At 46.1% G+C, this 54239-nt stretch overlaps 1 protein-coding gene across 1 annotated transcript; it reads right to left on the bottom strand.

Annotated features, from left to right (window-relative positions):
- Positions 1–2475: 2475 nt before the first annotated feature.
- Positions 2476–35506, bottom strand: ACSS1 (acyl-CoA synthetase short chain family member 1; the record flags this gene model as incomplete). Its single annotated transcript, XM_080342100.1, has 14 exons — positions 2476–2646; positions 4300–4418; positions 4987–5050; positions 6575–6702; positions 8823–8949; positions 9598–9710; positions 14130–14222; positions 14793–14930; positions 15222–15369; positions 20096–20248; positions 23402–23577; positions 25855–26054; positions 31349–31445; positions 35236–35506. 14 exons carry the CDS (start codon positions 35504–35506, stop codon positions 2476–2478), a joined length of 1998 nt encoding a protein of 665 aa, XP_080198226.1.
- Between the last annotated feature and the right edge of the window lie 18733 nt (positions 35507–54239).

The raw sequence follows: 54239 nt of genomic DNA, 5'->3' as shown, positions 1-54239 counted from the left end.
CCAAGGTCCGATATATAGAAAAAGAAATTTAATTGAATCTTTCACATCCTAGGTGCAGGATGAGCACTAAAAAGTATGAGGTTTACACTCTCCCAACCTCAACAGACTGAAAAGCCGAAGTAAGCTTTGTCACTTCAGACATGGGGAGTCCAGGCAGATACACACCAGGAACAGAAGCAAGAGTGAAAAAGCTGCTGTGGCAGAACATTTGTTACCAGTGTTTCTAGGCTGGTAATTTTGCATAGCCATGAACATTTCCACATAAAAATGTGGTTACATCCCCAAATCCCTCTATCCAGGACAAAGCAGGACTAGGCTCACTGCTATGAAAAACGTGCTGTGCCTCTGGACTGAGCCAGAAGACTGTCCAGAACTGTTTTCAAACTGAAAAAGAATTGTCCCTGCTTAGTTTAAAAACAGAATCTTGTTGCTGAAATTAGTTTCTGTGGTTTTAAGTGGCCACAGGAACCACCTCTGAACATAATTATGTTAGGCTAGAAAACAGTCTCCATTTTACCAATAAATCCTCAGTAAATAGGGCAGCTGCAGTAGCAAAACACAAAGTGAGGAGATTGGGTGCCTGCCTTTCTATGTAGCCCTTTCTATGACTTGTCAGAGACACTTGCCAGAGGGTTGCAAGCGCTAAGAGTTGTGTTGGGAGCTCTCCAGAAGCAGCTGCTGGAGGTAACAGGAGAAGTAGTTAATGAGGATGTTGAGTGCCCATGCCTACATTACAAGTGTAGTGTTATCCACGTGGTGTGCAGAGGGTGAAACACAATCTTCCTCTCTTCCTGATGGGTGAGGTGCCCTGCAGAGGATGTGTTCTTGGCATTTACAAACGATCCCTGGCACCTGGAAACAAATTTCTTCTCTCATCCACTTGGCTTTGGGACACTCTACACACTTTCTACACATAATGCTGTCTCTTATGTTCACCGCATGCATCTCGTTTTCACTCTTTCTACTTATGCACACTGCACAAGACAAGATGGGTAGCTGAAACATCTATATCAACTAATGGTAATAAATTGCTCTTACCAATTGTTCTCTGCATCACACAGGAAAATTAGTGTTGAGCACTGGGACCTCAGGATTTACACACACCATGCAGCTTAGTGACATGCAAATGCCAGTTCTTCAACTTTTGGAGTTGTTTTGCAGTGGGTTTTCTGGCAGTAACTCATTTCCTGTGATCTACTATTTAGAGAAAAGCAGTAAAGCAAACCAGCAATTTGGGCCACAAAATGACTCATCCTGATCTTGAACTCCTTGCATTTCTTTGGACTGGCAAACTATAATAATTAGGACAGGCAGATGCAAGTCCAAAGAACTGAAAAAGTCCCAGACCCTTTAGGGGATAGAGGGCCAGACACCCATGATCCAAAGACAATCCATCACACAGAGAAAGATACTTCCTTTAATGAAAATATGAATACAGAGATCACTGAAAAAACTGGTTTTGGTCAGGGACAAGAAATGCTTTTAAAGCACGATGACAGTAAAACAAAATGAAATTAAAAGCTTGACATTAGACTGTACAACACACACCTCATCTCTAGAAAGAGAGACTTTCCCTTTCTAAAATTAAGAAATTCAGATAATTAAGATAATTAAGAATTATCATGGTCTGTGTCTCCAGTGGCGGGGAAGGCGCCATGACTGGGGCTTACTGGCAAAAACAAATGGAAAAGAAGCAAGCACAACTGCAACAGGTAAAATTGATTCTGGGTGTCTTCCGATGAAGCTACAAAGGCAATGTGGCAAATAACCCACACATTACTCATGGACAGACAAAAGGATTAGAAGAATTCAACGGGGGTTGCAGCCGAGTTTTGCAGCTGGCAGTGCTAGTGCTGGGTTGCCTCTTTGGGACTTAAAGGGACACATCTCCAGCAAGTCCCAGGACACATAGTGGCAGGAACGAATCCTTAGGAGGAAAGCCAAAGGAGGTATTAGAACTGGGTAAACACAAGAAAGAATTATCAGACTAGCCATGTCTGTCTCAGTTCTCAACAGATGTGAAACATCTACTAGAATACCCAGCACTGCTGAAAAGGCACCAGAGTTGCAGTGAAATACAGCTACTTGAACTTGGATATCTAAGCTGACAGAAAAAATGAAGAAATGTGTTCCAGGGCTCCTTTTAAAACAGCAAAATATTACATAAAAACATTTCCCTCTACAGTAAAATTAAAATTAGAAACATTAATGTTTGCATCTTGCTTTGGCTAATATTAAATTTCATCATAGCTAATAGAAACCAACAGTGGCTGGTCTACAACACCCTAAAAGCAATGAAAGGGAGCTCACTCACTGTGCAAAACTACAGATTGCTCCTAGCTCTGTGCACCTCAAAATACATTGTGGAGCAGAAAATCCTGACCCCCCCACGAGGGAACAGAGAAAACTATGTAATTTGCCTTTTTATTTGAGACCTTCCACCTTTCCAGAGGAGAGAGATTCCAGAGCTGCCTGTTAGGAGGAACTCTTCTTGTATTTCTGGTAAGCATCCAATATCTCCTTGACAACACTTGGATCATCAAGTGTGGTGACATCTCCCATGTCGCTTGATTGTTCAGTGACCACTTTTCTCAGCAGCCTTCTCATGATCTTCCCTGATCGGGTTTTAGGAAGACGTTTCACCACCTGCAGAGAAGGTAAAGACTTGCCTATATTAGAACCTGGATCCTGCTGGAATCCGCAAGGAAATTTGGCTGAACTCTCCCAAGCCTGGCACACTATCTCTCTAGAATTCTTATTTAAGTGAACATTATTCTTCATTTACTGATTGTTGTGTATCTCCAGGCTGGGTGCTGTAGGATGCACAGTTCTTTGGAGAACAAGGTCCTGAAGAAGCTGTCAACTATTGAACTAGAAAACTAGTTACACTTGAAAACTCAGACACTGATGATGACACAGATCTCAATGTATCACCAGAACAGACATTCATATTCCCCTTTACAGGGCAGGAATAAAACACACAATACTGCACACCAGCTACAGGGTCTCCTTCTCAAGGGATAACTCCATGCCTTTCTTCCTAACCTGAAGAATGTTACATGTCTTGGCTATGCTTCCTGCAGAGGACTTAGCAGTAGATTCAGAGGCTTTAGCATAAACTTGAGCCTGCTAAAGAGTTCTCAGGCACTGAACAGGGGTACTAGCAGGTCTCACATTTTGCTACATGATCAGGCCAGTAGGCTGCAAAATTCCAAAGCATTAACTAACATGCAAGGAAGGAGTTGTAGAACTTTTCTGCAGGTCTGCCTCCAAACACAGGGAAACAGAGGTGTCTCCTTGCAAACCTGCAATTTCTGGAAGCTGCTTCAATCTACTGAGGACATCCTGAGCTGTTCCAAATTGAATGAGCTACTCTTGCCTGCTCCTGTTTTATTTTGTAACTGTCTCTTGGTGTCCACCTTCCCCGCATGTGGCTAAAGCAGAAACCCTCAAAGCCGTCTGGTCACTGCCTCCAAGCAGAGGGTGGAATGGATGCAGGGCCTTGGGAGGTGGCTAAGGGGCAACCTCATTCATGCTCCCCAAATGCACAAGGGGAGCTGCTGAAAGGTGAGGAGGCCTGAAACAGAGCCTGGAGTTCATCAGTGGTCCCAGCGTCTAGTTGAACAGCTGTCAGAGTTACGCAACAGAAACAGCAAGTCCTTTGAGATCTGGGGTTGATGCTAATTATTAACACAAAATCACAGGGCAGTGGAAAGTGTCACTCTACCTCTCAGTGACACTGAAGGTTGTGGTGTTTCTTTACAGTTTGGCAGGATTTTGTCTGATCTATTGTACAGGGCCACAGAGAGCAGTGCTAGACTGCTTCAGCAAGGGGTTAGCTGAGGGCAAGAGCTGGATGGAGCAGCAATGCTGCATGATGAACAGGGACATCCAGTACATCTTAAGGCATAGGGTGAGCCTGCGGTTCCTCTCTGCCAGAGCTCTTCCTGAGCGCGGTGATTTCAGCATTCTCTGTATCTCATTTAAAGGGCTGTTCTGCACTTGGCCCAAATGGAGCAGCCTCAGGGTAGCTCTGAAACAGCCCCACCAAGAAGATGCTCTGCAGGCTGGAGCAGCTGTAATATCCCAGCCACCCTCTGGGTCACTGCTCATCCTCTGGCATGGAGGAGCACAGGCAGACCACTTCACCTGCCTTCCCCTGCCGAGGGATCACTCCAGCTAGTTCTGTTTTCCTGCTGCTTCATCCTGCCAGAGAGGGACAACAGCAGCATTGTGGGCAGGAAGGTGAGGCTTGTTCAATGTGACCATTCCTGGTCCCAGTTACAGTCTCCCACTTACCAGAATGTGGTCAGGCACAGCATATTTTGCTATCTTGGAAGCCACTATGGTTTTGAGCTCTTCTTTGACATGGTCTATATGAGCTGTCTGCTCCTTTAACACTATGAAAGCAAAGGCACCTTGAAGACAAAAAAGCAAAAGCAACATAACTCATATTACATCCTGGCTGGCAAGACCAGGGATGTTCATTTGAATGCCAAGGCAGGTTTCAAGTCCTTCCTATGTGCAATCAAGGGAATGCTAAGAAAATCATAGATCCTGTCTACAAAAGGGAGTCAGACTCCAGCCCTCAAATCATGGCCCAGTCTTGTCTTGGCATCTGTGGACCAGACTGATCTCAGTGACGACGACAACTCAACATTAATTACCAAAGTGTCACTGGGATCAAAAGCTGGCCAACACAAATCAGCTATTCCCATTCTGTTCAAAGGACATCTCTGAGCACAATCCTTTTAAATGAAGCTCTACCACATATGTAAACACTATGTGCAAAAACAGTTTAGGGAGTAAAACCTGCACCCAACTAAGGAACATGGCTGTCTTTGCCTCTTGCGGCTGCAATGCCAGTCAACCTCAAGATAACTGCTCTCCTGTTCCCTAGGCATCCCCTAACACACACCTCAAGTTATTATAGAAGTTAAGGAAAGTGTATGTAGGTTTCACATCAGGACACTGGTTTTCACATACCTTCTCCTTTGATCTTGTGAGGATATCCAATCACAGCTGTCTCAGGGACCTCAGGGTGATCAGCCTTCACAAAAAGTGAAACAAAAGTACACAGAGCATAACAACTGCTTTGAGCCCTGCAGATTTTGCTCCAGTTGCTCTAGGAACAAAACGTCTTGCCATATCTCATCATCCTCTTGGCAGATCCTGCTGAAAGCACAACAGGAAAGCTGGATGCCACCTTCCTACTGGATGGTCAGCTGGTGGCCACAGCCATGTCTCTGGGAGTAGCATTTACTCACTCAATTTGCCCTGCTTTTAAACTCTTACACACTCCACTAAGCCTGCTGCACACCAATCTGAACTTGCACTAGCTGGAAATCTGCGTTCTCTTTGTGCTCCTGTGTGTGCACGGCTATGGTCCCAGGTGGTGACTGGCCTGGCCAAATCACAAGTAAAACCAGTCCTGCATTGCTTTGTGCCACAGGGAACTGTTGCCAGCAGAGCAAAGGGAAGCTGCCAACATCACAGTCCACATTTGACTGTTTACTAAGTGCCCAAAGCACACCAGAAGGCAGAAAGAATCAGGCTTCTTCATCTTCCTAGAAGGGGAGATGGGTTGTTGTGCCAAATGCATATTTTTATTATTATGCTACAGAACAGTGATTTATTCTGTCACACTTCAGAGTTTAATTTAACATTCTTCTGCAGTAAGAAGAAAATTTGGGTGTACAGACAAGAAGAAATTGCATAACTGAATCCCACACCAAAGACTGGGTTATGCTATCTTAGATTAAAACATGAAAGAAAACAGCATGGAGCAATCTAAGCATATAAATAAGTTTGCATGTATGCATGCATACATGTACGTTGAATGAGAGAGGAACTGTATCCTATATCTATGATCAGAAACCCACACAGACAAAAAAATTAGTCACAGAGGAGACAGTGGGATCCTCTGTGCCATGCAAACACAGCTCAGGTTTATCAAGTGTTACACTTAAGTGCTATTTGCAGGCAAGGCACGTAATGTAAAAATGAATATTCAGCTCAAGATTTGAAGAGAAATGCTCTGAGGATTTTATGTTTTCAATTCCCTAATCTAATACTATTTTGTCTCAAAATGACAGGCTAAATTTGCAGCTGACATGAATCAAGGTTGCTTCATATTTAACACTGCTGAATTCTCAGGCATACTCAGCTAGTTTGAATGAGCAAGAACCACAGATTTGGGAAGGAGATGTTAGGTGTTAGCAGAGGTGAAGGAACAAACAGGACAGATAATCCCCTATGGAGACTCCACCAGCATCCAAATTACAACTGCAACAGTACAGTGTCACTGAAAGGAAACACAGCTCTGACAATTCGACTGCAAGGACTGCCCATGGTGTGACTCCTCCCTCACTTGTCCATTTGATGTCTCCTCAATAAGAGAGATGTTTCCTTTTGCACATTCCCTATTCATTCTGCATCACACTGTGTGTATGCAGGGGCAGGATTTTGAAGGCAAGAGACCCTGCGTGTGTTTAAATTCATAAAAATTCTTTGAGTGGCCATCTTGCCCCACAGATATGCCCTGTCAAAGGACCTCAGCCTGCTTAGAACTTACCATTGCATCTTCTATCTCTGCTGTTCCAAGCCTGTGTCCACTGATGTTAATGACATCATCCATGCGCCCTGTTATCTGGTAATAGCCTTCCTTGGTTCTGTAAGCGCCATCCCCCGTGAAGTAGTAACCTGCAGCAAAGACAGGTGGGCCATCAGCAGTGGGAAACATGCCAGCCTATTGCTTTGGGCTCCGATGCAGAACAGATGATGCTCTAGGATGGCAAGTAGGGTAGGGTGGCTCAGGCAGGTCACAGGGCCTCCTCAGCTTACAGCTGCATGACCTGCCATACACCATAGCCTGGAGAAAAGGAGGCTGAGAGGAGACCTTATTGCTCTCTACAACTACTACTACCATGCTGTAGCATGGAGGGTGTTGGTCTCTTCTCCCAGGCAGCAAGCAATAGGATGAGAAGAAATGGCCTCAAGTTGCACCAGTGGAGGTTTAGATTGAATATTAGGAAACATTTATTCACAGAAAGGGTTGTCAGGCATTGGAACAAGTTGCCAAGGGAAGTGGTTGAGTCACCGTCCCTGGAGGTGTCTAAAAGATGTGTAGATGAGGTTCTTAGGGACATGGTTTAGTGCCACTGTTAGGTTAATTGTTGGATTCCATGATCTTGAGGGTGTCTTCCAACCAAAATGATTCTATTTCCCACTTCCCTCTGCCATCGCCAAACTTTGTCTGCTCCTCCTGAGCTGTGCTGGCTCCTAGTAAGCACCTGAGAAGTGCCAAGACAGCGGAACTCAGATCTCTGCCAAGATGGGGAAAATCACATTAGGCAATCAGCAGTAGCCAGTGGCTGATGTCCCTGTAGTAAAATCAAGTTCAGCAAATACAATGATGCTTTGTTTGATTTACAAAAGCAAGGGGGTCTGTCTGATCTCCCTAGGCTTTATATACCTACAACTGCATGGCAACTGTATACTCAGGCCTGGTACAGACAGCTCTGACATAAAACCACTTCAAATGCCATCTGCCATAATCTATTGGTCAATCACAGGTACGCTGCTAGCTACACCTCAAGCTCATGGAAAACTACAACTGAAAGGGAGCAGTTCTATTACACTTGGTATGTGGGAACACTGCCGATTTTTTAACCGCTTATACTGGAATGGATAAAATGACATTTTCCCTCCTGGCTAACAAAGGATCTGACCTCAGATAACAGTCCTCCTCTAGCACATGAGCATGGCATAAAAATTGCTATCAGATTAGCTATGAAAAACAAAAAAACAAAACAAACCAAAACAAACTCAAAAAACCTAAACAAACAAACACCACAAAACCAAAATAAACAACCCAAACAAACAAAACCACAAAAAACCCAACAATAACAGCACCACCACATGGTAATATGATGTTTGGAGAGTCTAAAACTTTTGACGGAAACTGAAAAAGATTCTGCAGTTCCAGGAAATTTGAGTCACTAAGAACACACCTGGTGGCACAGATCGTGTGGGCTTTTCATCTAAGCTATGCCCACATCTGAATGGTTCCTGCAGCACTTCTGAGCAACAATAGGCAGGTAATGCTGTGAAATCTGAAGGCAGTTCTTGCCAGGATCTGTTATTGGCCAATTCATGGACTTTCAGTCATGCCTCCTGCCCTTCCAAATCAAACAACTATCAACTAAATATCAACAAGATTTCAGATGTGAACATGTAGTGAGTAGTAAGGGAGTATGGGCTCATTCAGTTTCGACTACCAATTTTACCATTCTTATTTTCCAACCCATTTTGTACATTTTGCAGGATTATGTCTAATTCTTGTCTACCTTGTAGCTTTCAATTCCCTTTCAGTTGCTCTTCTGAGTGAAGACAGTGGTTTTGTCCAATCTCCTACAAAAAAATTTATTCCCTGCCACTTCTAATTACTTGGCAGATAAAACCTGACCATGTTTAAAAAGGAAGGATGTAACATGGCCTACGACAGCAGGGCTGAGATTCAGTGATGCAGGAGGTACTTTCCCATCCAATATGCTTACTTCCAAGAGAGACACAAATGGCCCCAAAGAAAAGGCATTTGGACATTAAAATCTGGGCATTAAATTTTTCTAAAAAATACATTCCCTTTTGACAGCTAGAAAGGTCACCACTATCTAAGACTACGAGTGAATGTTTGCAACATGTGAGACACAACCCCAAGCAATGAAGATCTGGCTGGGACAGAAATACCACAAAGTGCTGCTGAAAATATTCAGTGTGCTTCTACTGCAGTGCAAACTGCCTTCCCTTGGCACCTTCCTTACCTGGGTAGGCTTTGAAATAGGCATCAACAAATCGCTGGTGATCTCCATAGATTGTTCTTGCCATGCCAGGCCATGGCTGGGCAATGCAGAGTGCACCAGACACATCATTGCCTTCTATAACCTTTCCCTGCAGGTTTAAGCACAGGAAGGATGATCAGGTGAACACAATAGGAACAGTCATTGATCTGGCAAGAGTCACTCTGTTGCTCACTGCGGACTGCCAGGGGAGGGCCACAGGTGGAGAAAATTACCCACTTGTGGAGCTACTACATGCTGTCTCTATCGTGACTCCTCACCCCTTAAGGCCAGCAGCACAGCAGATAAGTGAGTCCTGTGATTCTCCAGAGCGCAATGCCAGCAAAGGTGACAGCAAAGATATGCTGAGCAGCCAGAGGATGCCTGGGATGAGGCTAGCAGGGAAATGCCCGGACCCCTGCCTTCCACTTTCATTAACTGCCAGATTCCCTTACCAAACTGTCTATGGAGGAGACTACATGCTTTCCTGTTTAACAGAGCCCTAGAGCACAGATGTGGATCGCTCCACACACTCACAGACCAGCACCAGTTCTCTCACAGACATGCACAGTTGTAGGGCCTCATGCCTTGCACTTCCCTTGGAAAACTCCACTAGTCCCGTTGGCTGCTCCAGTCTTGCCACGTCACTGGATATTTCATGCAGTGCTCCTCCCTGGTTCCCAGGAGCTGTGTGACTTTGGACTGTTCTCATAAATGGAGGCAGCAGCTCTTAATCAGGAGCAGTGTAACACCAACTCACATTCTCATTCATCAGCACGGGCACAATCCCAAAGAAAGGTCTCATAGCCATAGCCGGAACGATCTCAGCTTTCTCCTCTGAAGGCCGGGGGGCAATGCAGATGCCACCAGTTTCTGTAAGAATAATGAAAACCAAAATAACTGGGGTCCAACAGATGATGGATGAAACCAAATGCCAGCTCTTCTTAGTTAAAGAAGAGAATAGAAAAGCCACCTTTCAATAAAAAGCCCCCAAGGAGGAACTATGCAACACCAAGCAGCACAGCTATCTGAAAGCAGTGCAGACCTGATAAATAAAGAGCTCTTTGTGAATCCAAGAAAGTCTTAAACATTAAAAAAATATTCTGGCAAACCAGAATGACACCACCAAGGCCTCTTCCATCTACAGGGAACATTGTAGCAGGCAGAGAGCAGAGAGCAGAGAGCTGTAGGCAGGTCCCCTTTGGTGAGGTCAGATCAAGAACTACTCCTCCTCCCTGTTTGCATGGTACAAACCACAAACTACAGAGTGTGGCCAAGCAGCTGCTTCAGGGCAAGAGCAGCTCCCAGTGCCCCAGAGCATCAGGATCACTGACGTCTAGCTTGGCTCTTCAAAGGCTCAGAGGAAAGAAAGTACACAGGTACAGCAGCTAGCTTTGCACGAGATGGGCTGCAGACCCTGCAGCAGCAGCGACAATGTGTGTGCATTCAAGAATCTTCCCACAGTTCAGTCTATGGCAAGTCTCAGGCATGGTGAGGGACCCAATGATTCACACTCTGTTCCCTCCAGCCAACCCTAAGCAGGCTCACAGATAAACCCATTACTCCAGCCACCAACCAGCAACAAAACCAGACAGCTCTAACACACACTTACATCCTTGCAGGTCCATCTCACACGAACAGGGCTGCCTGGTGGCAGGGGCAGCACTCGCCAGCTCCATTTCCTACCCTAGAAGTGATCTTACCAGGGAAAGGTCAGATTTACCTCCTGGCGCTGTTTTCACAGCTGTCTTAGCATGAAAAGCAATTCAGGAGTCTGAATTACTGTTATTAATCCACTCCTTCTGGGCAGTTTGAGCTTATAGTCTGTTCAAAATTGAACCTTTTAATCATCCTTTTTTATTCCTGCTGGGATGAACATTAAATCAGGTTGCAACCTTAATCAGATCTTTCCTAGTCTAAAACCAATTCAGAAACACAAGAGAGAAATAAAACCTAAAAATCTAAAAATACAGCTCTATAAATAAAGGTATGTTCTGCCACTTTGAGAGTGCATTCTTCTACTGGCATTGCTGAGGTTGTGAAAACTGAAGCCAGGTTGTGGAAAGGCTGAATTTGAAGATAAATTTGCATCCAGCTACCCTGACAGGGCTACGACAAAGGATCTCTTGGAGGAACCCTAAGCTTCAGACCTGCATAAAATAGTTTCATATGTGGCTTACACATAAAATTATTTCATGTCTCATTGACAGGCATGTATCCACTTCACATGTTTCTGTTTATTTTGGAAGGGTCATCTTGAATTTTTTCAGAAAAAGAAAAAAGTACCCCAGACAGCCCCTGTTCTCTGCACAGATAAAAATCTGCATCAGAGCAGGGACCCTGATTGAACTGATGGTTGCTCTTCCTAAGCTAGTACTCATTCTGAATAGAGCACCGCAAGCTATGTTTCAACATGGGTTTAGCCATATCCTTCACACTCAGCAGCCAGCTGCACAAAAGGCAATAGAGTCATATTCCAGAGGCAGCTGCATGGTGGCAGGGGTGCTTTAAAAATTATTTGCATGGCAAAGACCTATATTAAACTGGTTTGAAAGTACCAATTTTAGCCACTGACAGATGAGAGCTAGCAAGGGTTCTAGGCTCCACCCTGCCCTATGAAGTCTGCCTCTTTAGAGGCAGAACTGGCAGAAGAAAAGCCATGCTTCCATGTTACCTGTGCCCATAAAGTTACCGTAGTGCAAATCCACCCAGACTCTAGGCAATAGCAGCAGAGTCTGAGCATGGACAGTGATGCATCAAAACAGGCTCCCCTCTGCCATGGATAAATCACCTCTGGCAGCAGGGTGGAGCATGTACTCTCTGCCACCATCATCTTCACCACCACAGACAGGTTAGACTGATGACTTCAGGGGAAATCCATCTCAGAAGCACCAGCCCAGTCTAAAAGTCTGTAAGATGGTGCCAACAACAAAACCTTCCAGGGCCTATTCAGAGATGTCTTTCAAAACCAGCTTTTGTTCACAGCTGCATACAACAGCTGTACTTTTTTCATTAAACCAACGACAAAAGTAAAAATACCTTGTCTCTTCTGCACTGTGAAGAAATATACCTGAAACTCAAACACAGCTTTGATACTGTTACTGTCAGAGGACAGCACTAGCTAATATTTTAACAGTAAGAGCCATAAGAATTATCCATCTCATCTGCACATACCACACCACTTACATCACTTCTTGTAATTGCTATCTCACTCATTTGCTCATCCAAAGACTTTCAAGTGGATTCTTAAATCACCATTTGCTGATCTTTACACCTACTAGGCTTTGTTAGCTGGCAGCAGGTTATTGCTTCAGAGAACAATATGTCATAGAGGACACTGCATACAGCAGTACAATTAAGCTATATCAACATTGTCTACAAGACATGACACTGCAGGTCCACAACCAGCATTCATCAAACCTTTTCTATGATCTCTTTCCACACTCCCTTTACTTTCAAATGGCATATAAGATGTTTCCAAGATTAATTTGGCTTCTTCTTTACTGGAAGCATCAACTGTGGAGAAAGATTGATGCTACTTTCTAACAAAATCAATTTCATGAATATTCATCATTATCTTATGCTTCCAGGAGCTGGTAACTGTTTACCTGCTAAACTATGCCCAGTTCAAGCATTCTGCACTTACAGACTGTCCAGCAGATGTTCTTTAGTCTCTCACCCGACAGTTGTTGCTCAAAAAACCCAGGAGAAATACAGTTTAATATAAGATCTAGCCCTGTACTTCAGAGGAAATAGGAGACACTTCCACGCACCAGTTAACCAAAGACAAACAAACAAAAATATTAGGGCAAAAAAAAGATTCTTCTCAACTCCATCACTGGACAATAATCAACTGTTTATTCATGGTGTTTTATTTCAGAGCAGAGAGGAGGAAAGCATATACCACCTCACCAGTCAGCTTTCCTTCTGCTCAGCATGTGAGAACCCAGATGGTTTAAGAAATCAGTAACTGAAGTAGATAGTAGTTAAATTGCTGCTCTGAATTGTGAGGTTGTTTTATTTCAAATCTGAAAATAGAAAGAGTCTGCAAGCCTGGTCTGGATTAAATGAAACTTGGTTGTGTGCCAGAAGCTAATTCATCACATTGAAATGGGCCACAGGGATCCTGGAGAGAGAGCCTGCTGGCAGATATAAAGATGAAATCAGGAGCCGCTTGATTGGAAAGGGAATGAATATTCTGCCTAATGGCAGCTAGAAATTTAAGAGTAGGGATGGCGCTTTTTTTAGCAGAGGCAGAATGCCAGCAGCTGTGCTGCATCCTTGGAGTCCATGGCTCCATGGCAAACTGTGGTCCACGACTTGAGAAGGACATATTGCGAGACAACTTTAGCTACTCCGGAATGTTGGTGTCCAGAAGAGAGGGCTGGGTGCTGAGGATGGAGCCAGGAAGGAGCTGCAAGACCCCTTCAAGTGCAGGGCCCCACCACCCAGCAGCTGTGGCCTCGCTCCACTGCAGGCCAGGGAGGCCAGGAGGCAGAGACCAGCTCTGCTCCAACTGGGCAGGGATCTACCAGAGCCAGTTGCTCTGGCCAGCATGTTGCAAATGGAAAACAAGCCTTAACTGATGCACACTCCTGTTGCCAAAACAGAAGCGCACTCCATTTTGAGGCATCAAACATACAGGGTCAAAGTGACTACGGCATACTACTTCACTTCTGGGAGAAGCTGCTCCCAGGCAGCCCTGCTGGGTGACAGCCACTATCCCCTACTCACCTGATAAGCCAGCAAGCCTCAACTTACTCCCTTCCAGTCTGTCAGAGAAGTTCCACTAGGTGCCTTTGACTACACAGCTTAGTTTTCCATCCTTCACTGACTGTTTCCAGGAAGGGAAATAAAGCACACCTAAGTCCAGATTGTGACTACATAGTGCTATAAATGCCTTTTCATAAGACCATATCAAGGTCAATACAGTTGTATAAATAATCAAAAGTGAGATTTCCACTTCAATCTGCCTACTCCCAGCTTTACCCAGAATTTCCATCTATGCCTCCTGTTTCTAGAACCAATTGATATTTTCCAGCATTCAAAACATCAAAGAACATTTAGAGGGGAAAATTTCAAAAAAAGACAACATTGCTGTTGCTTTGATACATTGTTACATTGCTTTTGTGTGCTGAAACTGCCCAGTGACTTTCAAAAGCTTATCAAAATGTCAGGAGGGTTTTTTTCGACAGACTTGTTGGATCAAGTTGAAATGGATTACTACTTCTCTACCCACCAGCAACCTGTCAAGGGTCAGGGCCCCCCATGCTGCCCGAGGATGCTTTTTACCTGTCTGCCACCATGTGTCCACAAGGGTGCAGCGCCCTTCTCCCACCACGTGGTAGAACCACTGCCAAGCATCATGGTTGATGGGTTCTCCCACTAGACCAAAATAAGAAAGGAAGCAGCCTGAGACTCTGGGGGTTGCAGGCAGTTCATTCTCCCTTCTGGTGCACAACACACTGCACATAGGATCTTTAAGCAGAACACTTACTGCATTTTTGCTAGGATGTGCAAAGGACTGCAATGCACTCTTGTAACTGACAAACATTTTCCAGAAAGACCAAAAGGCAAATAATAAATATCACTGAAAGCACTTTGTCAATGCAGGTCATATACAAGAACTTCTAGAATCCTAAATTATGCAGGAAAATGCTGCTTAGATGACCTATGTCAGTTAAATTCAAAGTGATATCATTTATCACCAGATAAATCGTTTTAGCAAAGAATGTGATCCTACAAAATAAGCTAGTAAACAGGCAATGACACTAAGGTTCAATAGCCCCAACTTCAATTTGTTTCTCCTTCTGCTAGAAAAATATTTGAAAAGCCAGACAGGAAGCCTGCTTAACATCTATTTTTAATGACTTTGCATTTGGTCAGACAAGCTCCTTTGGTACCTTCACTTCATCAGACCCTGTCTTTTTCAGAAGAAGATTTCATGCCCTTTACCCGATCCCAAGGTCTTCAAGGAGGATCTGTCATATTTCTTCACCCACTCTTCTCCATAATTCAGCAGCAAGCGTATAGACGTAGGTGCTCCATAAAACTGATTAATTTTCAACCTTTGTACCATTTCCCAATAACGACCTGCAAGATCACAAAGAGGCTTTTTATCTGTTTAGCACTGACATACCATCACAAATGCTGAGCAGGCAGGTTAAGAGCCAAAGCTAAAGCTGTGACTAGAGAGCAAAACAAATGGCAACTTCTTTTCTTTCTCCACTCTGGATGCACAGATGTACCTTAATGTCATAGACACATGTTCCGAAGAAATGGCGCTTACCTCCCCCTGAGCAGGCAGGTCACACCAGACGGGTTTCTAAATCTCCTTTGTCACACTGCCACATCTAGCCAAACCTTAGCCCATCATTTCCTCACCTGGGTCAGGGTACACTGGAGTGCTTTCAAACAGAACAGAGGTGCCTCCATTGCAGAGTGGCCCATATACAACATAGCTATGTCCTGTGATCCAGCCAATGTCAGCCACACAGCCAAAAACTTCGCCTTCTTGGTAATCAAATACATACTGCAAAGATAAATGAAAGGCCAGATGACTTTCTGTTGGTGGACACAAATAGCTTAAAGGTGAGGTGCTGGACGGAATACATGCAAGTGGGAGCAAGGGAGAGTGCAGGGTGAGAGAAGCCAGGCATGCAAGACACAGCAACACAAAGACCAATCCAAGGTGAGGAAGCAAGTCAGAGGGACCAGTACCAGGGCATCCAGCCTCCTGACTGTTTTTGCAAACATACAGGGAGCATGGCTGTACCAGGAGCTACTCAGACTGGAGCAACAAAGCTACAACAAAAACCCAGAGGATCTGGATACATCAGGTTGCCTACTCCAGTAAGCTCACATGGGAGAACTGACCCTGAACCGCAGGGAAGCTCCATGCCTCAGAGGCTCAGACCCCTCACCAATATCAACAGGTTTCCATGAAAAAGCCGGAGAAACTCATGTGCCCATGAAACATTTTCTGAAAAAATGTTCTTAGCTACTCAGCTTCTCTAGCAGTGTATCATTTTCCAGATGCTACCCTCTCCCTGCTCATTAAATTCAAGATACAGATCTCAGAGAACTCATTATCACAGTATCACAGTGTCACAGTATGTTTGGGATTGGAAGGGACCTCAAAAGATCATCTAGTCCAATCTCCCTGCCAGAGCAGGAACGCCTAAGTGAGGTCGCACAGGAACATGTCCAGCCGGGTCTTGAATGTCTCCAGAGAAGGAGACTCCACAACCTCCCTGGGCAGCCTGTTCCAGTGCTCTGTCACCCTCACTGAGAAGAAGTTTCTTCTCAAATTTAAGTGGAACCTCTTGTGTTCCAGCTTGATCCCATTACCCCTTGTCCTATCATTGTTTGCCACCGAGAAGAGCCTGGCTCCATCCTCATGGCACTCACCCTTTATATATTTATAAACATTAATAAGGTCCCCCCTTAGTCTCCTCTTCTCCAAACTAAAGAGACCCAGCTCCCTCAGCCTTTCTTCATAAGGGAGGTGCTCCACTCCCTCAATCATCTTTGTTGCCCTACGCTGGACCCTCTCCAGCAGTTCCCTGTCCTTCTTGAACTGAGGGGCCCAGAACTGGACACAATATTTCAGATGTGGTCTCACCAGGGCGGAGTAGAGAGGAAGGAGGACCTCTCTCGATCTACTAACCATCCCCCTTCTAATACATCCCAGGATGCCGTTGGCCTTCCTGGCCACAAGGGCACAGTGCTGGCTCATGGTCATCCTGTTGTCCACCAGGACCCCCAGGTCTCTTTCCCCTACACTGCTCTCTAATATGTAATTTCCCAACCTATACTGGAACCTGGGGCTGTTCCTGCCCAGATGCAGGACTCTACACTTTCCCTTGTTAAATTTCATTAGGTTATTCCCCACCCAACTCTCCAGCCTGTCCAGGTCCCGCTGCATGGCAGCACAGCCTTCTGGCGTGTCAGCCACTCCTCCCAGCTTAGTGTCATCAGCAAACTTGCTGATAGTACACTCAATTCCCTTGTCTAAATCATTAATGAATATATTGAATAATATTGGCCCCAGTACTGACCCTTGAGGCACTCCACTAGATACTGGCCTCCAACTAGACTCCTCACCATTGACTACCACTCTCTGGCTTCTCTCCTTAAGCCAGTTTGCAGTCCACCTCACTACTCTATTGTCCAGACCACACCTCCTCAACTTAGCAACTAGAATGCTGTGGGAGACTGTGTCAAACGCTTTGCTGAAGTCAAGGTAGACCACATCCTCTGCTCTGCCATCATCCATCCACCTTGTTACATTCTCATAAAAGGCTATGAGGTTGGTCAAGCATGACTTCCCCTTGGTGAAGCCATGCTGACTGCCCCTAGTAATCCTCTTATCCTTCATATGCCTTGAGATGGCACCAAGGACAAGCCATTCCATTACTTTCCCAGGGACGGAGGTGAGGCTGACCAGTCTATAATCACCTGGGTCCTCCCTCTTGCCCTTTTTGAAGACTGGAGTGACATTTGCTTTCCTTCAATCCTCGGGCACCTCTCCCATTTCCCAAGATTTGGCAAAGATGATGGAGAGTGGTCCAGCAATGACTTCAGTCAGCTCCCTCAGCACCTGCGGATGCATCCCATCTGGACCCATGGATTTATGGATGTCCAGACTATTTAATTGCTCCCTAACCCAGTCCTCATCGACTAAAGCAAACTCCTCCATTGACCTGGCTTCATCTGGGGTCTCAGGGGTACAGGGCTCCCCAGGACAGCCTCCAGCAGAGCAGACAGAGACAAAGAAGGCATTCAGTAATTCTGCCTTCTCTGTATCTTCTGCCACCAGGGCATCCACCCCATTCATCAGTGGGCCTACATTGCCTCTGGTATTAGTTTTATCTGCTATGTATTTGAAAAAGTTCTTTTTGCTGTCCTTGACTCCTCTCGCCAGCTGAGAGGCCTTGGCTATCCTAGCTGCCTTCCTACATCCTCTAACAGCAGCCTTATATTCTTCCCAAGTGGCCAGCCCCTGCTTCCATGACCGGTAAACTCTCCTCTTCTGCTTGAGCATACCTAACAGATCCCTATTCAACCACGCAGGCCTCCTGGCTCCCTTCCTTCACTTCCTACGTGTGGGGATGCTCTGATCCTGAGCGTGGAAGAAGCAATCTCTGAATGCAATCCACCTATCTTGGGCCCCTTTACCTTCAAGCAGTCTTGCCCATGGGATTTCCCCCAGAAATTGCTTGAAAAGGCCAAAGTTAGCCCTGCTAAAGTCCAGGGTTGCAATTCTACTTGCTAGTCTGTTCCTGCCACACAAGATGCTGAACTCCACCATCTCGTGGTCACTGCAACCCAGGCAGCCCTCAACCTTTACTGCTTCGACCAGACCCTCCTTGTTAGTGAGGATGAGATCCAGCAGTGCACCTCTCCTAGTCGGCTCCTCCACCATCTGCATGAGGAAGTTATAATCAATGCACTGGAGGAACCTCCTGGATTGTGGCTGGCTGGCTGAATGGTCCTTCCAGCAAACATCAGGGAAGTTAAAATCACCCACAACAACCAGGGCCTGTGACTGTGAGGCCACTCTCAGCTGCCCATAGAAGGCCTCATCAACTTCCTCAGCCTGATATGGTGGCCTGTAACAGATGCCCACAACAGTGTCACCCCTGCCAGCCTGCCCCTTGATCCTGACCCATACACTCTCAACTCGCTCGTCATCCACTCCTGGGCAGAATTTAGTACATTGTAGTTGCTCTCTCACATAGAGAGCAACTCCACCACCACGCCTGGCTGGCCTGTCTTTCCTGAAAAGGGCATAGCCATCCATGACCACATTCCAGTCATATGAACTGTCCCACCATGTTTCTGTAATTGCCACCAGATTATAATCTCCCGACCGAACATAGGATTCTAACTCCTCCTGCTTATTCCCCATGCTGCGTGCATTAGTGTAGAGGCATTTCAGGGAGCGAGCAGAACACACCCATTTCTCCCTAGGGTCATAGGAGGCCACCTGGTCCTCATCAGTTTTAGAATGATGCCCCACTGGGACAAGCCCAGCTACAACCTCATTCCCCTTCGAGCCTAGTTTAAAGCTCTTATCTTGTCTTGGTTGTGGAAAATGCTTGTCACTGTAAACCTAACTTCTCAGCTGTATAGTGAAGAAGTCCTGACTCATAAGACACATTAGTTCTATCTTTTTAAATGAGAGAAAGTGGATCATAATTAAAAGAAAACAAAACAACCCTTGAGTATGTCCCAAAAGTGCCACATGTGACTGCAAAGACCACAGAGGCCACACAGGTCAGCTGATCTCTCTACCTAGGAGTGCTAAATCTCACCTTACCTTTGCAAGTGCCTTTCCCTGTCACATTCTGAAGTACCTCTAAAGGGATTGCAGCTGCATACAGTGACTCCCTGCATGTCTGCACGAGGGTGCAGGATCTATTATACCTTCCAGACTAAGAAAGAAAAGAACGCCTTGGCTATTATACTGTCACTTAGAAAAGCTGATGTAACAAATACCCTTGATGCAGAGCTGGAACTTGCACATTCAAATCTAAAAATTCAACTGTGTGAGCCTAAAGAAAGAAAACCTCGGCCTGAGTTGTGTGTGATTACAAACAGCAGGATACCACTAAAGCCAGATAAAGCCAGATCTTTCACTGCAGTCCCCTCCACATTTCACTGTTACCTTTTTATATGCATAGCTCAGACCAGAAGCTTCAATGAGCAGTGCCTTGACTTTTTTTTTTCTTCATGAGAAAGGGGTTTAAAACAGTTAGCCTAGATCACATAGAAAAGCAGCGCAAAGGTACAACCATAGAGAATGAATGTAATTTTTGATCTTCAGACGATAAGTGCTATGCAAAGAGGTTGTTTCAAGAGTCCAGATCCTCTCTAAAATAAAAAGGCCAGCATCCCACTACAAAATACTACAGTAATATCCACATTACCAACGCCAATAAGATACTTCGCAGAATCTTCTCAGCTGCATCACTTTAATGCCTGCAATACTACCACATTTTAAATGCTAAAGTAGCAGCACCGCAGTTTCCTTCCTTTTGAAACTCTAGGCTTTGCTTTGCATGGTATTATATTCCCCAGGAACAAATAATGAAGATTATTTATATGTTCTCAGACATTTTTCAGTTTGTTTACACCTACTAAGACAATTGGGCAGCGAACACAGAATACAGTAACCCCCACCAGGTCAAGTACCTCTTGGTAGTACTGTCGGAAGGTAAGCAAACCTTTTCCAGAGGATGCAGTGGAGTTACCTTGTGCGTGAGAGCAGTGTACAGCAGGTATCCAGCCTGGGTGTGAATGATGCCCTTGGGTTTTCCAGTGCTGCCTGAGGTATACAGCATGAAAAGTGTGTCTTCGCTGTCCATGCTCTCTGGAATGCATATAGGAGCTGCCTTGGCCATCTCCTAAGGAAAAAAAAAAGGTGGTAATTACATAAAGACTTTGGCTATACGGAGCCAACCAACATGCCATCTGTAAGCATGTCAGCAGTGTCCAGAGACAAGAACCACTGTTGCTGTTGCCCCCTCACAAACATCCATGGATGTATCATAGGTTTTATGTGCTCACCTAATGGAAAGGTTCCTGTGGATGCATAGCACCTAGCCTCTCCACCAATAGCTTTGCTAGGTGCAGAAGTCAAGGAGAACCAGCCAGATAAAATAGCATTTCAGGGAAAAAACAGTAGGCTACATTTCAAGCTACTAGTAAAAAACCAAAGTGTGATTGCAAACATGAACCACACTTGAGAGCAGCAGTAAGGATGACTGGATACTGTTTAGGACCTTCCTTCTCCTTTTAAAACTGCTGTGCTACAGTTTAACTGTGGGTTCATGTCCCTTCCCTGGCCCCAGCAGAGGATGGTTGTTCTGTCGATTTGATCCTCAAATTCTAATTGCTTCTACCCATGAGAAGGAAAGTGCTTTATTTTCCTGCTTCTGTCACTCTCCTGATACTCCACTGTTTGGGCTAGTAGGTGAGATCCTCTCCCCACCCCTGTGGTCAGAACCATGGGAGGGAAGGATGCAATGTCGTCTTGGCCCAGCTTGTGTGCCCAGTCTGGAAGAGGAAAGATAAATACTGTGCTTCGAAGGAGATGTTTGTGGTCACTGCACCTTGCAGCTGCAGAGGGCTATCTGCCTAGACTGTAGATTTTTTAGGAAGAGGTTGAACATTTTTCTTACGCATGTACAAACTTGTGGTAATCACTGTGTGTTCCAGATGCTCAACACGTGGCTGTAAAAAAAGCACAGCTGGCTTGCTTCTCTCAGGCTCTGTGCTGTCCTGGATGAATAATGATTCCTGCAAGGGTTATTAGGTGGCTCTTCGAAGGGATTTCTAGGTACTGCCTTTTAACAAGTATACACTGTGAACAAGCTACATTTACAAGTGAACACTACCAATGGCAGGTCCAATAATTTAAAAGTGTCTGACAAAGAAAGCTTAGTAAAATATGAAGAGTTGATAGTGAAGAGAAACTGCTAAATTAATGTATACTGTGATTAAGTTACAAAAGACGTACCCATCATTAACCAATTGACATGATAAACGCTTTTGGACCATCTGGAAAATGAGGGGATGTTTTTCAAGTTTTAGATCCTTCTGCATAACAAGAAGGAGACAGAAGATTAAATAATACATTGTTTAGAAGTAGAGTGCTTAGTTCATATTTAACTAATAATTATCAGATGTCTTGTAAGTAAGAAGCTAAACAATTATAACTAACATCATAAATTATTTCTTACTACAGATGTATGTCAAAATTTTCAAAAATTGTAATGCATATGTAATAATTACGTGACTATAAGCAATGCAAGAGCATCCAGTCTTGGGAGCACTTATGAAGGATGTTCCCCAGTGCCGATAAAATAAAGAATGCTGCTTAACAGTATAACTGACTCTGCTGTTAAGTTTATTGCTTCATTTCAATAGCTTCAGATGTGATTCTAGACCTCTAAGTGACAGCATTCCTGCTCACCTCGGCTATTTATTGTGACATTGCATCACTGCCAATGCAGGCTGACTTGCCAGTTTTTGAAACTAAGATGGAGTTCTCATATGCACCATTACAACATGAGCTTAAATTTTGCAATAAGCCATTTGTGCAAGAGCTGGAAAGCACAACTACTGTAAAGAGCAGTAACAACAGAGTTAACAGCACAGACGGTTTAATTCTTGTTATGTTTCAGACTCTACAACTGACAATGGGCTGAGCTCAGCTCTTGGTTCACCAAAGTGCCTCAGGCTGTTTGCAGACTACGGAAAATCATCAGAATGTGCTCTGTGGAATAAGAAAGAGTAAGACAAATCTCTGAATAAAACCTGCCTTCTCTGTTTAACTTACCCTAGTAGCTACTCCTATCTCACCTGTCTGACCAGCACAGGGACTCCTGCAGATGGGTGATTTCCAGGCATTAATGCCATGAGTACTTTCTGTTTACCCCTGCCAAAAGCCTGATAAAACAACTTCTGCCTTAGGCTGCAGTCCTGTGTGTACCATCTAAACACATTAAAACAACTGCTGTTTTATTCCCAAGAAGCACAGGTTCTAAATATTCCCAAGCCATCACTGTCGTCCCATCATGGGCTAATCACAACACTGTCCATAGGCTATATTAAACCTTCTCTGGAACCTGATTATTTCTGCACTGCCTTTCAACAGTGTCCAGTCTGAGAGAGCATATGACAAACCAGAACAGTGTCTGAACACAGTATAACAACAGCAGCAATGGTATCAGTGCACTCTGGCTCTCAGAAAACACTCATTCTTTAAATCTCAGCACTGTTGGCAAGAGTACCAAAAATGGAGCAGCATACCCCCTGCCCATGCTGAGAAGAATCAGACATAGACTGAGCTGCTTCAACTCACAATCCCAGCAGACTGTAAACAGAGGCAATCCATTTGAGAATGGAGATCCAGAAGCCATAAGGGGCATCTCCTTTTTACGTGCAGAAGTCAGGTCCAAAAGGCACAGACAGAGAGAAATATGATCTGGCCAACACTCAAACCTAAAGGGAGTTATCCAGAGTGCACGTGGTTGTTGGCAGAACTAGGTGACTGCAGGGATGTACAGATGCTGTCACTGCAACACAGCTGTACCCATTAGCCCACCAGGTACTGTGGCAGCACAGGAAGAGCAGCACACACTGAAAACCTGCTCCAGAAGCAGTGTGACAGCCAGTCATTGTTGGCAGGTCTTGTGCAGCTACGCTAGAGTGCCCAGCTGCAGCACAGTGGCTGCTTCGTAGGCTTTTAGCTCAGCTCACATATGCAAGGAAAGCATTGAGATGGCCTGGTCTTCCTTGGCTGCTGATTTCCAGTGTAGCCCACAGTAAATTGAAGACCAACCTCAAATTTCAGAGTGCCTGCGACCTACATTTTCAGCAAGACTCTCACACATACATTCTGCACAGCCCTACACTGTGTCTCTCAGAGATATCTGTGTTAGCTGGTCCCTACATTTATTGGTGCAGCATATTTCTCTCCCCCAGCACAGTAAATATCATATGCTTCAAGAAACATCAGAGAAAACAGGCAAGGTTTACCAACACCAATATACCTCCTCAAGGGGAATATCGTGGTCACCCATCTGGACTTTGTTATCTGTCCTCTGAGCCACAAAGACATGTTTGATGCTTGCAGAGTTCTTCACAGCCTCATCCACAGTTGTCTTCAGCTCTATGATTCGGCCTCCCCTGACTCCCTGGTTGTAGGTGATAACTGCTTTGCATCCAGCTAAAAAGAGAAAAAATTAGCATGGAAAACAGGCTGGTATGTCTGCTAGTATGTGCACCCTGCTTTCATTACTTTGGGGGATGATGTATGGCAAAATGTGTGTGACAAATACTCAGAACTTGTGGGAAACAAAAACAGTATTACTGAGGAAAACACCTTAAAAACTGAGACCCACAGAGATTAGGGGTAGCAAGAAACTCTATAGGTTATCTAGTTCATCTCCTCCACCCCAAGGCAGGGTCTGCTCCAGCAGAGGAGAGGAGGGGTGGGTACTGATGTCTTCTCTCTGCTGATCAATTATATGACCCGAGGGAATGGCAGGAAGATGTGCCAGGGGAAGTTTAGGTTCAGTTTTAGGAAAAGGCTCTTCACTCAGAGGGTGGTGGTGCACTGGAACAGGCTCCCCAGAGAGATAGCAATAACCTCAAGAAGCGTTTGGACAACACCCTCAGATACTTGGTGTGAACTGTGGAGCTGTCCTATGCAGGGACAGGAGTTGGACTCAATGATCCATGTGGGTCCCTTCCAACTGAGGACATTCTATGATTCTAAAATTCTAAACCATTTCTGACAGCTGTCAGTCAAATCTTCCTAAAACACTCCGATGGTAGCTATTCTACCCCTTCCCACCCGTTCCCCTCCAATGCCTATCCTGAACACAAGGAAGTCTTTCCCAATGTCTAGCCTAAGTATCACTCACTGCAACTTAAATGCCTAAATTTCTGTCTAGCAAAGCCAACATGCAAAACAGTTGCATCCCAGTTAACTGTGTTATAGTGAATATGACTGCTCCAGACTAATAGCTTATGCACCAAAACCAGTGCAAGGCTTCCCACAACTTTAGTACACAAACACCTTCTTTACCCTTTCTCATCCTCTCTCTGGGGCTGCATAGAATTGTCCATTGCAAACTGAAGTGAACAGCACCAAACTCAGCAGCCTCTCAGAGGTGCTACCCTGCTTTGAGATACCTGCAGCCTTCTGAAACTCACCTGTACTTTGAGAGGAAACCTCCTGGAAGCCACAGCACAGAGCAGCACTGTGGAAGAGCACTTCAAACTGGACCACACTATGTTTATTATACAGGGTGTTTCAAAAAGATGGACACAATTTGAAATCACTATATCTCTGCAATGACAAAGTGCCCATGAATGACACACTGACTCAACGTTGGATAGGTCACATGGAACACCAAGACTTGGCACTACACTCTTGGGCCCCAAGATCCCCAGATATTAAACCCTGAGACTTTTTCTTATGGGAATACATCAAAGACCATATTTTTGTGCCACCATTAGTGACTAATCTGGATGACCTCAAAAAAAGAATCATGGCAGTGGTGACCTCAGTGGAAGAAGACACTTTGAGAAGCGTTTGGGATGAATTCAACTATTGTCTCGATGTTGTCTGTACAAGAAACAGAGGGAACACAGAGCATTTATAAAACGTTTACTAAAACTAAGTAACTCATTAAACCATTTGTAATTTTTAATGTAATTGTATCATGTTGCCATCATGAAATATACAGCTTTGAAACTGGTTACATCTCTTTGAAACACCCTGTGGAGCTGTGGCTGCATAGAAACAGATCTTTAGCCCAACACCTCCACACAAGTGGCCTAAAGTGAGGGATAATCAAACTGTGTACTTGCTCTCCATAGGTTAACTCTACTCAACCAGAAAAAAAGCATAAAAATTGCTGTAAGACTTATATCCTCCAAGGAGCCATAAAAAACCTGATGTGACTGCTAGGACATGATCCACTTGCTAGTTTGTTCTTTTGCTGGTATTTTAACATTAGTTTTTACCTAATCACACTACCAGTACTTTGGGCTAAGAACAGCTTTCTTTTTACTAAGCGCTAACAGAGCAGGGGCAGACTGCAAACACTTCCAGTGCTATATACATAAATTACAGTATCACAATCAAGTGTGCAGAATTACCTCTGTGCAGGAGTCTCAAAGAAACACTGTGATTATATTGCGAAAGAACAAATCAGGCCCCATTCCTAAACTCTGTTTTTCCCTCCAGCTTCACTGTTGTCTGGAAGTAAGCCAGCACAAACTGAATGTTAAGCAACTTATGAAGTATTGTATGGCCAGAGGATACTGTATCTGCCACTAAGGGAAAAGCTCTTCACAGTATGTTGCAAAGGAGAATTAATTATCCCGCCAGCTGAGAATCAACCTTTTCTCTTTCTGCCAAGAAAACACAAAATTTGGATACATCTTAGAGCACTATCCAGAGGGGTTTGTTCCCCAGTGTGCATCTACTTACAGTCCACGATCCTGCCAGCTAAGGACTCTGCGCTGAATCCAGCGAAGACAACGGTGTGAACAGCACCAATCCTGGCACAAGCCAGCATGGCTGCCACTGACAAGGGAGACACAGACATATAGATGGCCACCTTGTCCCCTTTCTGTATCCCATATTTCTTCAGGGTGTTGGCAAGACGGCAAGTCAGATCCAGAAGTTCCCTGCAGCACAGAAGGAACGTTGTCATGCAAATACAGAACCTGTTTTATGCAGGGAAGTAAAAAAGGATAAGCTTGAACGGAACAAGACATCGCAATCACCTCTGGACCTCATCATCTTAGCAGCGTAGGGCATGCAAGCTTTTTCATCTTAAAGAAGGCTGGCCTGGGGTGTGGTAAAAGACAGACTGCTCCTGTCATTGGGGAGAGAAGAAAAGGGGGACAGAGAGCCACACTTGCTGCACAAGAACGAGTGAGAGCCAGATCTGCTAGGCTCCGGCATGGGTAGAGCAGCCAGCAAGCCAGTGGCTGTCCTTCTGCCTCCAGAAGTTGATGTCCATTTTAGCTATCCTTGATGCCTTTTGTACCTACAAGGCTCAGTCAGAAGCTATTGGGAACATGTGTGGGATAAACACAAGATGAACTGGAAGTGTTGTTCAAAGACTCTCAGCACTGTTTATGTTGGGGAACTATTGGAAGTGCTTCATAACTAGCAGCTCTTCCTTAAATCACAAGGATAAAGAAAGTGTTTTCAAGCATAAGGAAGAAAAGGAGAAGTCCTGAGACACTTGTGTGAGCGGTAGATTTTACAAGGTGCTCATCAAAGCTGGACCACCCACAGCCTGAATTCTTCCGTTGTCCCTTCAACCTGCCATGCCACAGAGCACAATGGCCTTGCAGAATGGAGATACTGCTCTGAGTAAAACCAAAGCCTCTCTCACACAGAGAAACTCAGGAACACCAACAACAGGAACAAAGGCTCTTTTCACAGGGCTCGCTGCTGCAATGTGCTGACTTAATAGCAGAAACATTCCTCTAAGGAACAAAAAAGCAGTTTGTGGGCAATGACTTGCAGGTACACTTATTCTGATGCCTGCATGGGGGATAACACAATTGCAGGCACGTCTGAGACCAAGACGCTGCCATGAACTGAAGAGCAATGTGTGCCTGCAGTGGAAAGGCTTTGAGAAAGAAACAGATAACTGTGCCAGGTGAGGAGTGGTCTCATGCCAAGCTGACCCTCATTGGCAAAACATTCAATACCTCTTCCCAAGTGCTTCATGACCATGCATATTCCTGCTATCAATATAAGTGCAGTCTGCTAGATGTATTTTTTTGCTTGTTTTTACTATGTTCGTGAACTGAGAGTCTCCGTGCTAAAACAAATTGCCACCCAGCGTTTGTTTTTCTGCCCTGTCCTAACAGGTCACATTCTCTGCTCCAGAATTAATCTAATGCTGCATTAGAGAAAAATCTCCATGTGGATAAATAGTAAAGAACCAAAACAAAACTGAGCTGCTCAACTGCATAACATAGGAAGTGAAACAGGCCCCAGACAGGCAGTTGTGAGAAAACAAAATAAAAACCACTTATCTGTGATGGAAAATACCCAAGTGCTTTCAGAGCTGCAGCTTCTTTCTCCTGAACAGAAATGCTGAAGAGCTCTGGCCAGGGTGTCCTTCCTGAGCAACTCTGTGGTCCACCTGCTTATTCAGGACTTGTGACCACAATGGCAGAAGCTGTCATTTGTTTTTTCACAATTAACCCCAGTTTATCATTTACTTAGTGAGAGTGTGTGAGCAAGTTGATAAGACAATAAAGACCAAGTCTTTACCCCCAATCTATTAACTTTGCCTTCTCTTTTGTGCTCTGAAAGGCTGAGATAAGAAGGCCTTGGAGGTCCCTTCATGGTGCAGCACATGGAGGAACAGACACTAAAGCAAAAGGGAAGGTAAAGCAACAAAAAAATACACAAATCCCTGAGCATCAAGCATATCTTCTGGCTCCTGTAGCAGCAACTCTGGCTTCTCCTCCAGTTCAAGAAAGGGAGTTAGCAGAAATGCTTTGGGAATTCTTCCCTTGACTACCTCAGTCCTTCACACACATTTTGCTATTTAACAGACAGGCAATTGGTACATGCCAGCAGGTCACACATTTCCAGTACTTAAGCTAGGCATACCTCAGGGTGGAACAAGCACCCTGCAGAGTTGCTGCTGTGCAGAACTGGGTAGGACAGACCTAACTGAATTGAGAAGCGGCAAACCATGCCCATTACTCTTCCTACCTGCTACTGCTGCCAAGCTTTGTATTGTGATCCCTGCATCACACAAGGCTAAAAGAGCCAAGAGCAATTCTGGCCTCAGGCCCAGCACTGCCCTACTCTTGACACAGAGACAATGCTATCATGTGCTGGTGGGCTGTGCACAGGGAAGGAATTGCCTCCCATCCACACTCGGGATGTGTGGATGGGAGGAAAGAAGGCACATCTACCAAAACCACACCAGAGACTAAGCAGAGCTAGATGCTGACACCCTGGAGCTGGTGAGACAGTGTAAAAGAAGGCATCTTCACTGAGCTTCTGCCTGCACTGAAATAAGGGGAAAGTTCAGAGTAGGGGAACGAAGCTGGTGAAGGGTCTGGAGCGCTAGCCTTATGAGGGGCAGCTGAGGGAACTCGGGGTGCTCAGCCTGGAGAAAAGGAGGCTGAGGAGAGACCTTATCACTGTCTACAACTACCTGAAAGGACATTGTAGCATGGAGGGGGTTGGTCTCTTCTCCTGAGTAGCAAGCTATAGGATGAGAGGAAATGACCTCAGGTTGTGCCAGGGGCAGTTGAGATTGGATATTGGGAAAAACTTCACAGAAAGGGTTGTCAGGCATTGGAACAGGCTGCCCGGGGAAGTGGTTGAGTAACCATCCCTGGAGGTGTTTAAAAGACATGCAGATGAAGTTCTTAGGGACATGGTTTAGTGCCAGTGTTAGGTTAATGGTTGGACTAGAAAATCTTGAGGGTCTCCTCTAACCAAAATGATTCTATGATTCTAAGGGGTACACAAGAAGGGTAGAGGAAGCAGAGGGTTAGAGTGAAAATCCTACCCTGCAAGGGCTCAGCTGTTGCCAGTGAGGGACAGATGGTGGCCAAAGGCTTGGGGCAGATGTGTGCTGCTTCTGAAGATCACAAGAAGAGGAAGAAAGGCAAAATCCCCAGTGATGCTTGCAGCATTGCCTGCACTCCAAAGGATTTCAGAACAGCCACCCAAGCAGACAGTACAGAGCAGGGCACTGTGCTCAGAAGAAGCAGGCAGGACAACCACTGGAGATGGACAAAGCCACGGGGTACACAGAGGGTCCGGGGGGCCTGACTCCCTGCGCACAAGCTGGGCAGTCAACAGGAGGATCTCAGCAGAGCCACTGCAGAAGGAAACATGCCGCAGTGAAAGGAAGCGCCCAGCCCCTCTGGACAGAGAGAGCTGAGAAACTGTAAAGTCAGTTCATGGTGCAACAGCCTGCAATGCCTCTGCACAAGCAGGCGGTAAGAGCTGAGGACAAATAAGAGAGCAAACCAGGCAGCAATACATCACTTGAGTGGGTCAAGTATCAGGGTGAAGCTGAGAAACAAGGAAGCAGCAACCAATAGGACCCAGGAGGCAAGGCCACCTGCCCAAAAGAAAGAACAGTATATATAGTATGTGCTTTTAAAATAAAGCTATCCAGGGAAATGGTAGGTGCATTAATGAACATGGGCAGGGAAGGTGAAAAATTATGACACATGGAGTAGATTCTGGACTTGCTTTCAGAAAACATTATCTTTCAACTAAAAATGCAGACAAGTCCATCTGTTGGCTTGTTGAAGGCATAGGTGTAATGTGGCTAGCGAGGGTGTCCAACCACATGTCCTCTGCACATTCCCCCCTACCTAGGACCCTCATTTCTGGTCCTTCAGCTTTCCTTTCTCTACATTGTATTTTGCATTTCGAACATTCCTTCTGCCTGTAACACTCTCTGCACTGGAGTGAGATTCTTTGTAAATTAAAACCCTTCTGCTGAGACCCAGCCTGCAACCCTTTACAAAAACAGGTCAGTCAACATGTACTGCTGCCCACTTCTTCAAACAGGTGTATTTTGCATTTCGAACATTCCTTCTGCCTGTAACACTCTCTGCACTGGAGTGAGATTCTTTGTAAATTAAAACCCTTCTGCTGAGACCCAGCCTGCAACCCTTTACAAAAACAGGTCAGCCAACATGTACTGCTGCCCACTTCTTCACACAGGTGTATTTGCAAGGAGGGGCGAACAGAACAGATGACTAAAATTGACCAACTAAGAATTCCATCCCATCCACATCATACACCCTATAGAAGTGGGAGATCATGAGGGTCTAGCTCTCTTCGACCATGGCCGGCATCTGAAGAGGACCCTGCCTGTCATGCCTGCAATCCTGGGCCTAGTTCCAGACCCTGCATCCCTGAATCCAGTTCCAGTTTACTGCAGAGTCCAGCCCAGGACTTCTGTGTGCCTGCCCTGCAGCCACCAGAGCAATGCTGTACCACCCCAGGAAATTCAAGATTGGTCGTATATATTTTGTATTATTTTCTCTATTGATTAGTAGCATTAGTAAAGTATTTTTAACTTTTCCAATTTGTAAGTCTCTCTCCCTTTTCCTCCTATTCCCTTTCCTTAGTGGGGAAGGAGGGGGGTTAACAGAGAGCATCTGCCACGGTTTATTGTCGCCCTGCAGTAAATGGTGACAATGATGTAAAAGTCATTTTTGCAGGCAGGCCTGTCTCCTAAATGAGGGCACATAGCAGGGAGAAGAGAAAAATGCTTGAGTCCTGTGATCAATAGTGGCAAATACAAGTCAGCATTACTCAGAGCAACCTCAAGGTTGCTCTAAACTGCACTGAAAATGGGGAAGAGGAATGCAGGAAACTTCAAATCCTCTCCAGCCAGGACTCGGTATCATACTATTGACCATCAATACAAGATGGCTGCATAAGACATTTGCTGCTGTGCTGAAACTGAAAGCTGCTCACAGAAATTTTCCCATGAACACTTCTAATGAGCAAAAAGAAAACTGGCAGGTGAGAACATAAACCAAGAAGAAAACCCAAGGCTTTCTCTTCTAAATGCTCCCACTCAGAGAGAAAGAATCTACAGGCAGGCCTGATTAATGCCCTAACTAGAAGATGATGCCAGATCTCAATCTGAAATTTTCAGTAGCTGTCACTAACTTACATTCACTGTAATATGTTTATTATATAGGTGTCTAAGATCAGGGAGCCTCTTCATGAGGAAGCCAAGGGAAGAATATTATTGCTTGGTGGGAACATGCCTCCATTTTTTAGGAGCTATCTTATCATGACACCACAACCTACCCACAGTGCTGCCTCTGCATGTCCTATGTGCTGGAATACCTTGGAAGAAAGCAGAGTTTCACAGAAGCCCTATTTCAGAGCAGCAGCTATTTTCCCCAACACATTGCCAAGCATTGTAAAGCATCACGAGAAGGTGCCATACCTGTACGTGACATGTACTGCAGCGCCAGGCTCATCTCTCTCCCAAATCAAAGCCACTCGGTTTGGAGACTTTTCGACATGTCGGTCTAAGCAATTCACTGAAAGAAAGAAGTTTAAACCAACCTATCATATACAAGATGCTCTGTAAACTTAGCTTGGTCAAGCATAACAGCAAGGTAGCATAAGATGAAACGTCACTCGTTAGTGAGCTAGTCACACATTCATTTATAATGCTGGGAAGTTGTCCTGTACAGTGGTAGCATTTGTAGCAATGGTAATGCTGCCCTTTGCCATATCTCTATTACGTAAATACTACCCAATAGCATATTTAATTGGTCAAGATGCCTTAGGGATGATAACCCTGTGAGTAGTCTCAGCTGATTCAGCTCAACTTACCTCCACTGGCTAAGCTTAAACCAGCACAAATTTCTCCCTTGCTCTCAGCAGCACAAAGACAAGACACTGTTTTGATGTTTTTGCTCCCCAGAGCAGTGTTTTACTGCATAAATCTGACAGACTGTCTTCCCCAGCCTGCATTTTTAGCACTGCATAATTTGAATTCTGTAATTAAAGCACACGCAAAACATTTTTATTCCAGGTTATAATGGAAGAGCTGAATCTCAGCTAACTGAAAGCATCTAAAACTTTAAGACCTAGGGTAAACTCACGGAGTAGAGACATCTACACACGGTGAACATGTCTCAAGTGGTGTGTTAGGCCTCCTAAAAACAGAAGGTATAAAATTACCTTCTGAAGGTGGATCTCTCCCCTTAACAGCTAGAGGTAGGGAAAACCTGAACAACTATGTGAGATGCTCAAATGGACTTAAGGACAGCATCCACTAAAGAAAGTTATAGAAAATCTAACCAAGAAACCTGCTTGCATGTTCAGCAGCAACTTGCCTGATTGTTAGAGATTAACCTTGCAAGTATTAATTCCAAGCCTAAGCTACACTTATTTATTTCTCTATAATCTTCCAAAGGCAGTTATTTTATTTCAAAAGACAACTATTAAAACCAATCAGGCATGCTCCTGTGTAACCAAGAGAACACCCTTAAAGAAAATGCTGAGTTTCAGATCATACTTCCTGGAAAGGTTAATACTGGTGGGGACAGATCGCACTTTTCCAGATAAATTAAGAGCAACAAAAGCTGCCTATTTGCTGTTACAATTTGTGAAGTTTAAGTAAACTGCAGCCCAGGTGTCAGCATTGGCTGTTCTGTGTTCACAGCTGATTTACACCACCACACACAGGGTGGGAATGTGCCCCTGAAGGTGCAGAGAGAGAAATGCCTCAGAATTTGGCATATTTCATTACAAGAACAACTGTCAATCTCAAAAATACAAAAAGGTGCCTTTTAGCTGTTTGAAGTCTGCATTTTTTTAATGTAAATTCCTGCAACAATACTATAAAAACAAAAGGAGATTAAGCTATTTCTTAGGTCATCCTAATACAATACAGGATGACAAAACCTCTGATGGAGAATGCTGTAAGCAGTTATACACCAGTTTCCTCTGCCGTCCATCCATTGGTAAATGGATCTGCTGCAGCTTGGTCCCACCTCCAAGCTCATTGCAGCAACACCCTCGTGTAATGCACCACACTGCAATAAATCACATTAACGAAGATTCATTGCCCAAGCAGCACTTCTCACTTGTTAGCAGCCATAATAGCCTTCAGGGGGAATTTCTGCTGCACCGAGCTCCAGCTGAGCCAAGTGAGAGCTTTAGCTTTTTGCTCAGTAAGAACTGGCAGGTGAATCAGGGCCAAATGCTATTACTTCCTTCCTGATCTTAGGCTTACAGCAGTGTTTTGCTCATTTTACAAAATAGAATGTAGTGACCCTCCCCTTACTGCTAGACCTTAATGGTTTCTCCATAAGTATTCTTGCCTCCTCAACAACACTTGGAAATTATTCATTTCAGCAAGACATGCTCCTGCAAACCTGGTGCCTTGGAAGTGCAGTAGTTTGTCAGGTTATTTTCCTGGATAGGAGTTACGGTGCAATAAACCCAGAAGCACTGAAGCTCACAGTTCCCCCAAATCCTGCCTCGTCTCCCCAAGCAAAAAGCAGCAGATGATTCAGTTGCCTGTGGTTCAGCTGTGTTGGGAGATGGGCACACAGGATACTCTGGATCAGGGACCAGAACTGTTGCCATGTTTCTGCAACTGGCATTCAAGTCAAGAGATCAAGGGACAAAACCAGAGCCTCCTAGCAGAAAACCAGTCACTCAGTTGTGGCTGAGTACCATCTTCATTGTGCTTTAAAAGAAGAAAAGTGGCAACAGTAAAACTGTTTAATTCTGTGCATCTATGTTTCAGTGGCCTATCATGATTTTTTTACCTATGCAAAGAAAACTTAGTGGCATTTAGTGCCTGCAGAAGAAGCAGACACAAGACACGATCTAAAAGCAGGCCCAGACACCTGATGCATGTGGTATCCAAAAGAAGGTGATGATCCTGCCCTACAGAGGAATGACATGGATCCCTGAAAGTCCTCATGCTCAGCCAAATCTTCCTTTCAATAGGAACCAATGAAAACAGAAATCTGGCTAAAATCCCTCTGACTGCTTGGTGCTGGAAGCAGGGCTATACTCACATCTCCATCAAATTGGCATCCAATTTGGGTATCATCTCCTGGGAGGAGATGCTCTCCTGTGCTCCTTGGAAAACCTGAGGAGGGTTTGCTCTTTTGCTGTGAAAAAGGTGCACAGAGATGTTACAGTTCGTGCACTACTGGACTGCAGTCTGGTGCTTCAAGCACTCTCCCAGGAACAGGAAATGAAGTTAAGAAACCTACATCCCTGTTAAAAGACTTCACCACTGAGTTGTACTCTAGACAGGGCTGGGGCTTACTCCCACTGAATGAAGCAGGACCACAGCACAGAAGAGCCTTCAAGGCACATATGGCCAGGAAGAAACTCAGAGGTAGTTAGGACCATCCCGGCAAATTTTTCTCTTCCTTCATACAAGTAATAAAGTTGGAAGAAAAGACCCAGTTCTTTGTCTAAGAGAGAAAAGAGGCTGCAGTTTCCCCTGCAAAAGATTTGGATTCACACTGTTCCCCATCTTTGGCTCATCTGTTTGTGCAGAGCTCACCATGGGACCAAGCAGCACCCTGCAGCCAGCCACTGGGGACAAGTGCTGTATGGCTGAGGTCACAGAATGTCCTGAGTTGGAAGGGGCCCACAAGGATCATCAAGTTCAACTCCTGCCCCTGCACAGGACCACCCCAAGATTCACACCATGTGTCTGAGGCCGTTTTCCAAACACTTCTTGAATATTGTCAGGCTTGGGGCCATGACTACCACCACAGAGAGCTTATTCCCGTGCTCCACCACCCTCTGGATGAAGAACCTTTTCCTGAAATCGAACCTGAAGCTCCGTTAGCACATCTTCCTGCCATTCCCTCGGGCCCCTAGAGGAGGTCGAGGAATCCCTGCCAGCACGGTGTTGGGGATGCCACATCCTAGCCCTTCGGCAGGCTTTCAGTTGCGTTCTCCCTGCCTGGACCTGAGGAAGATGTTGGGGCTGTGGTAGCGTTTCTACAGAAGCGATGAATAGCCAATGGGGAAACAGTCCAGGGTAAAAAGCTTAGCCAGGGTTATCCCCGGCTTCGGATTTCCCCCCACTTCCCAGCATCTCGCAACACCTCTGGCGCATTTTCTCCCAGCACTTCCCAAACAAAATCCTCGTTTTTTTCAACCAAAGAAGACCGCTGGCAAAAAAACTCCAGTGGGGGCCGGCCCGGCGGTGCTCTCCGCTTCTGTCCTCAGGCTGGCCGGGAGGGTCCCCACTGGAGTCGGTTTTTTGCCAACAGTCTTCTTTGGTTGAAAAAAACGAGGGCGGCGAGCCGCGGGGGATGAGCGGGCCCGGGGACTTCTTACCCGAGACGTTGAGGCGGCCGCCGAGGAACCAGCGGGCGTCGCCGGCGACCGGGCCGGCCTGGCAGGCCGTGTGGAAGGGGTTGTCCCAGCGCAGCACCCCGTGGGCCACCTCCGCCCAGAAATCAGCAGGGTTGCGGGCCGCCCGCTCCTGCCACACCCTGTACCCCCCGGGCGGCAGCACTGCGGAGCACCCCCCGTGGCTGTAGCAGCGCCACGGGAGCAGACGGCTGAGGGTGAGGAGCACCCGCGCTCGGCCCGCCGTCAGCGCCATGGGACACGGCCCTCCACCACCCCCAGGGCCGCGCCGTGCCCGGCACCGCCCTCGGCCACGGAACAGCCCCCGCCCGGCGTGAAAGACCGCCTGCGGGGAGGGACTGCTCCGGCGGGGCGGCTCTAGGAGCGCCCCGCGGCCAGGGGCAGCCAGCGACCCCACAGAGCTGTAGGCAACCCAAGGCACCTCTGCACCCACATGGCCCCAGGATCGTCCCACAGCCCGCACGCCTAGGAGCATCCCACAGACTTGCAGCTGTCTGTAGAAAAAGCACATATATCACACTAATTGTTTTACTGACCTTGCATGCTTGATGACTAGAACCTCTGTGTTAGATAACATAGGCCTGTGAGAAACTCTAGGCACCTTATCGCTATGTCTGAGATTCTTTCTTTGTTGTGAGAAAAAGTGGGAGGCTGCGCCTACCTGAAACCTTGAAATACAGGCGAGCTCAGCAGGCCCAGGGATCTTCCAGCAGGGCTGAACTTACCAGCGCCTGTGTCCCTGCTGGTGTCACCTCTGCATGGGAGCTTACGTGTGACTTCGGAGATCCCCCAGTAGAGAAGTAACTAGAATAAAACTTGCTCTTTGCAATGCATTCGTGGCCTCTGGCTCTTCTTGTGACGTGCCTGCACATGTGTTCACATTTGATGTTAGTCAGCAGTCGCGAGAAACAGCCATGCTGTGGTTTGCAAAAACACCAGGGACAGGGGAGGCTTTGAGGGTGACTGCCCAAATTCCAGGATGGCCCAGTACTGAGCGCTGGGCCCTGTGGCTGCTCTCCTGTCTGAATGCACTCTCAGGAGGCATGACCTGAGATTGATGATGGGACTGTGATTAGCCCCCAGGTAATTGAAGGAGATATGCTAAATTTTCCATGGAGAGCCCCCAGGTAATTGAAGCGGCTATGCTAAAGTTTCCATGAAGAGCAGCATTGACTTCTTGCAAATTAGTGGGGAAATTGGGATGGTTACTCGTTAATGGTCTTAGAGCTCTTGATTGTGAAGTTGTTGCATTGCAGAGTAAAATAAGAGAATTGGAAAAGGAGGTTGAGATTCTACAGGATGCAAAGACGATCGCACAAGAAGTAATTACTGTTCAAGCAGAACGGTGCTGTGAGCTGCAAGATAATGTAGACCAGTTGCTAATGTGTATTGCTAAGGAACAAAGGGAAAAATATGCAAAAAGTGAGTTTTTGTGTTCTCAGGTGTGTGCTCTTACCACGAAATGATCTTGGAATCCCAAGGAATGGGATGGAAATACTTGGAGTGAGTCCTCAGACTCCAATAATGAGTCTGAATTTGATCCTGACTTAAATGGCAGGGAGGTGGTGGGAGCACAACCCCCTGTACAAATGATGCGGCAGCACAAACAAGCAGATGAGGGGGGCAGATCGCTCTTACTCACTCTCCGAAGGAGTTAATGGCATTTTCAGAGATCTCTCAGCAGTCGAGTGGGGAAGGAATAGTGACATGGATTTTGCCAGCTTGGTATAGTGGAGCTGTGTCTATCAATTTTTTAGCAGATGAAAAAGATTCATTAAGCCCTATAGCCAATGATGATCAGATGCAACAATGATATGCTCAGCTGCAAACTGTCAGAGGTCCAGACAAGCAAGATATTATTGCACCTACCCTACATCAATATTTGTGTGCAGCAGTTTTAACAGCATATGCTGAACCTGTTGAATCTGTGTTGTCCTGTGGAAATTGGTGCACAATGGAGGAAAGTATTGATTTAGTGCAGCAGATGGGGTTACATTGGTTATGGGATCCAATCCGGACAGGGTAGCAGTGACAAGAAGTATTAAAATGCAGCTTTTGAGAGGAGCACCTGCCTCACTAATACCCGTGATTCTGACATCAGTGACAAGTGCTACAGGTAATGTAAGCACTCTAGCAAATGCCTTGAGGGGAATTTGGGCTGTAATTTCAGGACCTTCTGTTTAGGTGGTGAATAATGGAAATCTGACAAAACTGAAAGGAGTTACAGCACAGGTGATGAGAACACAAATGTGGAATGAGATTTGTAAACTGGTATCCCTCAATCAGAAATAAGTGGGATCATACCATAAGAAATTTTCTGCCGCTTATAAAAGTTAATGCTTATGTAAAGAAGCCAACCAGCCATAGCCACCCCGCCAATGCTGCACCCACCCTCCACCCTGCCTGCCACCTCAGTGCAAGACCAGTTTGCCTTTACCTGGCAACAAAAGCAATATACTTGCCGAGTATTGTCTCAGAGATACAAACACAGTCCCTCCGTTTGCCACCAAATGATAATAGCTGATATAGCACTGTTGTCGGGTACCATTACTGATTGCCATTATATTGATTATCTGTTGATTATGGCAGTGTCACAACAAGAAGCTGAAACAGCTGCTGAATTTTTGAAGATGCATTTGCAGGACCAAGGCTGGGCAATTAATCCAAAACGCAAGGCCCTTGTGCTACTGTAGTATTTTTAGAAATAGTTTGGCATAGGCAGCTTAGAGAAATAGCAGATAAGGTACAGCACACAGTCCAGCAGTTTTCTGTGCCAGCTGCAATAAAACAATTTCATGTCTTTTTAGGATTTTTAGAGCATTGGAGAACTTTCATCCCTACATCTTCTGTGGAAGATGTGTGTGTGAAGGGTTAATAGCAGCGCACAATAAAGTTGGTTCACTTGAGTCTCACAACAGTAAAGAAGCAGATAATATAACCTCTGCTGAGCTGCATGCTCAAGCTCTGAATATGTATATAGCTTGTGAACATGGATCAGCCTATGCTGCACACGCATGGGACATCACTCACAATCAAACCCCTTTACTGTTATATACTTGTAAAACATGCTGACATCATCATGCTACTTGTACATAGCTACATTTAAGAGCATGGGGAAATGTAAAATGGGGTCAGTGGGCCTTGAATACCTGTCAGGTTGATTATATCAGCTTCCTACCCCTATCTAGGTGGTGGCAATATGTATACACTACTGTGAATACAGTGTCAGGACTAACTACAGGGGAAATGGAATTATTCACACCAATGGATTGTGAAGTAGGACTGCAGCCTATTCGATGTAGATGTAAAAATTCATATGACTCCAGAGAATGCTGTATGGATTTGTACCCTGACTTCTCCCCTTATATCCTTTGCTAATATAATATTCTCTAGTTCTTGTATTTCAGGTATCTTCAGTGAACACCTGTGTTTTATCTAGAGGAGACAGCACTGGAACAATGTTATTTGTGTCACAGACTCAACATCCAACTGAAGTTCAACCTGAAAAGTACAGGCCACGACTTGCCAGTCTCTGTGGGCAATTAACCCACACCAGCTTGTTAAACCCAGGGTGATACCAGCTGAAGGAGCTGGAGCAGCAGCCTATGTATTACTGGAAGGTGACAACACTCCTGTTGATTAACTTAGATTTGTCCTGGTAAGCTTAGTTTTGTTCAGCTGCTACTTTAACCTAATCATTTGCCTTTAATATTTAGGAGAAATTAATGGTTGCAGGTCTCTTAACAATGTGTTTTACTATTATGACAACCCTCGTAGCTGTGTTACAGAATCCTGCTATGCTAAGGGGTTTTAACATTAATGTTTCCTATTGTTTTCTCTGAGTAGGTAGTGGCTGCAAATACTGCTCTGATTTTGAAGGCATGTGTTGCTTAACATAGATGATGAACTAGCCAGCATGGAAGACAACATCTCACACCTTTGGGACTAAAGCAGCAATGAAACAATCTACTGGTAATGCCTGGCTGAATGACTTGTTTAATTCCTTGATGAGATGAATGGGACACATGATTATTGTAGAAATTATGCATTATTGTAGAAATATGTTTTTTCCTTTTTCTGTATGTGTTTATTGTGTGCCTCTGTAAATTGCTCTGTGCTACACCTCACAAGCCCAAATGAGCAACTCTGGCTTTGTCAGCCCCAGCAGAGGCAAATCACATGAGTGAGGAGGTGGAATGTATGGGAATATAGCGGAAGATTTGACAAGGAGATTGGTTGAATGTAAATACACTCAAGTGACTTGCAGCTGTCTGTAGAAAAAGCACATACATCACACTAATTGTTTTACTGACCTTGCATGCTTGATGACTAGAACCTCTGTGTTAGATAACATAGGCCTGTGAGAAACTCTAGGCACCTTATCACTATGTCTGAGATTCTTTCTTTGTTGTGAGAAAAAGTGGGAGGCTGCGCCTACCTGAAACCTTGAAATACAGGCGAGCTCAGCAGGCCCAGGGATCTTCCAGCAGGGCTGAACTTACCAGCGCCTGTGTCCCTGCTGGTGTCACCTCTGCCTGGGAGCTTACGTGTGACTTCGGAGATCCCCCAGTAGAGAGTTAACTAGAATAAAACTTGCTCTTTGCAATGCATTTGTGGCCTCTGGCTCTTCTTGCAACATGCCTGGTACAGCCACGCACATTAACACACAGCAACACTCAGCCCACTCACACACACTGTCCTGTCAACAATTGATGTCCATCACCACATGCCTGGACACTGGCCATGAAGTCAGCACAGCGGTGGCACAGTCCTCACATGGTATTACCAGCCCCCATGCACAGGCCGTGCTTGTGCACATGGGTAGGTGGTGAACATGTCGTGTCCTCAGCTCACTGCCACATGTCATACCCTTGTCCCTTCTTTGGTCAAAATGGGGTCTCTCAAAGCGGGTACACATGCAGTTTTTTGCTTGACAGCCCTCCAAGCATCACCATTACCATGAGGTGGGGCTCCTGTCTTTCATATCACAACACATCTTCGTCTTATCTCAGGACCAGATTTAACCCTGGTTTTACAATGCAAATCCTCAAGAACAAGCAGTGAGATTTTATAGCAGGTAAACCAATACATAGCAGGGTTTTCTTTGCTGGCATGAAGAAACTAACTCTTTTAGGCAGTTTGGTCCAACACAGAGTATGAAAACCCTTATTAGAACAGCAAGGTCTGGGCACCCTTAAGAAGTACCAGACTACCTGAATGCCAATTCAACCTGCTCCTAGAGTTTGGACAGACACAGCATGTTTCATGTTCAAGATTAAAAACTTGAACCTACTCTTTACGCTTAGTTGAAGTTTATTATGGCAGTGGTAAAGACAAGAAGTGTTTTCTATAATATTTTTTCTGATCCTAGAAATATCACCAGATCCTTTATCTAAGTAAATAATGCAAATTTTATCAGGACTTTGATTTCTGATACTTCTGACATTTTCAGCTGTGCTTTATAGGTGATGTACAAAATAAATATACTTTAAACTTCCTTGTAAAGTTTGCATTGCTAACACAGTCTGGTATTCCTTCGTCGTGTTTTTTGAACGCCAGTCTCTCGGTTTGCCCGAGTTGCAAACAGCAGCATGGGTGCCACCTGGTGCCAGATAGGAGTATGAAGAGGTCTTAGGCTTTCACTGGGTTTGCTTAAGGATTGCTCCAAAGCTTTCTGTCAAAGATTATTTATATGCAAATGTTCTGGTTTGACTGAAAGGGGGTTAATTTTCTTCACGCTGTTAGAAAACTTTATTTTTTGTAGCTAGCATGGCCATTGTTTGGATTTAGTTTGAGAACATGAAGATAGCACCCCAGGACAGAGTTAATGTTTTTAATTGCTCTGGTCTGAGAGACAAGGAAGCACGTTCTGAGCTCTGCCTCCAGGTGTGAGGCATCGAGGGAGGGGGACATAGATGGGGCAGAGCTTGACTGACATCTAGACTGATCAATAAGAATATTCCATCCCATTAGCATCATGTTTCATATTTAAGAAGAGCTGGGGTCTTCCGGTCAGGGTGTTGGAGTCAGGAAAGAGATTTGTTAGGAGGATTTCTGTTTGGGAGTTTCTTTAGTTTGGCCTTTTGCCATCCTGCCATTTTGCAAAGGCCTCTGGGCCTTTCAGCTTTTTTCTCTCTTCTCTCTCTGTGATTGGCTGTTCGGGACGAGGTACTGCTTCCCGGGACTGGCTGCTCGGTGTGGACAGAATTCGTGAGGAATTGCATTGAGTATCTTTTATTTTATATTCTATTTCCATTATATATATTATTACTAGTAGCATAGTACTTCTTATTTTGTTATTTTATTAAACTGTTTTTTCTCAATTCACAAGTTTCTTCCTTTCCTTTTGATTCTCTCCCCTATTCGGAAGGAGGGAGGAGCGAGGGAGAGGGGGAACTGCATGAACAGCTATTGTGGCTATATTGTTAGCTTGCAAACCACACACACCATTCCCCTACTCCAGGATTCCAGAGGGATGCTTTTACAAGCATTTTACAAGCAAATGAGTTGTCAAAAAAACTAAGTATGAATTTAAATACTTTGGCCTGAAAACCTAGCTGCTTGATTTGCAGACCTTGAAATCTTCTGGAAATGGTGCCCTTCTCTGGTTTTCTTCCACATAAGATTGAATTTCCTTTTCCACCATCAAGTTTTGTTTTTCTCATGCTTCACCAGACCAGCACCCACCCTCAAGTTTTGACCCTCTTTTTCCTCAGAGAAAGCCATGACCATCATCAACACAGCTTGGATGTAATCCAGCCTGGAGGCCATCCAATCACCTGATTCAGCTGACCTGCTGGGCAGGACAAACACAACCTCAAATCTCCTTTCCTGCCCCCAAGAGAGCTGAGGAGAGAGGAGATGGGTTTCTGAGGTTTTGCAATGTCCACTTGTCCTGGCTATGACTTTCTGGTGGTGAAGGCTGGCATCAGGCTGTTGACTTTTGAGAACCAAGGGGTGTTACAGCAATTCTCATTAATAAGCATAGCACTTAAGTAGGCCAGGAAAGGCTGGTGCTGGATGAAAGACAGGTTATGGGATTGCTTCCTTAATTCGCTGTGTGTCCATTTGGAAGACCCTCATGGCATTCTGGAGTCCAAACAGCAATGCTGGAGTTGCCAGGTCTGAAGAAGTCCAGTTACTGTGATAGGCAAATGCCATCTCTCTATTGCAGCTCCCAATGGCTTGCGCCTGCCAGGGTAGAAGAAGTAATTCCCTGCTGCAGCCAGGTCCCCTGGCAGTTGCACATTGTCCTGAAATCTGGAACCTTCAATGGGGCAGTTGATAGCTCTTCAGCACTTTTTGTGCCCCACTGTGCCTGTCCCCACGCACACACCTAGGGTGGTACCAAGGTGCTGACAGTCACATCCTCCCCTACCCTGGGGCAGGGTGACTTTACCTCCACTCAGCTGGTAGGGCAGGAGGGGTAGGACCCTCAGTCAGTTGACAGGGTCCTCAACAAAGGAGGTGCCCAGAGTAGCTGCAGAGCTTCTGGACTATGTTGTAATGCCCACAACCAGATCTGACCAGGCTATAAAACGGGGTCCCCCACCGAAGACCTCCTTTGAGTGGTCTTCTCAGAGCAGCGGGTCTGTGAACCGGAGCCCTCCCCTCAGACTGTGATGCCATCTAACGAGACTTCCTGGGACTGAGAGTGCCTCATCTCCTCGTTTGGGTGAGTGGTTATTTACCAGACATATTCTTGAATGAGTCCTTGCCTAACCCAGGCAAGTGTGAGCCCATGCCTAACCCAGGCAAGTGATTATTTCTTGTGGGTATCCCGGAGTGAAAGGCCCCCAGTTTTGTTTCTTGTGAGTGTATGAATGCATGTTGTGGATCCTCATTATGTTGTCATACCCAAATAATCTCCTCAACTGATATCTGAACCTGTATTTTATGTTGTTGGAGTGCTAACTAATTGTATAAACCCTGTTTCTAGTTGGTTTATTGGCTACACTTTTCCGGCTAGAATAAAGTCTGTTTTGGAACTTGTTGTCCACCTAAAATTGACTTTTGGGGTGCCTCCATGACAGCCTTCCAGTCCGGCCAGGCAACCTCACTGCCCTGCAAGAGATTTTAGCAGCTAACAGGCTCACCTGCTGAACAGCTGCAGCCCTAGGCATAAATTAAGGATCTTTTGTGCTGATATCATGACAGGCACTGAAGAACCAAGCCAGTAGTGGTTTTAGTAGATGGTGAGTTTGGCTGCAGGTATCTGTTGTGATCAGAGCTGTAGCAAAAAAAAAAAAATCACAAACAAAACCAAAAAACCCAACGTCCTACATATTTCTACTCCTATTCTTACTGATACCAGCAGTTATTTATTTGCCTCATCTTTGAATTCTGCCAATATATACAAGGCTTACTCAATGTGGTGTGCAAGCCCTAGAAGTGCCAGCATAAAGCTGAGCACAGAATAGGTGTTTGCAGGATGGGGACCTTTGACTGGAAGCTCTCAGACACAGGATTTTTGTCCCTGCTGGGTTAAAGAACACCTGGCATCCTAGCAAGCCTGGATGGCTTTTTCACATCCATCTCTGGCTCACTGGAGACAGACCAAAGCCTCAGCCTTCAGGTGAAGCCATCTTGGTTAGAGCTGGGATGCCACCAGGCAGGCTAATCCCAGCTGCAGCCTCCACATCACAGCAGCTCTCCATGGGCTCATTTTGCATTTACCCCACTGACCACCTCCTGCTCTCTCTGGTGTGACAGCCTGGAGACCACCCATCCTGTACCACTGGGGAGAGAGAAAATATCAGGGGATTTCTCCACATGTGCCCCTCTCCGGGGCACAGATACTCTATGGGCATGCACACTGATGCCCTCTGACCACTTTGCTTTGCCTTTCTATCTTTCCTATCAAAGCAAGTATTTGACATGAGATATGTTTCCTAATTGCTCATCCTGTTATTTTTCCCTTAGTGACCTAAAAAGGAGAATAAGAAGATGGTGAAATCTATGACTGTCACTTCACTATCACTGTTCTACTCCTAACGGTACTTTCCAGTGGTCTTTCCCACATGATGTGTACACAGCTGATACCTGGCCCCACAAAGAAAGACAAGGCCAGACAAAAATGTCGTTATAGAACCAGGTATACATTGGGCTGTGTTAGAAATCTTCCCAAGTTACAATTAACCCAGATTTTAATAAAATATTTTGATCATTTTCAGCCATATTTGGGTATGCAGATGAAGCTGGACATGTTCCCAGGTGGCTGTTCCAGTGGGTTTGTGGCCCCATTCAGCTCTATCTGCAGAGGAGAAGGCTCAGAGGGAGGTTTAAAGCAAGGAGGAAATAAAGTTTAAATGCAGGTATCACTTTAACTCAGTGGCACAGATCATCATGGGCCTTGGGTCCAAAGCAATTGGAACCAGAGTGAGTTTGAAGGAGCAGAGTACTCAAGCTAATCAGGGACATAAATCTTTGCCGGATCTGCTCACATCTAGCCACACCTGAAGTAAAGGTCTAAACAGTGTGAAAAATACAGATTTGCTGCACTTCCATTATGAATGTGTAATAAATGACCAGTAAGTGATAAAGGAGAAAAACAATACTTAGAAATATCCAGATAACTAAAGTGCTTTCAGACAGATGTAAAGAGACTAAAATCCATCCCTAACATTATAGCACTGTCTTGCAAACATTTAACTCAGGAGATTGCAAATATTTTCCTCAAATTGACTGCAAGGTTTGCATTTGCTCTATGTAGTACAAACAACACTTAAAAGTGTTCAAAAAATCATAAGTAAAAATGCCTTTCTCCTCCAGGAATGTTTCAAGATGCATTATGTAATTTCTTTACAAGCATGTAGAAGACCAGTGTGCAGCTGAGCACAGATACAGCACCACAGTCTACACTGGTTGTGCTATGTGCTTTGTTCCAGGAAGTCCTTGCTGATGAACCTCTCCATCATGCTGGTTCCCTCGTGGGCAGCACTTGGGGTTGCCCACCTTGACAGGGGCTGAAGGCTCCAGCACTAAACTCTTCCATCCTCTCCAGCTTGGTACTGATACCCTGGGTGCAGTGTCCACATGTGGCAGAGGCTCACTGATGGGCAGACTGTTGCCTAGTAGAAACAACTGAGAAAGTTAGGAAGCCTCCAGCTCTTCCTTGACTTCCACTTCAGCTCATCAAGTGGTATTGCCTTCTTCTTTCAATTAAGGTTAAAGAGACACAAGTTGCAACGTAAATGTGATTGTATGAAAAACTGCTTTCCCAGGAGATCCCTGGAGATCTTACAAACTGGCCTGGACAAGTCCCTGTCCTAAATCTGAAGTTAGGCCTGCCAACAAGACAAGGCCCTCTCCAGCCAGTGCCCAGTATCTCAGTAATCAAGCAAGGTGGATGCAGTGGTTGTAGTAAGGTTCAACCTAGAGGTCAAGTCAACAGGCAGGTTTGTGGTGGTGATGAGGTAGGTGTGAAGTCAAGCCAGGTAGTCAATCTACAGACCAGGATCAGGTCCAGTGAGGGTAGCCTGGCTCAGACACTCTCCAGTGATTCCCAGCTAAGCCCATACTGACAAGGCAGCTTCAAGCTCAAGCCAAGATGTCCATCCACAGGTCACGTCCATGGACAGGTACAGCTGTGGTTGAGCTGGAGATCAGCACAGCATTGCTCAGGCAGGGACTGAAGAGTAAGCTGAAATGGAGCTCATGTGCCCATGGACAGGGTGTGGGTATAACCCCAGTGAGGCTGGTAAGGCCCTTTAAGGCTTACTAGTGCACTCAGAACCACGACAGTCTCTTCCAGTCCAACTCTGCTGCTGGGTCTGCGCACGGTGCTTCACCAGCCCTCTGAAAAAGAGGTCTGAAGGGCACCGAGGGGGTCTTTGCAGGGGAAGACAGCTTCCCCACCTTCTCCTTTTGCTTGCCTGCTTCCCTCAAGCCCTTTCCAAGCCAGCACCAGGAGCCAGTCCTTGGGGATACAAGTGATGGAGACTTGACTTGCAGCACAGAGAGCTCATGCGGCAACTGTCAATCAACTGTGGAACAGACCTAGAATCACAGGGGCCTGGGAGTGAGGATGCAACTGCTTGTGAAAGGTTGTATTATACCCTGGGACCTGTGGGATGAACTGCTGTAGGGCTGGAGAATCCCTGGAGTCTGCGCAGGATGCTTCCACTGAGTAAGCCCTCAATGCAGGGCATGCAAGGCATGTCAGTCAGTGGAGGAAGATCACAGGGGCCTGGTAGTCCTGTTCTCCCTGCTCTGAGTGGCTGGGCTGGCCATGGTTGTGACAGATCTGCCTTTGCACAGGCACATCTGCAGGGATGTCAATCTTTGTAACATATCCCCCTCATTACCACCCTGGCCCCAAGGGACTGTTTTGTGAGAGGGAAGAGTCCTGGCTGGGAGGTACAAGGGATTGGGGAGCACTACCCTTTGGAAGCTGTTGTGACATCCTACACATTAAATCAGATGGGAACCTCCAGCTAGGGATCAAAACCTGGTTGGGTCACTCTGGTGGGGACAGGGATCAGGCATGGGTGTGTTGCAAATTCATGGAAAGGATCTGGGAGCAGTGTCCCTTGCAGTGTGTTGCATGAACATCTACAGGGCATGGGCCAGTGCACATCCACAGTTTGGGCACAGGCAAGAGGTACAGCTGGGGATATGTGCAATTTGCAGTGCACACCTGGGACAAAAGGGAACAAAAAACCACAACCATGCACACTGCACAGAACATCTGTTGGATCCACGTGCTTATCAGCGCTCTGAATACAAAGTGGTGAGCTAGAGCATGGAGAATGGAACATCCCTGAAGCAAGGGTGCAGCTGTGTTACTCTGGGTGGAGTAACAGGGGAGTAACTGCCCAAGGACAGGTGCATTGCTCAGCTGCGTGTAAGGAGAGGCTTACTTGTGTGAGCTATTTCTGTGTGGTGCAGATTTGGCAGCACTGGTGCTACACCCAGCTATGGGCTCTTCGGCTTCTTCCCAGCCCTGGCAGGGCAGGACCTGGCCCTGTGCAGATGCAGACAGTTCTGGTCCTTGTGCTGCAGTGTCTGGCCCAGTGCTGGTGGTGCTGGTCCCAGTCCCTGTACAGCGTCCAGCCCAGATTATGCTGGTGCTGGAACTGGCAGTCCAGTGTATTTCACCAGTCTCCGACTGGTGGTGCTAGATCTGGTGCTGGCCTCAGAGCATTGGAGTAAAAAACCCCAGGCCAGCATTGCTGCGGCTGACTCCACTGCCACATCAGGGCAGTGCCAGCCCCACACTGGTGATGCTGCCAGTCCCAGAGCAATGCAATGCCCAGCCCCAAGCAGATGTGCTGCCTCTGGCCTTGGTCCCAAGACTGTAGTGACCAGCTCCATGCTGAAGGTGCTGGTGATGGTCCAACGACCAGTGGGACAGTCCTGGTGAGACAGTACCAGGACCAGTGTACCAGTCCTGGTCAAAGTGCAGCACCTGGCCCTGTGAAGGCAAGTGCCAGCGACGGTCCCAGTCCTCAGGCCGTGCAGGACCCTGCCGCATACTAGTGATGCCAGTGCTGATCCTAGCAGCCCAGAGACAAGCCTTCCACCACCCTCGTCCTGTCGATGCCCGTGATCGTGTATGCCGTGCTGGTGCCGGTCCCAGGGCGGGGCAGTCCCGTGCCAGCCCTGCTCCTAGCGCGCTGCCGTGCCGTGCACAGCCCCACGCCGTTGCGATGCCCATCATCCCATGTTTCGGCATGCTGCAGTGCCCAGACCCGTGCGCCGACAGCCCAGTGCCCAGTGCCGTTGGCGATGCGGCGCCCAGCCCCACGCCAAGGCCGGTTGCAGGTGGCGGGGAGGCGGGCCAGGGGCGGGCCCGGCCGGGCAGGGGCGGCCCGCGGGTGATGTCAGGCTGATGCTGTCGGTGCGGCGCGCGGTGCATTGTGGGCGAATCCCGCCGGCCGCCGCGCCTCCGAGAGGGAGAATGCGCCCGGGGCCGGCCGGCCCCATAGCCGCAGCCGCAGCGTGCCAGGCCCGCGGCACCGAGCCCGACGAGCCGCACTGAGGGATGCGGGGCATGCGCTGCACACGCCGGCCGCAGCGGCAGGCGCCGGCGGCGGCGCGGCCAGGTGAGCCGGGCCCGCCCGGGCCGCGGCGGCTGTTGCGGTCACTGGCAGGGGAGGGGGCGCCCCGCGGGCGGCTGGAGGGTGGGATGGCGGTCTGCATCGAGCCGGGCCGCGTCGGCCCGCTCCACGGCTCCGCGCAGGGCACTGTGGGAACTGTAGTTCGACCCTCCGCCCGGTGCCGGCTGCGGAAGGGGAAGGGTCCCGCGCGGAGGACTCGGGTTACCAGCATGCCCGAGGGGCTGGGCGATCGCGACGCGGAGTGACGGGCGGGCACCGCCAATGAGAAGGCGGTCCGGGGTGGGGCGAACCATCTGCCGAGAGGGGCGGTGTGGGATGGGGGGTGGTGTGCCGGCAGCTGCAGTGCAGTGGCGGACGCGGCCACCTCCCCGGCGGGGGGAGGCGGGGCGGCCCGAGGTGAGGGGCAGGGCGTTGGGGGGACCGGGGGCCTGGCGGCAGTTCCCCGCGCTCCGCCGCCTCCCGCTCGAGCTGGCTGCGGGCTGGCGGCTGCCAGGGCTCAGGGCGAGGCGCGGGGCTGCTCGCGAGGGAGGGACGGGCGGTGGCCTCGCCGGGGCGCGGGCAACGGCAGTGCCGTGTGGGGCCGCGGGCGGACTGAGCGGGGTTGCCCTGTCCCCCCGCGCCTTGAAAGCCTCTGCCGAGGAGGGAACAGGCCCACCAGGTGGTGCCAGGTGGCTCCGTCGCCCGCCCGCCCCCCAGTGTTGGGGTAGGGGCTGAGGTGTGAAGGCAGCCAGCGGCCTTGTGCCAGGCAGCTGTGCTGATGCCTGGGTGAATGTATGAGGGAAACGTCTGGAGGATGTCATCGAGGCCAGGCTGCTCGCATAAGCGTCTTTCCAGGTGTCAGTACGTACCAGTTCAACCAAGGGCTAGAAAGCCAGCCTGTTTTGTAGAGGCTTTTGAGGAGGGAGTGTTTTCATATTGCTATTTTGTGATGACTTTCTGGTCACAAAGTAATCAAATAGTTTGGGTTGGAAGGGACCTTCAAAGGTGATCTAGTCCACCCACCTGCAATGAACAGGGACATCTTCAACTAGATCAGGTTGCTCAGAGCCCTGTCCAGCCTGGGCTGGGATGGGGCATCTACCACCTCTCTGGGCAACCTGTGCCAGTGTTCCACCACCCTCAGAGTTAAAAAATGTCTTCTTCATGTCTAGCCTGAATCTCCCCTGCTTTAGTTTAAAATCATCATCCCTTGTCCTATAGCAGCAGGCCCTGCTAAAAAGTGTGCCCTCATCTTTCTTATAGGCCACTTTTAAGTATTGAAAGGCCGCAATAAGGTGCATGGGTTTGAGGCAGGAGGCTCATTAGCTTTTGCAGGGTGGGAAGTTTTACTCCTGTGTGTGTTGCCATGTTGTCTGCAGCTTTTTAGCTTGAAATCCTCTGCCATTGTGTCTTTATTGCTTGCAGTTTCCAAGTCTGCACTGGTGAACGTGACTGTAGTCATTATGCTTTCCCTGCACACAGGGAGAGGACGTATCTAGTAACCTGAGTCTGACCCACTGAGAGCTTTCAAGATGAACACCATGACCTTGAAGTGCATCTTGTGTTTAACAAGGAACCAGTATGCTTTATGAAGCACTCCATCAGTGTTGCTGAACTACTTGCATGCCAAATTCATGAACCCCTGTGTTTTTTTTGGGGGTGGGATTTTCAGTACCTGTTGGTGTCATGTTTCTGACCAGTCCAAATCAGCTATATATTAAAATTTTTCTTCTATATTTTTGAATTTCCTTAGACTTGCAAGGAGTAACTATAGACAATTTGATTGACAGAAGGAAAGGCTGCCAAATTTTACCATTGCACATGAATTTGTTCGTATTCCTTGTACTGTCACTGAAAATGCTACATTTTAGCAATGTACTTCTTAGTGAGTCACAAAAGAAATTTTCAGCCCCAGAACTTTGTATGAGTGAAATTTAACCTCATGTTGTGTGTGAGATAGGGTGTGCTAATGCTCTCTCAGCACTAATGCTTACAGATGCTGTGCCTATACAGGTGCTATGACTAAAGGACAGTGTGCAGCAGTACTGTCTTACTAGTGGTTATTCACCACATTTCAATGTATCAGCTTCTTTTGAGACTATATCTCAGTGTAAGAGGGGCAGGTTAGGAATTATGTGTTAATGTTTTGGCTTTGTGTGCCAGTGATCATCCAGCTCATAACAAGCATTGTCGTGCTGATGTATGTGGGATCAGAATCTTTTGACATGCAATGCTCATGAATGGTGTGTGTGGTGTCCGCTGCTGTTACTTTAGTGTTCTGTGTGCTTTTGCATGCCTTATGATAATATCCTTCCTTCAGGAATGGGTGAAGTTCCTGTTCTCTGACTGTCAAAGAAAAACAGTGCAAGTATCTTTCCCTTGCAGGGAATCAGGATCAGTCTTGGGAATACCTGATTAATCTTTTTTTTTTTTTTTTCTTGGAATAGTCAGCAAAAAGGAAGTTGGATCCTCATCGGTACTCTTGGTCATCCTGTAAGGAGTGTCTCTGGTGTTAGGAAACCTATTTCACTAGCTTCCATGGTTGATGCTAATGAAATGGCTCTCATGGCTTATGTGTGGATTTCCTTTCCTTTCCTTTCCCTTCCCTCTGCACCCCAGTGTCTTGTGGTGAAGGCAGGTCTGTCACTACACTGCAACAAGAAGTGTAGACCTCTCTTCCAATGGAAGTGCTTGGTACTAATTTTTTTTTTCCAAAGCAGGAGTGATCAAACAGATCCAGGAAGATCAGAATCCCTCTTTCTACTTTATCTTTAGTGCTGGCTTCATTCTGTTTCTTGCCCTCTCTTACAGAAAAATTGCCACATGGCTTTATAGCTTATTGGGTAGCCCACTGCTCTTTTGTGCATCTTGCTATGGGCTCACCTCTTCAATTGTGTCCTGTCATTTTTTTGCCTTGGCCTTATTTGTGTATGTACCAATGTGCAGGGTCCAGATAAACCCTATAGGAATGGCTCCCTAGTCTGGGAAGGTCCTAGATTGGATTAATTTACCAGAGCTCCATGATGACCTTCCAGTAACATTGATTCACTTTGAAAACAGAGCAGAAGACAGAAACCAGGGCCTTATAGAGGGATATGCCTCTATAAAGTCCTCAAAGGCTTTGTAAACTGTTCCCTCATTTTTAAGAGTTTGTTGGCTTTGTTGGTTTCTCCTTCTTTGAACACTGCAAGGCACAGCCCAATATTTGCTGGGGTGACTGTGGAAGCATTTACTTAAAGGGTGTTTAAACTCTGCTAGTTTACTGAATAAGATACAGAATGGGCACGTCTAGTGCTTCCCTCCCCTTCTTGCCTAAAAAATAACTAAAAAGTGGATATTCCACTGAAACATCTTAAAATCCACTTTAATGTCATTGTCCAATTGGAATAAATGTTAAGATTGCTTTGGGAGAGAGGAATGGGGAAGGCTACCTATGAGGCCTCCCTCCCTAGGGCCGAGGAAGAATGGGAGAATCTGTTGGACATTTGTTTAAGCCTTAGGAAGGAGAGGTGGGAGGTGAAAGAGATAATGAGACAAGGGAGTCCCTATGTGGGTTCAGATGCGTATCAGGGTCTCACTAGTTGCAAACTGGACAAAGACAGTCCTCCATGTCATGCAGGACCACTTCTTCGCTACTGAAGAGCTGTTTACATGGGAAAGGGTCTTTTTGGTAGTTGAGAAGGAAGATGTTGACAGCGTGATGGACTGTTGATGTAATGGAATAAGATGCGTTTGGAAACCTATTCCTTTTGGTGTTAAGCCATGTCATCTTTAATTTGGTGATCAATATGAAAGGAACGAACTGCGGATCATAGGTTGAATGCAGCTGTATAGGTGCAACAGGAAACAGAGGAAATGCTTGTGGGTGCATTCTCTTCAGAAAAATGGGGCAGCCCAGCCTTAAACAGTTTTGGTGTCAGCCTTGACAGATGGAAGTGTCCGCCTGATAGTCAATGCTAGGAGGCTCAGCATCAGCCTGGAGGCTGTGTGTATATGAAACTTTGGTGGCCTACCAATCAGATATGAAACGACTGAGAAAGGGAAAAGGAGAAGTTAATGTCTAGTGACAAGGTTTTGATTACAGGATTATAAACCCAGCTGCTCAGGCCAAAACCTTGTATTGCTTCAGTCCTTTTTCTACCAGTGACCAAGAGATGATGCTTAAGGAAAGGCTGAGAGGACACATATAACATGCTTGCCCTAGTTATACCCTTCTTGATGTTGCAGTCTGCACGTTTTCAGTCTTTTTGTTTGTTAGCCTGAATAATTTCTTATGTACACAAGGTGTGTCATTCCGTCGGTTAACAGCTCTCTGTTGTGAAACCTAGCTATGCATTCCTCTGTGTCTTCCTCTCTTTTAGACAGTTATTGGTTTTAGAGAAACTACATTTTTTCCTGGGACATCTTCATTTTTAAGGCCTTTGGTCTGATACCATACCAGAAGATTTTGGGCTATCCAGAGACATTATTATTAGAGAGATGGCCCTATCTGTTGTGCTTGTTGAGTCTTCCTAAAAGGACCTAGCTTTTCCTAATAGGTCTATAAATTGTGACTTCTCCCCCCGCCTGCCAGTTAGTTTTATTTTTCATTTTCAGTTTTCTGAATGTGTCTGGTGTGGAAGTAAGACTCTTTGATTTTCCAGATTCTCTGCAGAGGTCTTTAGAATAAAAAACAACAAAAAATCTTTGGTATCTTCTTTCTTATCTTTTCTCTATCCAGTTTTTCTATTTTTTGTCTGTCCATTGTCCAGCAGATTGGCTGCCTGGCCTCTGGTCAGGTATGTGTAGAAAAGATGTAGTTTTTGTCTGTAGAAGTTTGCTACATCTCTATAAAATCATTAAAAATTGTAATTTTTAACTTGGAAGAATTTGTGCTGCTTTCTTCTTTTGCACACATATTCTATTTTTAAAAGATTTTTTGATTGTACAATTGGTCAATTAGAATTAAAATGAAGCAATGTAAAGGACCAAGCAGAAGTTGTACTAGCCAAAGACTTTGTGATTTGGTTTTTGTTGTGTTTTGTTTTGTTTTATTTTTTTTTTAAGATGCTGTATTTCAGTTCTTTCACAATGAAGTTGAGTTATAAAGTTACTGTTTAATATCTTGGAGGCGTGTCCTGATCTCCATGAGGAAACCAAAGTTCCTCATTGCTGCGTGTTTCCTAAAGACACAGCCCATCTCTTCTCCCATGGCAAATCACCATTCTTGCTTTATTCTGGACCAATGGGGTAGTTTTACTACTACATTTTTCCATTTAGGCTTGATACAATTCCTTTATCTATCTATCTATCTATCTATCTATCTATCTATCTATCTCCTTTAAGTATTATTTTTTCTTTAGTATGTAGTACTTTAGTATGTAGTAAGAGAGGTGGAGGTTTGGCTTTATATGTTAGAGAGTCTCTTGACTCTGTTAAACTTGAGGTCAGCCATGACAAGGTTGAGTGCCTGTGAACCAGAATCAGGGGTAAGTCCAACAAGGCTGACATCCTCGTGGGTGTCTGTTATAGACCACCCGACCAGGATGATGAAGGAGATGAATTATTCTACAAGCAACTGGCAGATGTCTCAAAATTGACAGCCCTTGTTCTTGTGGGTGACTTTAACCTGCTGGATATCTGCTGGGAGCTCACTACTGCACAGAAGAGGCAGTCTAGGAATTTCCTAGAGTGTATAGAGGACAATTTCCTTCATCAGCTGGTAAATGAGCCTACCAGGGGTAAGGCCCCGCTAGACCTACTGTTTACAAACAGAGAAAGGCTGGTGGGAGAGGTAGTGGTTGGAGGCCGCCTGGGGCATAGCGACCATGAAATAATAGAATTTTCAATACTCAGAGATGCAAGGAGAGCCATTAGTAAAACCACTGCACTGGACCTCCAGAGGGCAGATTTTTGCCTATTTAGAAGTCTAGTTCAGAGCATACTCTG

This window comes from Nesoenas mayeri (assembly GCF_963082525.1).
Source record: "Nesoenas mayeri genome assembly, chromosome: 3".
NCBI classification, from domain to species: Eukaryota; Metazoa; Chordata; class Aves; order Columbiformes; family Columbidae; genus Nesoenas; species Nesoenas mayeri.
This window is presented reverse-complemented; position numbering and strand designations above follow the sequence as displayed.